Raw genomic sequence first — 70,559 nt, 5'->3', positions numbered from 1 at the left:
GGCATAGCCAGGGACAGCCAGGGACAGCAGACACAGCCAGGAACACCCAGCAACAGCTCGGCACAGCCAGGCGCTAGGAAGAGGCGAGAAGGATTCTACCCAGAGCCTCTGGGGAAAGCACAGCCTTGGACTTCTTGCCACCAGAACTGAGAAAAAAAATGTTGCCATAATTGCATCCACTCACACCCCATACCAAAGTGAATGCAGATGTTTATCAGATATCTAGGGTCAACTCTGAGAGCTGTTTGGGACTGAAGGCACACTTGGTGAGCTATATCATAACACTGGGGTTGACTATACAAGACCTGGTCATTTGCTGTCTTGGGGAACTGAGAAAATAGGAACAGGTGCCAACCTTGGAAGCAAGGACATGGTCTACATTCCAAGATCCAGGAGTAAGTTTAAGGAGAACAGAGCCGGTCATCACGGCTGTGGATTAAATATAAGAAGCGCACGTAGCAGACATTCACAGATAAAATCACCACGTGGTGTAACGTCAGGAACCCAGCAGTCAATTCACGGGCCAGTGAACGTAATAAAACTGCCTTAAATGCAGAAGACACAGCAGATAGGCACATCCGGTCTCACCTCGCGTAATGGTGTTGCAGCAATGCTGGCTCCATACAATTATGACAGCTGAGAAATTCCTGTCGCCTGGTGACATCAAAGCCTCCTCTTGTCCCCCAGCACAGCCCATGCCTCATCTGTTTATGGTGATGCCACATGGTGCCTACAATTACGCACAGGGCGCCATGCTTGATAATGAGTGGTTGTCCGACCGTCTTATTACCACTCCATACTTCGTATCACTCCTTTAGAGCATAGTCCTGCCACGGCTTTTAAAATGAGCTTGCTGGAAAGCACACTGCTTTGCATTGTATGGCTATATGGCTGCCCTTGGCCCCATTCATGGGTTTGCTGCAGCTCTTCTTGCTCTGAGAGGCCACAGGCGGTGGTCTCCAGAACATTTAGGTTTGTGTAAGTGTGCGACGTTGACACTCCTAGAAACTGTGACTCTCTGATGAGTGACGTGTGTGTGTGCATTCGCCAGCTAACATCTGTAGTGCTTAGAGAAATGGTCACAGTGACTACCAAGGAGTTCGACAAAGAAAGTAGCCCGGGATGAGTCCATAGATGGGATGGGTTGAGTGGGAAAAGAGGGAGCAGACAACAGCCAGACAGCAGCCTCCTTCTCTGAGTGCACACGCCTTCCGGGTACAAGGTTATCGAAGTCTGGGTCAGAACCTAATCACATTCTTAGATCAAAACCACAATCAAAACAAAGCATGAACAAGGTCAAGGCACCATGAAGTAATGAAATCTTGCAGCCTATGAAACACCCCATTCTTAGGAGGGGAGCAGGTTCAGAGCAGCTCAGGCCATTTTAACAGCAATGAAGATAAATACAGCACTCAATTTGCATAGACTATATACTTACAATGAATGTGTCCGGAGTTTAATCTGTATTCAACACTGTCCATCAGGTTATTGGGTGCCAGAAAAGCATGATGGTGAAATGGCTCCTCCCACAGACATCCAGGCTTGACTTGCTCAGATGGTCAGGCCTTGGCGCTTCCCTTCGGAGCTCAGGCCCACCCTGCTGGAGCCCAGCCACGCTGCTGCTTGCTGCTCGGTATGCCGCCATTGCAGGAGCCTCGCTCAGTCCTCTGCTCTCCTCTCCTCCCCTTCCCTCTCCTCTTCTCCCCTCTCCTCTCTTCCCCTCTCCTCTCTTCCCCTCTCCTTTCCTCTTCTTTTCTCTCTCTCTTTTAACTAAACCTTTAACCCCCCCCCCATTTACAGTAATCTTTTTGCATCTAAAACTCAAGTTCAAATTTTCCTCCAGTAGCTTCATCAAATTGAAAACTGTGGAGAATCCATTTTTAACAAATGATGGCCCTTGGATTCCAGTGCGTTCCGTGGGTGTTTGGCACTGTTAGGGGTTTCCTTCCTGCCCTGTTTGATGAAATCTCTAGTTCTAACACTGTTAGGTCACCAGGACTCATAGCCAGCCAAACCTCATCTGAGGCATTTATGTGGGTTTTCCCAAATACCCCTCAGCAACCTAAATCCTGAGTGTTAGTGCCAGCGACCAGGGAAATTAAGCAGGGAGTACAGGAAATAGACGTGACTAACAGTTAGTGATTGCACAACTTTTTCTCATGGGCATTTTCCATGGCTGGGAAACAAACTCGCGGGTGCAGAGGGACACAGTCGAATGTTCAGACATCCTGAAGTGCAGCGTCTCCGGACACATGGAGAAACTTCTGGTTTGGTTCCTGGAAGGACCGAAGGTTTGAGTCATAAGCTTCTGTGTCTAAGGCTTGTTCAGCTCTATCTGGGCAGTCCTGATTAAACACAATCAGCAGCGTGGGCTAGCAAAGGTCAATGTTTGAACATTTATAGGCACACAATCGCCTCTTACTTGTGAAAAGAAGGAAGTTCTAATCATCTGATATCAAGAATCATCAAGAGGAACCATTTGAACCTTACTCTGCAGTTAACATTCCGCAGACATTTGGGACTGTGGTATTCTCATGGAAGCAACATGTATAAAATGAACACCCATTTGTTGTCCAGGTTTAGTGTGTGAGTCAGCTTCCCTATTTTGTGACCAAAAAAAAAAAACCAAAAACCCAAAAACCAAAACAAAACTTTGGCCAATCAACTTCAAAGGAAGAAAGGTTTATTTCGACTGTTTATTCTGCTGAGAGGGTAGTCACCTCTCAACAGCACCATAGACTGGAGACCAAATCGTCAACACACGGGTCTGCAGAGGAAGTTTGCAGTTCCAACTATGGCATTCAGAATGGGGAAAACATTAAGAGATAAGCAAGTATGGATTTTTCTCAACAGTGTGGCAAAACTATTATAGAGGAGGAAGCTGGAAGGAAGTCTGACCATAGGGACAACTGGAAACACTGTAACACTCACTGCCATAGCAAGACCTTGTGTCTAAGGGACGGCGGGGTGGGGGGGGTGGGGGGGGAATACCTACTAGCTAAGCCCACACCACAGTTGTGTGGAAACAAACAAATAAAACAAAAACAACAACAGAAGGTCAAAAAATGTTGTTTGTAAATATTGGGTGTATTGGATGTAATGACTAACAGTTTGTGACATAGAAAATAGAATTTTTGTTCAGGAGTCTTTACATCTGGAATTCCCCCCTATTTTATTTGGGTAGAGTAAGCATAAAAACCTACAGGGAGATTTTGTCTCTGAGTTTTCTATGGTACTTGCATTTGGTTATTAATTTTGATATTAATGAGTGAATATAACCATCATAGGCCAGTTTCAAAGGTTGAAAACCCAGACATACACACAGATACACACACACACACACACACACACACACACACACACACATACAGTCACCTTATACATCCATGTCTATTTCTCTGTCTCCAAAAACCAAAGAGTTTCAGGAGGCTCGCTATTTAACAATGATGCATTGCTTCAGTTCAAGTCTGCACTTCGTGTCTTAGAACGAGTGTTCCATCCGCTTGTCCTATGTGTACTACTGTACTACGCCTGTAGTGTGGCGCCTGCACTACAGGACGGTTCGCGAGCCGGTCAAGGGACTGGAGATTTAAACATACACACACAGACAGAGAGATGAGACACAGGTCATCCTTGAAACAAGAATGCCCCCTGTAGTGTGTATCAGAGCAGCTTCTGTAGGGATCCTTAACTGATAGTCACGCCCAGCCAAACCCACCAGAGAACACTCCCCCGCCATCAGGAACTCCTGAGGGTCTCGTGCTCAGAGCAGCTGCAAACACAGGAAAACAAGTTGTTTTGCTCAGAGTAGCTGCAAGTATAACAAGTTGTTTATGGGAAATTCAGGGTCTGGGGGTCCACAGCCCCCAACAAACAGGAAACTGTGTACCCACCTGCCAGGCACCATACACCTATCTACCCTCCTGCCAGGTACCATACGTTCATCTACCTTCCTGCCAGGCACCATATGCCCATCTACCCGCCTGCCAGGTACCATACGCCTATCTACCCACCTGCCAGGCACCATACACCTATCTACCCTCCTGCCAGATACCATATGTTCATCTACCCTCCTGCCAGGCACCATATGCCCATCTACCCTCCTGTCAAGCACCATATGTTCATTTACCTTCCTGCCAGGTACCATACGCCCATCTACCTGTCTGCTAGTACCATACGTCCATCTACCCTCCTGCCAGGTACCATACGTCCATCTACCCTCCTGCCAGGCACCATACGTCCATCTACCCTCCTGCCAGGCACCATATGTCCATCTACCCTCCTGCCAGGCACCATACGTCCATCTACCCTCCTGCCAGGCACCATGCTTTCATCTACTTCCAGTCTGCCTGGGCAGAAGACACATTGTTCTATCATGTAATTGCAAAGTTTCCTTGTTTTACACTATTTGTACAAAGGTGTGTAACATCAGAATAAGTGGCATGTGACTTCTCTGTCTTTCTCCATGGTGGAATTAACCAGGAAACGGAGACCCTAGAGAATCCGTAAAGCCCCACTCCTGTGAGTTCTTTGTGTCCACTCACCCCTCCGCGCCTGACAAATTTCTCATGCTGGTCTGGCCCACCCTCTGAGAGACACGTAAAAGCCAGCTGGAAAAGCCACCGACTAAATTAAAACACGCTAATTGGGCATTGGATTTCTGCTGAAAGCATCCCCGCCCAGCATCACTGGTGAGGATTCGTGGGTGTCGGATGTACGACTAAGAGGAAATTCTTTCTTTCTGCACAAATGAATCATTTGGAATTCATTTTGGTAAGCTTTCTTATTGGTTCCTGGAAAGATCAAATGCAGGATGTGGGAAATTCAACCGAACAGTCAAGAGGCTTTATGAATACAACGAATGGAAGCAAGAACTGACACCCCGGCGCAACGCCATCCTCACCAAAGAAAACGCTCTTCTTCGCTGAACAATTCTAAAAATATCAAAGCTGCCTCTCACGTACAGACAGATGGATGTTGTCACCTCCACACGGATGCTGTGAAAATGTCTGCAGTTCAAATCATATGCTAGACTTATGTTTTGGGCAAGGTCTCATGTAGCACAGGCTAACCCCATATTCACAAGGGACAAAACTAACCCTAAATTTCTGATCCTTCTGCCTCCAATTCCCCGGTGTTGGGGTCACAGGTGTATGCCGCCACACACAGTGGGGGTTTTCTTTGTTTGCTTGCTTTAACACATTTATTTATTTACTTATTTTGTGTGTACATACATGTACATAACACATACTGTGGCATGTGTGTGGAGGTCCGAAGTCAGTTTTGAGGAGCTAATCGTTCCCTGCTCCCACCATGCGGGACTTGGTCAGGAGGTCAGGCTTGTATTTAGCATCTTTACCCCTGAGCGTCTCACTGGCCCCACAGCCAGTTAGCAGTACCAGGGACTGAAGCCAGGCATTGTGCACACTGGGCAAGCACTCGACCAACTGAGCTACATCCTCAGCCTCATACTAAAATGATTTGAAGAACACATAGATCTTGAGATCTTTTTGATTTAACATCAGTTCCTAGCTCACAACATCACCAATAACGTCATATAAAATGAACCTTACATAACTAGGCATGATGACATGTACCTACAATTTTAGCACTCAGAAGGCTCAGGCAGATTTACAGTGTAAATCTGAAGCCAGCCTGAGATATTTAGCAAGACCCTGTCTCAAAACAAAGCTAACTTGACATCAGAGCCTTCTCATCATGCATTTGTTCACAGCCTTGCGAAGGCGAGCAGCTGTGCAGACTGTCTGATTAGTGATCTTTCACATCTGGAATCCCCTCTGGTGGTGGTTTTTTTTTTTTTTTTTCTTTCCACAATGGGAATCAAAGCCATCAGGGAAATGGGGAAATGTTCTCTTAAATCTTCTATGGAGCTGAGTTCCGTTCTGCTTTATTCAAAGACAGCGAGAAGCCTCCAGTTCCCAGTTTTGTCCTGAATATCCGACCCAGGATTCCACCGTTTGAGCTCATGTTGCCTTTAGGAGGCTGCAGACTATTTCTCGACAAAGGGGTTAAGGTCAACGGCTACAGTAATAAATCACACACCTAGCACATATCTTTGATCAGATGGGATGAAAGTGGCACTCTTTTACGGTCATCTTAAGAAAAAAAAAAAACTTGTTTTTATAACTCCAGTCAAATCATGAGGAAAGCATCTGATAACTCCCAGTAAAGGGACTGTCTTAGTCCACATGGGCTATAAATAAAGCCATAAGACAAAATAGACACTTTATTATTCATTTGTTTATTGAGACAGGCTAGCCTGAACTCATTATGTAGCCTCATAATGGCCTTGAACTTAAGGAAACTCTGCTGCCTCGGCCTACCAAATGTTCTGATCACAGGCATAAACCACTATCCCTTCTCCTAAAAGTAGAAATTTGGTGCATGACAATTCTGGAGGCTGAAAAGACGAAGCTCAACACACTGGCCGGTCAAGAGCCTGGCTCTGCTTCATAGATGGCTTCTTTCCTCTGTGGCCTCACATGGGAGAAGAAAAGACAGTTCTGGTCTCTTAGCCCCTGATGATGGCACTGATTCCAACCCCACAGGGCCCCACCCTCGGGACACACTTGTACCCACCTCCTAAAACCATCCCCATGGAAAGTAGGATTTAGCCTATGAATTTTGAGGGAAATGCCCAGACGGTAGCTCGGGGGCATGCTGTGCTGCAGCTGCCCAGTGTTCTTTAGAAGGGTCTTGTTCATTAAAGACAGGGGAACCTGAGAGAACTCTGCTGTGGACAAAGGGCCTGAGGGGCTATGGCTGTGATGGTCAAAGCTGTCAGCTTGACTGGCTTGAGAGAGGCCTCCATTAGCAGTGCATTTGCTCGTCTATGAGGATTGACCAGAACAGATCAGTGACTTTAAACTAGGAGCAGACTGCTGGAGGATGAGCGACGAGGGGACACCTTTGCAGGATGCACTTTGGTTCTAGCCTTTTCTTCTTTCTCCTCTCTGCTTCCTGGCAGCAATGAGGTGAGCAGCTTCCCTCCCCCATACCCCGTATGCTGCATGCTGCCACGGCGGTCTACCTCACCTCATAACCATGGCGTGGGCTGGCCACACATTGAAACTACCAAGACAGTGAGCCAAATCTTTGCTCTTTCAAATTGTTTCAAGCATTCATCACAGAAACAAAATGGTAGTGAACACAATGTGTGGTAGGAAAGCGTAGATCGGTCAGTATACTGGGACCTCATTTGGCTCTGGGCTATGTAATTCTTCTTGTAATAGCACACTTGCAGCGTAGCTTCTTGACCTACGCATATGGGCACATGCAGCCCCAACTCCCCAACAATGCACCCCGCAACTTCAAAATCACCTTGATCCTCCACCTACATTGCCCTACACACCACACACTCCCATCTCTGAGCAAGTATATCATGTTCCTCATCCCTGGTAACAATCAAATTTAGACAGTTTCTATTTCAGTAAATTCCAACTATACCTGGGTATGAAGACTAGAATGGCTAATCCAGCTGGAACTGGTTTGGGGTACTTGTGCAGCAAAGTAAAGCCGGGTCCTCTAGAAACCTTTTATGGAATGTGATGGATTGAATAACAATGGGTTCCACAGGCGCAGGGATTTGAACACTTGGTCACTGGGGAGCAGCACTATTTGGAAGGATTAGGAGGTATGGTACTGATGGAGGAAGTGTGTCAATGGGGATGGGCTTTGAGGTTTCAAAAAGCCCACTCCAAGCCCAGAGTTGCTATCTTCCTGCTGCCTGTGGATCTGCATGTAGAACTCTCAGCTACGTTTCCAACACCATGTCTGCCTTGCATGATGCCATGTCACCAGCCATGATGACAATGGACTAAACCCCTGAAACTGAAGCAAGCCCCAGTTGAATGTTTTCCTTTATAAGAGTTGCCATGGTCATGGTGTCTCTTCACAATGATAGAACACTGGCTGAGACATGGAGGATCCCCTATTTACCATCTTATGACTGCATATGCTCAGCATCAGATGTATTATAAGAAGGAACACGTACAGTGAGCTAAGTTAATACGTACTTAATCCTGTAATCTGAATACAGAGCCACTGAGACCAGAGCCCCAAATGCCTAGCTGCTCATTTCCCTGAGAAAGTCCCACCCAGAGCACCCTCTCTCACGAGGCTGCTGTCAATCTAGACCTCATCTTCCCCCATTTAATCTGTGCTATCGCTTTTCTCAAAATAGCATTATCTTGCTATTTTTGCAAGCCTGTGTGACCCCCTTATTTCCAATTGTCTGTGGGATTTTTTTATTGATTTTTTTAGAATTTCATAGATGAATACTGACTTTTATCATTGCTAGCCCCCTCCCCTTACAACTCCTCCCATGTACCACCCCATATCCCCTCAATATGGAAACACCCAGCCCAGACCCTAACCACCAGTAATAAATGGCTATTATAGGCTGTCCTACACAAAAGGCAGGGGTGGGGGCCCTAGAGCAGAAAAAAAAGGATATTGGACAAAAACCAGGAAAATCAGAACAAACCACAGACTTTACCTAATAAAATACGTCACATATATTTCCTTAGCCGTAGCAAGTGTGTCGGCCATGTGAGACATTGCGATGGAGGGACCTGGGCGTGAGAACGTCTTCCTTTCCTTTCAGCTTTTCTGTGATCCAGTGTTCATCTGAAAATCCATACAGGTGGTTTTAAAATGCCATAGTTTCTTCTCTATAACTTATTTGTAAATGGTTCAAATAAAAATACATAGACAGTGAGAGGAAGAGGGAAGAAAAAGAAAACATAAAATATCGTTAATACTTGCTGGCCAAGGAGTGCCCAAGTGTTTTCTGTATTCATCTGGCAGCTCCCCTGGAAGTCTGGGATTGTATCAACATTAAACATTTTTGAAGACAAAACGTTGCCATGTGAAAGAAGAAATGTCTGCTAAAAAACTATTAAATTTTTACATAATAAGCTGCTCTTCCAAAAGTAAAACAGCAGGAAGAGACCGAATCTGAAACAATGAGGAAAACCCTTCTCACTCTTCTGCTGGGGATGGCCGCTGGCCCAGCCATGTGGCTATTCAGCCTCTTTGATCTCACACTTCCTAAGGTGAGGAGACTCTGTCTTAAGTAGGCAATGATGTACAAGGCAGTTCATAAAAATATTATCTACGAGGCTGGAGAGATGACTCAGTGGTTAAGAGAGCCGTCTTCTCTTCCAGAAAACACAGGTTCAATTCCCAGCACCCACATGGCAGCTCACCGCTGTCTGTAACTCTGGTTCCAGGGAATCTGACATCTTAACACAGATTTGCATGCAGGCAAAAACACTAATGCACATGAAATAAAAATAAATCATTAAAAATAAAATATTACCTATAAAAACACTCTATTAAAAGTCTAAAAATTGGCCAGGCAGCGGTACAAGCCTTTAATCCCAGCACTTGGAGGGCAGAGGCAGTCAGATCTCCGAGTTCGAGGTTAACCTGGTCTCTATAGTGAGGCTCCTCCGGCCAGCAGGGCTGCATAGTAAGATCTAAGAACTGAAATCAGTCAGATGTGAATTATGCTACAGGTATATGATGGATTACTAAGGAGTCATGAAAAAAATCATGGAACAGCACTTACTGGAAAGAGAAAGTTGACAGTACACACCATTCATCAGAGTCTAGTTATTTATCTATTTATTTATTTGTTTTTGAGTTTTTTTAAGACTGGGCTTCTCTGTGTAGTGCTGGCTGTCCTGAAACTCACTCTGCAGACCAGGCTGACTTTGAACTCAGAGAAAAGGCATCCACCACCGCCCCTGGCTTTCATCATAGTCATCTCTGAGTAAGCTTATTATTTTGCTGGCATTAACCTTCTGGCACCTTGAAGAGATTCTCTGCACACAACAAGACAGAAGCACATTGTGACGCTGTATCTGAAAGAATGCTTTGGAGGTATCAAGTGGTTGACTAGCCTAAGGAAACACGGAAGCATCACACGGAAAATAACATGGGTAGTTGGGAGGCGGTGTTGGCTCACACTTTTAATCTCTAGTACTCCAGAGGCAGAGGCAGATGTATCTCTGAGTTTGAGGCTAGCCTGGTCTATAGAGTGAGTTCTAAGACAGCCAAGGCTACACAGAGAAACCTCGTCTTGAAACAAAACAAAACAACAAAAATCCAACTTAATAAAAAAGAAAAACAGAATGGGCTTTGCAAGAACAAAATGGGGGTCTAAGTGTGTCTTTATTCTGCAAACAGTTAACTGCCTGCTGCCTTCAAAACATTCTGCCAGGGAAGCCAGGCGGGGTGGTGCACACCTTTAATCCCAGCACTCAGGAGGCAGAGGCTGGTGGTTCTCTCTGAGTTCAAGACCAGCCTGGTCTACACAGCGAGTTCCAGGACAGCCAGGGCTGTTACACTGAGAAATCCTGCTTGGAGAAAAAACAAAAACAAAAACAAAAACAAACAAACAAACAAACAAAATTCACTCTGCAAGGGGCTGGAAGGGGAAAGAAGGGCAGCTACAGAGTTGGGTAACCAATGTTATTTGACTTTAGTGAGCTTATAGTTTAGCAGGAATGTTCAAAAAGAAAACTCTGTAAATAATTTTGCATTTAACCTTAAAGGAAGGAAAGGGAACAATCCCTGGATGTTAAAACAAAGACGTTCCTGCTGTGATATACGAATACAAGAGTCATCTTTTCACTGCCAACCGCTCCTACGGGGACGCAGGTAGCGGATTTGTAAAGAGGCGTGAAGGAAAGCTTCCTAGGGAAAGCACAGACATACTATGTGGCTGAACACATAGCAAGTGTAAGGAAGTGATTGCCGAGAAATAACTGGGCAGGTGGGTAAACATGGGAGAACAAGCTGGGTGTGGCGGGGTGCACCTATAATGCCAGCACCTGGTGGAGGCAAGATCAGACCCTCAAGGGCAGCTTTGACTCAAAACCAAAACAGGAGAACAAACAAAAAAGCCAGAGAGAATGAAAATGTACATTAGGGGAAGTTCGGACTCTCGATTTTAGGTGGGCGCGGCCATGAAACATCCCTGGGTGGTTTGAGAGCCTAGTAAAATCTGCCTTACTAAGAGAGAATGGCCTCTGCTGCTGGCAGCAAGGTGAATGGGGAAAGACCTTCAGGTGCAGCATCTCAGTGGCAAGCAGGATGTTTTCAAACACCTTTGCAAATGCCTGGCTGAGCTGACAGAATGTGAAAGCCCCTGACACCTGACCACAGAAGGATAACTCATAGGCTAGGAAGCCATAAGCTCCATCTCTCTGGAGCAATCTGCCAGCTCCTGATGGCCTAGCACACTCAATAACGATGGCCCATAGGCCACACCCAGCTTGATAGCCAATTGCACAAATAAAGTTTTATTGGGACAAAACCACGCCCCAGCATTTATACGTTACCTGACTGTGTTCATGTCTACCATGGCAGACGTGAGTAGTAACAACAGGGGCCACACAGCCCACAAAGCTTAAAATACATTCTTTCCAGGTCGACCTTTGAGAAAGCTATGCTGACCCCTGGTCTTGAGTTTTAGTTGGCTAAGTTGGGGGGTTTGTGAGAAAAAGCCTGGGATCTGACTAGAGTTAGGGTGACCCTATGAAGAACCCCATGTGAGCTGGGATCCTGAGAAATAACTCCTCAGCCCATGGAGCAGGAGCTCTCTCTGAAGGAGAATCTGAGGGGATAATCACATAGTGGTGTCTTGGTGGGAGGGAGAGAGTTTCCAATGAGTATGCCTTAACACAGGTCAAAACCCGTGGGGTAGAAATAAAAACCTCCCAGCCTAAAATGCACTTTTCCAAGTGGACCATTTGACAGTGAATCTAGGCTTAGAACTTTAACTGTCAGTCACCTTGGGTTCCCACAGACGGGAGTTTTACAAACAATGTAAGCTTTGAATCAAAAAGCACAAAACAGACGAGAAACTGAGTTACGAAAAGGAAAATTAAGGAGAAAGTCAACTGCACAAATTGGTCACAGAGGTCAGAATACTGAAACTGTTAGGTACCAAATGTTAACTGTTGGTTATGATTCAAAAAACAAAGGTATCAGCCTGGGCACTGTGGCAGACACCGTAATCCCAGCTCTCAGGAGGCTCAGACAGGTCACGGTGAGCTTGCGGACAACCTGGGCTACAAGGGAGACGCTGACTCAAAAAACCAAACAAAATCAAACAAAAACAAAAAAAGGGGGGGTGTCACACAAGGGGAAAGAAGTTACCAAAAAATGGCTCACTGTACTTTAATAGAACCAAATGCCATGCCTAAAAATTCTCAAACTTTTCAGCATTTAATTGGTGTTACAAAACCAATTCAAGTAACCGAAATGCCGGAAGAGAGCAAGATGCCGGAAAGCAGGTTTGAATAAATCATACAAAAATCCAGCAGAAAGAAGGAAGTAGAAAGCACAAGAGGAAAGAGATATAAAAGAGTAAAAATCTGATACTCATTCAATCAAATTATAGGAGGAAAGGCAATTGAATGGCTAAAAATCCTCTGATGACACACACAATCTTCAGAATAAAAATAACCTCGGAGACCTGCTATAAAGAAACTGCAACGCACAACAAAAGAAAACTATTAATACTCATAGGAAAAATAGAATCATGACTAATTTCCCACTGGTCTTGATATTAGAAGTTAGAACAATGGCTTTAAAGCTCTATGGAAGAACACACACACATTATTTTTCAAGATGAGGGTGAAGGACTAGAAACATGATTCAGGGGTTAAGAATACTCATTCTTGGATTCATTCTCTGCCCCCACATGGCAGCTTGTAGCTACCGTAATTTCCCTTCCAGGGGATCCAATGCCTTCTTCTGACCTCTAAGAATACCAGGTATACATGCAGTGTACACACATACATGCAGTGTACATACATACAAACAGTGTACACACATACATGCAGGCAGGCAAAACCCTCACCCTGGTGGTCTGAATGAGAATGGGCCTCTTAGGCTCATGGATTGGAATATTTTGTTCCCAGTTGCAGAACTGTTAGGGAAGGATTGGGAGGAGCAGCATTGTTGGAGGAAACGTTTGTCACTGGGAGTAGACTCGGGTTTCAAAAGGCTGAGCCATTCCCAGCTCACTGTGCGCTCGCTCTCTCTCTCTCTCTCTCTCTCTCTCTCTCTCTCTCTCTCTCCAGATATAATCTCTCAGCTACTTTCCAGCGCCATGCCTGGCTGCTTACCACCTTGCTCGCTGCCATGAAGGACATGGAGCTGCCTTCTGAAACTGCAAACAAGTTTCCAATAAAATGCATCCTTTCTAAGTTGCTTTGGTCATGGTGTTTTGATCTGTCAATAGAAAAGAAACCAAGATACTCGTACAATGCAATGAAGAAATATATTTAAATAAAAGAAAAGGGTCAAAACCAGGCATGGTGCATAACTGTAATCCTTGCTCTCTAGCAGACAGATTCCTGTGAATTCAAGGCCAGCCTGTTCTACACAGTGAGTCCCAGGCCAATCAGAGCCACACAGTGGAGCCCTGTCTCCAAAGAATAAAAGGAAATGCCAAGCAAAATAGATTTCAAAGTAAAAGCTATTCATGGAATCAAGGCTTGCTACATAATAACAAAATATGGGATTCAAGAGATTGAATGCTTTTTCTGCTGCTGCTGCTGCAATGGTGTGGCAGATCAAATCCAGGGCTTCGTGTGGGATAGCTAACCCTCTCATGAAGCCACCTTCACAGCCCAGAAGAGCTCACCCGCAACACAGTTTCAGAATTCCTAAGGACAATCCACAGCACAATTTCCAGCAGATGGAAGCTGTGGGGCAGTGCTCCAGGGGTCTACAGTCCTTGCCTGAGGCGTACAAGCCTCCCCCCATCCCCACCCCCCCATCCCCACCCCCTCAGCTTGGAGGGCTAGGGGCAGAAAAAACAGCCCCTAACCGTTAGCATTGCCTCAGCTGAGGTAGACTGCCTGGTCCAAGGATGTGTCTTCCTGCTGAGAGCAAGCTAAGTGAGTGACTGGCCAATGGGGTTGAAGGAACAACTCTGAGGCATAGCTCCTGTTTAAGAGCATTCCAGAGTCAGAGGCTGCATTGCCGAGGCCATATTTCACCTTCTCTGCTACCTAACCTACCTAATGTCCATCCGCCATAATAATCTCTACCCCAAAGACCGCAACAAATATCCAGGGCGGGGCACTCACGTGTGAGGGACCGGGAGCCGTGTGGCCAAAGGTCAGCAGAGGCCGTCAACCTAAGTTGCGTCAACCTAAGTTGGATTTTTGTGTGGTTTATGTAGAAGATGCAATTAAATATTTAGAAACTGAATAAGGTAACTAAATGAACAAACCAGAAAGCTCAAAGTCGAGGCCATCTAAACACACAGGTGCACCAAAGACTGGAGGACAGGATGGAGAAGTCGCATCAAAAAGCTGTGAAGTGCCTTGCCCTGACGTCACGAAGAGGAAACAAGACGTTCATAAGCTTAAGTTAAATGCTGTTGATAAGAAGCCAGTTACAGGGGACGTTTGCACATCCTAACTACACAGACGCTTCTTTGGACTACCAAGTGTGTCCATCCTATAGCCTGGGGGCCACGTGGAGCCAAAGACAGCTGCGAACGCCGAACGTCGTTAGTTTTCAGGAGCCTGTATTGACCTGACCTTGGGACCTGAGGACAGGATGTTCCTCAGCTGTAGCCTTTAAGAACACCTCTTGGGCCCTGCCCCCCACCCTTCTTCTGCTGCTCCTGTCTCCAGAGGCTGGCCTCCCTCCTCCCCCTCCCTCTTTGCATTCCCTTCTCCCCTAATAAAAATCCCTCAAGTGGACTCTGTTGCATGGTATCTTTCTCTTTTGAGCAGCTGCTTTTTTTTTTTTTAAAATTACAACAAATGCAGCCCAATGCAAAATCATAAGCTCACTTAAAACATGGAGATTTATCTTTTGCAATTTTTGTTTTTGGTCACTTGATGGTGGTTCTCCAACTCCGAACTCTGTAGGTGACCTGGGGTTGCACTGTCAAAGGTTAGACACGCCTGAGTCTTGCTTCCCTCCCTCCCTCACTCCCTCTCTCGCTCCCTCTCTCCAGTGGAGTTCTTTTCACCACCAGTCAGGAAGCTGGGTGCCTGCTCAGGCCTGGCCCATCAGAGAACTAACTGCCTTCTCCGCTCCAGACTTGGCCAATGGGAGACTGCATTTCCCTGGCCTTCAGTTCGTTCTAGTGAGACTCAGATTTTATTCAAGCCACAAACTAGGCTCTTCTGTATTTCAGTTGGAGGGCATCATCAGGGTGTGCTAGCAGGCATTATGCCACTAAGCTATCTTAAAATGAAGCCCACGCCTGGCCATCCTCATGGGAATACCTGGACAGAGAGCCCTTCTTCACCCACTGTCTGCTCATGCTGATCCACTAACTGCCTTTTCTTATTTATGAGGGGGAGGGGGTTTCTGCTACAAGCAAATAAAAAATTCTGGCAGAACTTGTCTACCCCTCCCCGCTTTCCATGCTGGCTACAAGAGCACGGGAAGTTAATTTATCTAGCGCCTTACGTCATGCCCAGTTCTAAGTAAATGTTACAAAGTGTTAGCTATTATTAGTTATTATTCCTAGTCCCCAAATAAGGACATTCATCCTATTTATAAAATCTTCATGAGAATATGAATAGGCATTCCATTTCGACTTGGGCAGCCGTCCTGCTAATGGGCCAGCTTTCCACCGTGCTGCGTATTGCTGATTGAGGTTCGGGGGATAAAGCTCTTTCTGTCTGTGATTATTTCCTTACTTTTGAGTGCTTCCAAGAACTGCCTGATTCTCAAAACCTTTGTGAGAATGTAGATTCTCTGGCTTTTCTCTAATGAATTTTCCTTTGGGGTTTTTTGTTATTTGTTTTAGTTTTGGGGGGGATTTTGGGAGGAGTTGTTTGTTTTGTTTGTTTGTTTTTTGTTGCTGTTTTATAGTTTTTTGTTTGTTTATTTTGTTTGTTTGCTTGCTTGCTTGGTTTTTTGAGATAGGGTTTCCCTGAAGCCCTGGCTGTCCTGGAACTTGCTCTGTAGACCAAGCTGGCCTCAAACTCAGTGATCTGCCTGCCTCTGCCTCCCGAGTGCTGGGATTAAAGGAGGGTGCCACCACAGCCTGGCTTTTCCTTGTGTTTTATGTTAATTAGGCTGCTGTACTCACCCACATCTCATGTCCTACGATTTAAGCCTATACCAGCGACCAAGGTGGTGCTGTGTACTAGGGGACATAGAAGTTCCACTGTTTATCCGCGTCCTGTACTCTAATTAATGAGGCAGGGCAGAGCAAAGGGGAAGCCACCAGAAGCTCAAGTGACTTTGGGAAAGTCCAACCGTCAGAAATGCACATGACAGGTACTGAGTAAACAGCAGTGAGTGGGCAGTGGTCACCTGGGCTTTCCTGGCATGTCTCCTGACGAAGTAGGTGGAATTTGTTAACAGAGTTGGTTCTCTTATTTTCCCAAATTGGGAAATCTAAGTTTTGACATATATTTTTTTCAATGGCCTTAACTACCCTCTAAGGCCCAACAAAGGAATACTCACTCATCTTAATATCATCGGAAGGCACACTTTACGAAAACACATATATGCACAACCCTGCCACCTTTAAGGTGTCAGACACATTCATTATGACGAGAAAGATTACTCTGGGGGCAGGGAATGGTTTTAATAGCACAATCAGACTGATCAAAGAAAAGATAAGAAACAACTCAAATGTTCCCACACAGACGGACAAATTTATCAATTACCAGTCATAATCAAACCATCTTTCTGAAATTCATAGTCTGGCACCAAAAGTTTTGTTGTAGAAAATCAGTACCAACCCACATTTTCCAGAATAAGGCTACCAGCTCAGCACATTCCCATTAAATGACCAAGGACAAGAAGGAGAACTTCTACCTGAAATGGTCTCTGACCCCAGGATTCAGGCCCCAGCATCCAAGGGGCTCAGCAACTCTCCTGAGTAAGTAGGCTGTCAGTGTCCACCCATATTGTAGAGTGAAAAGGGTCAAGAAAAAAAAACTGTGCCTCTGAGACCTGAGACCTGGGCTAAGGACCCCACCCCCCCCGGATCTGACCCAGAACCAGGGCCTGAAATCCCACTAATCCCTGAGTTTGCCCCAGAGTCAGGCTGCAGAATTCCACCAACCCCGGAGCACAGAATCCCACCAATCCCTGAGGTCCCTGATCACAAAATTCCACCAATCCCTGAGTATCAAATCCCATCACCAATCCTTGAACTTGGCCCAGAATCAGACCAGAAAAGTCCACCAATCCCAAGTGACCCTGGAGAGCTCCACCGCCCCAACCCTGTATCAACTCTACCCTGTTCAGTTTGTAGCTGCTTCTCACCCAAGGCAGCCACTCTCCTGGATACTTCCTTCCCAATAAACCTCTTGAGTGAGGTTTGTTGTGCTGTGTGCTATGACATTTTTGCCAGAGCAGAGCCCAGATGGAATAACTTTTGCAGGATCCAAAAAGCAGAGCAGAATTCTAACACTTTGACTGGGGAAGAGCTGTTCCACTCCAGGGGCCCTGAGCAGAGATGGAACAACTTCATCCGGCAGGGCTGTTACGTCTGCCTTGTCATACCTTTCCTGGCTGCTCCACTTATGGTGACTCTGTGGCATTCCTGGGCTCCTGGCTGCCATGATACCTCTCCATCTGAGCTGCAATGTTTACACCTGCGCTTCCTGGCACTGATGAAGCCAGCATTTGGCAAACTTTGAAACCTTGGAACAAGAGGATACAGTTTTACCTCTCTTATCTTTAGGTCTTCACCTAAGTTCTAGACCCTGTGTTCATCAGTCACATCTTCTCCCATGCTCTAACTCCCCGATCCACTGTTTCTCCCTGGGTCTTAATAAGCACAATCGTCCACCCTCTTACAAGTCTGAAATCACAACGCATCCTTGACTTTTCCTCCCCTGTGTTTCTCACAGGCAAGCTATCGTGAAGGCCTATTACTTCCAAATCCAAACAGAAGCCCAGAATCTGTGTTTCTAGAACCTTCTCATTCCACTTTCTCCCATCTTCCACCACCTTCTCTCCCTGGCAGTTCACACCCAAGACACCAACAGTGGCCTCTGGCTGTTTTCAGGCTGAGCCCCCTGCCAGTCCATCCCACCAAGCACTCTCCCGCGTTGGACAGTGCCGTTTTACAGGCTCTTCCCCTAGACCATGTCTCCACACACTTCATCTCTCCCAGTTCCTACCATGCTATTCCAATGACAGGCGCATCCGCTAGCTCTCCATCACCTTTCCCATTAGACTGAAAGTTTCACGGGACAAAGATGATATCCACCGTCTACTAGCGTGCCCAGTGCTAGAACAGGGAGTGAGCAGCTTGCTAAATTTGGTTCAAGTGAATGAATGTTTTGAAGACGACTTTCCAATGCTCACAAGATTTTCTATCGGGCATCCAAGTGTTGCCACGAGCCACAAACATAGCAGATCCCCCACTTTCTCAGCCCTTCCACTCCTCATGCCCCCACCCCCCATCCCTGGCTTAAACTTAGTTCTTCTGTGGGAACTCGAGTGCTGTTCTTTCTCCCACTCGGAGCTGGAAGGTGGAATCACTCTACACCCTTACGAGGAGCACAGTAGAGAAGGCCAGCTTCTCAAAGAGAACCATTTAGTAACGCAGCCATGAAGGATGAGAGCACTCAGGGAAAAAGAGGTTATGTTGGTACTTTAAAACCCAACGTACAGCTTCCCGGTGCAGGGACATGGGTATTATATGTGTGTGTGCATGAATTTCTATTTATAAACATTTATATGTAAATGGATTCGTATTACTACCCAGTCATTCATATTGCTCTTAGATGGCATTTACATACGGAGTTGTGCAGGGGTTTTATGCTTCTGTGGGATGCATTTTCTTGTGCTCTGAAGGGTCACGTGCCTGGTCCCGGGGCTTCACTGCTGCACAGCCTTTCCTCAGAAGAGAATATCCTGCGGAGTCAGCCTGCCCCGACTCATCTATGCTCTTTGGATGCAATGAACTCACCTCGTCCACAGATGGTGTCAGGTATAGATAGCAATCTAGAATTGGGGAACTGTGCAGTAAAAGGTGTTTAAACATCTCTCAAAGGATAGCCAACAAAAGCAGTGAGACTAACAGTACAACCAATCATATCAAAAGCAATATTTATTGAACCCTAATTGGTCCCAAGTTATGTTCTACATACTTTTACATGCCAACGCTTGCCAACTAGCCTTACTGTAAGAACCCCTCTCATTTCTAGGTTACCGGACACCAGAGATCAAATAATTTGCCCGAAGATAGATAGATAGTGCTTCTCAGGGTAAAGTGAGGCTTCCAACACAGATCCTCAGATTCCACAGACAGTGCTCTCCAACCCTGCTTTCCTTCTCTCTCTCTCTCTCTATCTATCTATCTCTCTCTCTATCTATCTGTCTCTCATTTGTCTTTTGTTTGTTTGAGACAGTCTCACTATGCAGTCCAGGACACTTTGGACTTTCAATCCTTTTGCCTCAGCCTCCTGGTTGCTGGGATTAGAAGCATGAACCATCATGCCTGACTGTTGTACTACTTTCTTTATTCTTCTTTACTCAGAATAAAAGAAAATATCAAAGTATTTTAGGGCTAAACCAAAGGAGTAAGCTGATCAAGTTTTCCTTATTTAATAACATAATTTAACTTTCCATATGCACTATGTATGCATGTGTAACATGTATCCATAGAAATACAACCTATGTGTACTGGTAGTCATAAGTTTCTGAAATCTCTTAATGCGGAGTTTACATTAATATTTTAATTAATTAATTTGGCAAGGGACTAGAGCACACCCTACTGGCCAGCTAATAGGAAATACAGTATGTACTTTAGACAATCGGCTTCAATCTGAAACCGCTTAAAAGAATCTCAGAAACATCTAGCTTATGTATCGAGATAGATTAATCCATAGAGTGCTAAGAACTTATTAAAGTTTATGAATTCTAGAGATGGGGCTAGAATAAGAAACACGATGTTTGTTAAGGGAATCTTACGTACATAAAAGGTGACTAAAAAACCCTCGGTAGAGCCTGCCTTCCTTCTGAGGAAGTCAAGTCCTGCCCCTGAAACACTCCAAACAACAGTCTAGAAAGTTCTAGCACGGCGAGCACAGGCAGTCCTCTCCCGGGCCACAGATCACCCTGTGCACGTGCAGGTGTGTGTGTGTTGTGTAGCCCTTTTTAAGAGGAAAATCTAGAAGAGGGCAGCAACCTCCTGGACTACAGAAGGAAAAGCAGGAATGCTGCGAACAATGCTCTAGCGCGCGCTACTTCCAGACAGCCGCTGAAGTTCAGAGTTCAGTGGGCGCCTCTGCTGCTGCGCAGGGCTCCTTGTGAGGGCAACTCAGGGCTCTCACTCTCTGTAACTGTTGGCGAATTTTATACATGGCTGTAGTGTACTTTGATCAAGTCCACCCCTGTCCCTCCCTTTCAGTCCCTTCCCAGGCCCTCTTAAACCTTTCAAAAATAACACGTAGTCATTTACATGTGGGTGCGTGTGTGGAGGTCGGAAGACAGCTTGCTGGACCCGCCTCTCTCCTTCCGCCATGTGAGTCTGAGACAGAGGCAGGACAGTCTGCACCTCAGGTTCTTTTGTGGGCTTGAATCCACAGAGTTTGCTGCAGACATGGGTGTGTGCGTGTGCATGTGTGTGTGAATGTGCGTGTGTGGTTATTTCCATAGTGTAGTACAGTAACAAGTGACCCCTAAGAAATGTAAATTTTCCACTGTTCATGCATTTTTATTGCGCTTATCTACAGACTAGTAAAAAATGTCTGCCTTATGTATTGAGAAAAACAAAGGTCCTGTTGTTAATAAGGTAATGCTAAAGTGTTTCTCCTTAAAGTGTTTCTTTTTAAACAAAGTACAGAAAACACTTACCATCAAGAAGAATAAACACAAAATTGCATGCAGTTTGTTTTTATAGGCTTCCAAGAGCAAATATATAAACATACATTTGCTAAGGCCCTGTGTGGCACATAGACTCCTAAACATGACTTGTAGGATTTCTTTGAGAGAACAGAGGGAAAGTACCACTGTGAGTCTCAGGTTTCTGAGCCAGAATCTCAACCTTGTCCTCATTCGGGGGTGGCTAAAAAGAACGAAAGGAGAAACTAGGTCAGCTCGACACAAGACTAATGTCTTAGGTAGTGTATTTCTGTTCTGCTTTTAAAGACATCAGCTGATAAAATTCCTTGGGAAATGGCCTCAAGGCTAAACCAACTTTGACTTTTAAAAAGAAAAAAAAAGAAACCTTTGCATTTCTGAGTAGAAACAATTTAAAACACGTTAGAAAAGCGTATCCTCTCCAGCTCTCTGTTCTGGTGTTTGAGCTGTTACAGGCCGATGAGCTAGTGGTCGATATGCCGGCGTCACTCCACGTGGCTTAGTATTTTCACTTTAAGCTTTCCTCAAACTTCTCTACAACAGTTTTGCACAGCAGTGTTGTTATAAAATACTGCTAAGCAGCCTGTGCAGTATAAGTTTCCCCACAGAATTTCTCCACGACTGAGCAAGTGCCATTATAAGAATAACGGTGGGGTAAAGTTGGTGAAGTCGGAATTCTAATTCCTCCCCCCCCAAAAAAGTGTAAGCTAAATGTTTATTTTTGCAAGTTTAAAGTAGGTCTGAAGAGAAAAGCCAGATTAATCATGTATTACGAAAAAAATTGTGATTTTTTTAAAAAAAATACAATTTACCAAAACATTGGCACACTCCACGCTCACAGGGTAGACTAAGTATCCTGTTGATCGTCTTTCTCCACAGAAGGGGTGTGTTCCAGGGTTGCTTTGGTGATTATCACTGTTTTATGAATAGGGGGATATAAAGGCAAGCCAGTCAGGCTAGAGCACGAATTACAACTGTATTGTGTGGACTAGAAAGAGAGTAAATAAGGTTCTTTCTGGATGAAACTGAACCTCACTGAAGTCCCCATTCAGTAAATGCTGTACTATGCAGTCTGAAAGATGTTCTCAGGTAGATCTTTTAAACACACACACAGACACACAGCGAGGTGGATGAGGAGGGAGAGAGAGAGAGAGAAGAGCAGGGTGAACCAGAATATATAAGGTGGGGGGCATGTGGAACTTCCTGTGACTCTCGAAGCCTAGTCAAGCTGGATGAGGTTGGCATGAGCTATACAGTGAGTTCTAGGTCAGCTTGGGCTACAGAGTAAACTGTGTCTCAAACCCCACCAAAACCTAAATAAGCAAGGAAATAATAAATATCTAGCTAATTTGGCAATGACTAATTTCCATAAGATTAAAATACTTATTATGTGAAAGGCAGTGGGAAGAAGAGCGAACTGAATGTCTAGAAGCATGGCTATAAAAAATGGTCCACCAGCCCCTGCAGACCAGTCAGGGCCGTCGGTAGCCTGCCGCTGAGAACAGACTAAGGAATATTTGAGATTTTTCTTTTCTTTTCTTTTTTTTAAATCTGGTGTTTTAAGGCCTTGAATTCAAAATTAGGCCTCTGAGTTAAATGAAAAAAAGATGTAAGTCAATACTGGAAAAGGCAAATCATTTCATGGGGCACAAAGTTAATAGTTAACCAGATAACGAGGCCAGAGCCTCATTCCATATGTTAAACTGGCTCAATTAGGCAGTGCTAAGCATATAACTACCAAGCATTCTTGCTGAAGTGCCAGAGGGCTCCGTGCAGACCACGGAGGTCAGCCACAGGTCTGTGGCCTCTCCTCTGCGGAACACCATTAGGGAGATTTGTACTCGTTCAAACTGAAGGGCTTCGTTCTGTTTGCTTTTTTTCTTTAACTACTCTTGGTTTATCGTTGTATTATTTATTTTACGGTTAAACTATAAACCTGAGTTGCATCACTGGATTTCAGCCCCAAGAACTCTCCTCCCTGGAGACTTGATGGCGTTTTGTCCTTGGGCACCAGTGGCCACCCTGGGGCCGAGAGACATGGAGAACAGCAGGAGCCGGACAGGTAAACCAGGAGGGATGGGGGCAGGTTTGAGGGAGGTGCCCCAAGTGCAGCCTAGCTTTGCCCCCAGGCCAGGGGCAGGGGAGTGAGGCCTCCCTGATCCTGTCCACTGAGCGTGGAGAGTCCCCTGGCAGTCTCTCCCTGTCGTTCATCACCTTCCTATACTGTCCCTCACTTTCTCATTGTCCTTTAATCACCCATATTAGTTGTCACTGTGCCCTGTATGTCCTAAGGTGGCTCACCCTGCTCCTTGCTGCCCTTCCATCCATCCCTTCCTGTCCTTAGCCGGGCACTCCCTGCCCACTGGCTTCAGGTTCCTGCAGCATCTCCTGCTGTATCCTGGTGGCCTTGCTGTCTCCGCCATCCCTCGCTGTCCCTTCCTGCCTTCAGTCTCATGTTGCTCCCTGCTGCCCCTCAGTTCTCGGCCACTTTCTCCATCGTCCTCCACCTTCATCCTTGGCTGTGGTGCCCTGCCATCCTTCACAGTCACTAGCTGTTCCTCATTGTCCCCCTCCACTCTCCTTGCCGGCCCTCAACTCTCTCTCTCTCACTGTACCTCGTGTCCTCTCCTGTCCCTCACCGTCCCCCAGAGTCCTCTCCTGTCCCCTGAGTCCTCTCCTGTCCCTCACCGTCCCCCAGAGTCCTCTCCTGTCCCCTGAGTCCTCTCCAGTCACCTAGAGTCCTCTCCTGTCCCTCACTGTCCCCCCAATGTCCTCTCCTGTCCCTCACTATCCCCTGGAGTCCTCTCCTGCCCCCTGAGTCCTCTTCTGTCCCTCACTGTCCCCCGGAGTCCTCTCCTGTCCCTCACTGTCCCCCCAGCAGTGTCCTCTCATGTCCCTCACTGTCCCCTAGAGTCCTCTCCTGCCCCTCACTGTCCCCCCCAGTGTCCTCTCCTGTCCCTCACCGTCCTTCACTGCACCTCAGGGTGCCCCTCATCGTCCCAAGCCCCTGCCTTCCTCTCTACCCCCCTCCAGGACTTCCTTGGCCCAGGGGCACCTCAGCGCCACTTCCTTCCCCGGGGCTGGAAACAGAGATGCTCAAAGCCTTCTGAGGAAAACTCAGTGTCCTCGGGGCTCGGCAGTTCGCACAGAGGCAGCCCCGCCAGAAACATCCCCTCAGGAGAGAGGCTGCTGCCGACGCCCGGCGGGCCCCACACAAACGCTTCGGACGCGGCATAGCCCCTTTAAGCAGCCGGCCGTCCTGATTGGCTGAACGGAGGAGGCGGGGCAGGGAGCGGCGAGCTTACGCGGTCGACTCATCCTATATATACGGGCGGCGGCCGCAGCGGCGGCTGCGGCGGCGGCCGAGTGCGAGTCAGGGCGAGTTAGCCGTGCAGTGTGGTGAGCGGGCGCCGGGAGCGAGGCGAGCAGTAGCAAGCCTACGAGCGAACAGAGAGAGGGGGAGAGAAAGAGAAGGCGAGAGAGCGGCGAGGCGCCTGCGCGATGCTCGGGCCCCTGAGCCCGCGGCGCTGAGCCAGCCCGAACGGACATGCGCGGGAGGGCGCCGCGGGGCCCCGCTCCCCGAGGGTAAGGGGCCTGGCGGGGGTCCGGGAGCCCAGGAAGCCGGCGGGGCCGGGGGCGCGGAGGGAGGACGAGTGGGCGGGCTGGACCGGGTCCGGCGGCCGCGCTGCCTCCAGGGAATGGGCCGGGGCGCGCGAGGAGCCGCGGGCCGGGGCACTCTGGGCTTCCCGCCGGGGCCATGCCCCCGCTCGCACACGACACGTCTCCCCAGCCCGGGGCTCCGGAGCGGCGGCTGCAGGGTCTTCTGCGACCGGGGGATGCGGCGGGACTACCTCTCACCCCGCGCACCTCGTCAGTCCGGCCCAGAAAGCTCCAGCGAGAAGCTGTTGCGGGCTCGGAGTTGGCTAGTCCCCGGTTGGTACCAGTTTTGAGTCGCAGTCCGACTCGGCAAGGAAGGTCATTGCCTGTTTGTTTTTTTTTTTTTTAAACTCATCCGAGTTGTTCCGTGGCCTTTTCCTCTTCAGGAACGTGATTCTCTGCCTTAAATGAATTAAATATTACACAAAGCTGCAGAGTGAACTGTTCGATCGCAAAGGCTCCTTGGCAGTATCATGTATTTATATATGTATCGTATCTTTGTTCAAATTAACCGTGATTGGTGGTGCTGGATGGGTGCTTCCTCAGTCTTTATTAGTATTTCATCACTGCTTGAAAGAAACCAGTCTCCTACCTGATAAAAATGTGAATAGACTGTTAGTCATAAACTTCAGTGTAGTAAGAATAGAGACTGTAGCTTTAAAAGAGCTGTGACGGGAGGTACACCTGCAACACAGGTAGGGCAGGACTGGTTTCCAGGCAACTGTCTGGGGTGAAGAAAGGTGAGGTAGAAATTGCTTTTTTTTTTTTTTAAACCTCCTGGGGGTGGGGAAATAAAAGAAGGGCTCTACAGTTTTAAAGTTCCTACAGTCTCTACGGGTTAGTGGGTCCGCATCTCTGGAGACTGGAACATCAGACTTCTCTGTGCCTGCCTGCCCTTTGTTAAAAACCTTTCTTAAAACATGTATGTAGTTAGGGAGCTTTAAGAAAGATTTTGCTCAAGAGACCAAAGGTGGTCTAAATACCTGTATCAGCAAAAGGGCGAATTTTATAAAAACAAAAATAGTAAGCTGGATTCTTACTAACCTACCAGTTATGGCTGATTGTTATCAGTCCATCCCTTTCTGGATGTTAGAAGGTTGAAAGGAAACACATGAAGGTTTTTAAACAGGAACTGGATCCTTTGATTGCCTCCACGTCCTCTGTTCTGGTGGACGTTTGCTAGTAAGTGGTGAAAACTGTATCTTGGCAGATGGATTAGATGCATCTCTGCCTTTGGAGAGCTTTTATTTTACGCAGCCTTGCACATAGCTGATGTCGATAAATAAATGCTGAAAAGCGTGGCTCACATTTTAAGGCTCAACAGGATTGGCCCAGACACTGATAAAGTTTGGAAAGAAAATTTGTTGTTCTTTTTTAATGGCTCTTATGAAATGTCTGAATTACTCATATTTTTGAGAAGTAGAATTACTGATTTTTAATGCGTTGGATCTCCTACTTTGGGTTTACAATAGAAACTTTTGAGCCACTTGTGTGACTTAATTATGTTGTAGTCTTTAGGTATTTTTTGTTTCTTTTTTTTTTCTAATGATACTCTTTATTGCCGCTTCTCTGGAGTTGTACTAGATAATACTGCCTTTCTGCTCATACTAATAGTAGCTTGTAAAAGCAAGTTCCCTAAATTACAGGTGCAATCTAACATGCTTGCAACTGACCTGATTGTCAGCATACCATCAAGTTGCTTTAGAGAGGTGAGCAGAGGAGGGAAAAGGTGGTGCCCAGGGTAATTCCTGGAATTTGAATGTCATTGGCTCCCTCCACTAGAGACGCAACTCCACTCTTAGCCTCCATAAACATGATCTGGTACCTCATCATCAGGGTGCACACAGCATCCTTTGCAGGTGTTGGCCATGCTTTATGAAAGCTAATGAATAATAATTCACTAGATAAGCCCAATTCAATTGTGGTATGCTGACATTCACACAGTTTAAACTTGATAAATGTGGATAAAACTGGTGAACGTCATAATTCAAAATGTAAATTACTAACTTAACAGGATTGGTGTTGAGAAAAAGTTAGTGTAGTATTCAAACTTCAAAAGGTGAGATTTGTAGTCATATTGATAATTCAGTTCATTTTATGATATCAAATCAGGGGCAGAGGATTGCAAAGTGACTAGTGTTTCAGGCGTCAGTGAACAGATCTTTACTATCTGGAATTAGAGGTCTTTTCAATTTGAAATAGAACAACAAGGACTAGAAGTTACTGTTCAAAAGCTCAGTAGCGCCAGGCGGTGGTGGCTCCCACCTGTAATCCCAGCACTCAGGAGGCAGAGACAGGTGGATCTCTGTGAGTTCAAGGTCAACCTGGTCTACAGAGCAAGTTCCAGGACAGCTAGACTGTTACACAGAGAAAAACAAGAACAACAGCAACAAAAAAGCTCTTACTAGCAACACATAGCTAAGAAGAAACTTCACTAAGTACAAATTCTTACCCCACATGGAAGGTCCTTCTCCTACCTCATTTCATGGCTCCCTTCTCTGTCCTTTAAGAAATCGGTTCAGAAAGTCGCCTGTCCAGTGATGCCTCCCCGACCACCTGTGTAAATAAGTTTCCCACCTCCCTGCCCTGTCGCTGTGTCCTGTTGGTTTCCTTGAGAGTTCTCACCATCTGAAATGGTTTGTTATCCCCTCCCCACTGGATGGAGGGTTTCCTCAGACAGCGGCCACTTTTCTTCACCTACTGTGGTCTCTAGTCCAGAAGACGCATCCAGCTTGTATTTGTGAAATGAATTAATGTTCACTCTCTAAGAATTTGGCCTGAAGAAAGTTGAGTACCAGTTCCTGTCTTTGCAGCTAGCTAACATAGAGGTTTTAACTATTCCTCCTTTGTTTGGTATCACTTTATTTAGGCAAGCAAGAGCGTTAGAAGAGGCCAGGATGCCTAAAGTGATGATACCACAGAGAGGAGGAGTGTGGTGAAAGTGCAGTGTGGAAAATGCTGGCTAGCTCACACGCAGGATAGCCAAGACTGGCTGGCTTACACACAGGATAACTCAGATAGTCTTTTTTGCTCAGAGCAGGATGTCTCAGCCCACTTTATTTCCTCATTAGCAAAATGGAGTTTATAATTCCTGCCTCCTCTTAGAGGGGTGTTGTGGGGACCAAGTGAAATAATATATAAGAAAGTGCTTTGTAATTTGTAGAGTACCTTACAGATAAAATAATTCTGTTACTGAATTCCAGGTTACTGTTACTGAATTCATGATAGAGCCAAGTCATAATGGCATCATTGGGATCCATGCTATGAGAGTGTTAAAAAGAAGCCTATTTGGATATAGGTGGTAGCCCTTTTACAAGTAAACCATGCCACATCAAATACCTATGTATACAGAGCCCGTTGTGGGGCATCATTGTAACAGTAAAGATAAAGACTGTCAAAAGAATTACTTCAGTGATCATAGGTTAGTTTATACCGCCATCTGCCCATTTTAGATATCCAGGCCAAATACATAATTGATGACTTTTTAGTAGGGAAATTTGAGGCAGTGAATTGGGAACATTCACAGGCTTTGGGTTACTCAAGAAAATAATGTTACCAAATAGAATCCCTCCAGAAATGTCTCCACCTTCCCCATAGCAGTCAAGTGTGTATCTTAAGTAATTTTAACCCATCAGTTTGAAGAGCCTTGGGGAGTAGAAGAGACTGGGGAACTTTGAAGCCAGGCTTCCTGGAGGAAGCCTTGGCATTACTGTGGCTCACCAGATCTGAGAGGGATCAAGTTCCAGAGGCTTCTCCTGTGTAATTGAGAGTAGTGATGGTCACACACCTACCTTACAGGGTTGGTGATCCTGAAAAAGCTTCCTGACAGTGTCCTGGATGTTAGTTATTAGTAGCGCCTATGTATTAGCTTTAACAATCTGGAGTGGCCCATTGGGTTATTTAAATGCTTGTTAAATAAACTTGAAGTTTTAAAGACTCACTTCCCATCATTAGACTATTGTGCTCATTGTCATTAAGATTACAACAGAATCCACAGAGCTTTCACAGGTACAATATATTATGTCCTGTGTGTGCTCACCTGTGTTTGTGGATGCTGCTGTTGATTGTTGTGCTCCTGTGTTCCCTCCTGTAACTGTATTGCCCTAAAATCCTGAAAGATAAACCGGGCTACAGGGCTGTTTGTTGTTTATGGTGGTTGAACGAAAGTGCTTAGCTAGGAGTTTTCTGGATTATTGAAGAAGTTCCAGCCTTTGGTTATTATTTTTGACAGTATGGGTATAAATTATTTTCCTTGTAGCCTTCATTTTCACCACCTGCAAGTGGGCCAGAAATGGGGGGGCGGTGCATTTAAGGCCTCTGAGGAATGGTGTTGAAAATGCACAAATCTTCATTTTAATTTCATCCTTTTGAACAGCATTTTAATATTTGCTGAAAGTGTCACATTTTACTTGATTTTTATTTAAAAAGTCATTCATGCATCTAATGTAAAGGCCATTTCTGCCTTTTCACAGTAAATATATAACAAATTTTTTGTTTTGTTTTGTTGTTGTTTTGTTTTTTGAGACAGGGTTTCTCTGTGTAGTTTTGGAGCCTGTCCTGGAACTCACTCTTGTAGACCAGGCTGACCTTGAACTCACTGCCTCTGCCTCCAGAGTGCTAGGATAAAGGCACGTCACCACCTCCGGCACGAAGAAATTTTCTTAGCTTGCCTCCTTTCTTTCCCTATTCCCAAATCATAGCTTTTAAAATGAAATCTGAAAAACTTTGAATTCAGGCCTTTGCTCTTGAAACGTCTGTGCAAATTGTCCTTGTGCTTCAGTAAATAAGTGCGGTGGCACCACTGCCTGATCCAGTGAAGCAAGTGCCTTTGCTGCGGTCAGCAGTCACCATCTTAACTACTTAAGGCACATGGTCACAACCAGGAAGGCACATGGTCACTCCGTACCACCAATTGACTAGAAGTATGGCGCAGTCCTCCCGCATGACTGCAGCAGTGCTGAGCATGCAGGGAGATGCCAAGTCAGTTTTCTCAGATTATTAATAAAAGTTGATAAAACATCCAGTAAAACTGATTTGCATTTTCTCTCAAAGGGAATCAGACTAATATATATGTGTGTGTATGTATGTATGTGTGTATATGTACATATACATGTATATAAATATATATGTTTAGCATAGACAGTGGCATATTTGGGGAGGAGTGAAAGTCATAGCATGTGTCCAGTTCTAATCAGTTTCTTGCGATAAATCTTGGCCGTATAGTTATATCTTCTCTGGTTATAGAAGTACTTAGGTAATTGTTAAATGCAGCTGAAAAGACCAGTTATCATTCTGGATAAACATAAATCAGGTTCTAGAACCAGACTGAGAGAAGGAAATTACATCACACTCTTAAATAAGGAAGCACTGGGCAGAGCTGGATGAGTTGTAAGACAAAAATGTGCCCCTCCTCCTCTCAGGGATAGCTCTTGAGATGTATTAGTGAGATCTCATGGCAAGGTAAGCATATCTAGGTTACGGCCTTAAGGTAGCCTGGCTTTGTGTGTTAAAGCAGTTCCAAAGTGAGTGTTTTCAAGATGAAGCCATGTGAGTTCACCTTAGAAAGCCCTGCACAGTGTGCTGTTGATGTAGCATGACTTTTGTTTTTAAAAGAAAATAACAAAGTAGCAACAAAAGCAAGGTGAATGGATTACAGTCCCCCGGAGTGCTATGTAAGGAAGGGTCCAGTTTGTCCTCTCTGCTTTAAGTGCACTAAGGAGCCATATAGAAAGCCCTGCCAGCAGCCAGTGATGCTTCAGACATTTGCTCAGCCTCCGCACTGCCCGCTCTGGATTGGGGGATCTAGGGTACCCTAAGTGTGTTAGAGTGTTACCGCCCATCTCACTGCTCTAGTGATACTGAGTTGATCCCCTAACAATTTTTTTTTCTTTTCCCCTTCACTCCTTTCTTTAGCCTGAGGAAAATCTTTTGTGGTTGTTTTAAAGTATGAGGTGGCTGTTTTCTCAGTGTTCACTTAATATCTTACTAAACTAAATGTACAAGAGCTACATGGGGGTGGGGGTCAGGCACCAGTTCTGGATTTGGAGGGTAAGAGGGAAGCCTGAGCACAGCACAGAATAGCCAGGAGCAGAGAGCCCTGGCTCTGGCTTGTTGAGAGCACAGCATGAGAAGAGCCAGCCTTAAAGTGTAGGAGAAAAGCCAGAGCTGAAATGGGTGGGTGAAGTGAGGCCTCACTGTGGAGGGCTTTTGTACCGGGCAGGGAGCTTTTAGAGCTTCTATGGGTTCTTTTTGGGGTGACAATTGAGGAACATTGATCTGATTCTGTTGGTTGTAGTATGGTTTAAGTATTTTCAGACTGGAGGCCAGTTGGAACCAGTAAGGGGAAGGGAGACTTGAAAGTGTAGGGACTGTGTATGGGGTTGGCAGGTGAATGTATAGTGGCCTTACTTAGGCTAACAGTGGCACCTCGGGAAATGGGATCCTTCTAGAACCAGAAAGGGGGGTGGTGAGTTAAGAAACAGAAGGAATTGGGGGTTGGAAGCTGTAAGATGCCAGAGCCCCATCCAAGTGGAAGGATAATCACCAGACAGTAAGAAACGCAAAGCTGAAGCCAGGTTGCACTCACCTATTTCGGGATTTTCTGTGGAGTTGAAGCCCTAGAAATGAATGAAATGATTTGAAGAGTAAGAAGCGCTCCCGAGAAGTAAGGGTTGGTAGTCCACTGCGTTTGCCTCACTGACAGTACTGACGCTACTTCATGACTGTGAGTTACGTCATGCCCCGGGTCTTTAGTCCTGGTCTATGCTGTGCTACCTGGAGCAGCCTTCACTTTGCTGTTCTTGGGTTTTGCAGCGGGGCGTCATCTTGTACTTCCAGGTGTGGATACTCATACATAGGTGTATCTCTGCTTATTGTCTTCATGGATGGAAAGGTAGAGCTGACTTTAGTTATAAGAACTTGAATAAAATTTAAAACATTGCCGCTTTAGTCAAGTTTCACTTGAGTGATGTGTGTTGCTTTATTTATTAGTGTAAATTTGACCAGGTCGATTTCTCTGCCCCCACCAGGAATATACAGCCTAAATATTAGTCTTGGTTTTTGTTTTTTTTTTTTTCTGAAAAGAAAAACATGATTTTAAATATTCCTATCTTCTTATATATTTATAAATGTCAGAGTTCTCGGTCAGACTTGAAAACACTTTTAAACAAGTCCTTGGCAATCTCTAAATTGTTCTTGGTGACTTTGGTAAACTCTTTGATCAAAACTGAGATCAGAGGGTCATATAAAAAAGTCACTTGGTTTTTGTTTTTTAAGAGAGGTAGAAGATTTTCAGTTGATCTTCTAACCTTAGTTTAACTCTAGAGAGACTGTGTGATCTACACCTTAAACCTGTGGCGTGCTGCTCTCGGTTTACAGCCTGAAGTTATTTCCACAGACGAGAACACAGCAGTTGTATTGCTCTCCTTGCTTCTGCCATGCAAGCAAGTAGGAAGTTCGGATAGTTTCATAACATGGCCCATTCACAATTCCCCATTGAAATTTAGAGGCAGGTCACCTTCTATGAATACACAAAGACACTATTGTGGTCAGAAGTGAGCTGGCTTAGTGAACACAATTCTTTTTATACTAAAAAAAATTTTTTTCCTTAAGAAAGCTAACGAGTAGGTGATGGAAACAATGAATAAAAAATAACTTTTTCTAGAACATGTAAATAATTTAAGTGAGCACTGAAATGTAAGTTTAGGGTTCCACAGCAACTTGAGCAGAGGCGATCGTTACACAATCACTCTGTTGAAAGCTAAGCTGTGGATGGCATTAGGAGGCTGACACAGTAATTACTAGTCGGACTTGTTGGCGTGCCGACAGGTGGGGGCTGGGCCTGCAGGATCCCCCGCAGCATTGGCCTGTAATCGGGACGAGCAATCTTCAGACGTGCGCTCCCAAACTACTTAACACCACGTTCTTCTCCCTTCTCGCCTTTCATTTTCATATCATCGCAGATTCTTTCCCTGTGGTCTCCTGGGCTTGACAGACAGGGAGAGGCGAGCCCTCTTCAAAATAAGAATGTTTTAAAATTATTACTTTATGGTCAGTAACACCTCTGCTTCATTTCAGTAATCTAAAAACCAAGACTCAGAAACCACCCACTGACGAGGCTTCTTAAGTGACAGATGACCTTTGTGTCATGTATCTTTGAGAGACTAGTTTTCAAAGAATAAAGTTTGACTCTTTGAAATAATATTGTAAGCCTGTCATAAAATCACTGGCTCGTCATTGAAACATCTGTGGAGGATTTTTTTAGATTATTAGCTTTAAAAAAACAAAACAAAAAAAAAAAACCTTATGCCTTCCATATAGTTTATATTCAGTTGATAACATTCTCTTATTGAGCCAGGTGCTATGATTAAGGTAGTAGGGACACAAAGCCACTTGTTCTAAAGTCCTAATTTATTAGACCTGAGATTTGTAAATAATGGATGCTTAGCGCTGAGTAATTTAATAATAACAATAAAAGGAACTCTGTGGAGCCCCTCCAGCCAGCAGATTTGTGCTCGTCTCATCCTCAGGCCGACAGTGTCCACACTTGGTAGGTGTGCAAATATTTAATGACAGAATGGTGTACAGTGTTTGGAGGTCTCAAAGGGACCTGTGTTCTGGGCAGTCCACAGTGAAGGTCCAGCTGTCTGTGAAGGGGAGAAGCCAAGCTCACTAAGTGCACAGTGAAGACCACAGGGGTTGGCACAAAGTACTGAGTCATAAAAAGTCAACTTGGAATGAGCTCCTGGGCCTTCAGACCTGTGATGTCCAGTAAGGGGACTTCTGAAGTTGAGGAGCTGCCAGTTTATGAAGTATCTTTTGCCTTTGTAATCCATGCCCTACAGGGGAGCAGGATGTGAATTACTGGGATTTCACAAGGGAGAATGCAAGGAATGTCCCTTGTGGAGGGAGGACGTTGTCCAGAGCTGACACTGAAGCTGGTGATCTCGCAGAACTTGATTTTCACAAGATAATAGAAATTAGGATCTTCATATATGACTCTTTCCTGAGCAAGTAATAACTGGAGAATATGGCTTCTGTAACCAACTCTGAAAAACAGAGTCCAAATAAATATTAGACTATGGGGCAGGTAGGTGGAAAATCTCTCAATTGTGAGCACTAGTGACTATAACTGCTAGCTCAGCATATGAAGCATAGTACTTTCTAAAATTACTAGGTTTTTTTCCTATGGGTAGGTGAGGGTAAGGCAGGATCTTGCTATGTAGTCCAAGCTGGCCTTGAACCTACCATCCTCCTGCCTCAGTCTCCCAAGTACTGGGATTACAGCCATGCACCACCATGCCTGGCTTAAAATTCCTTTCTTAGCTTGGGAAGTCTGGGTGGGATCTACTGTGCTTCCTGCGAGGTACAGCTGTGCCTTAGGAGGTCGGGTTAGTGGGCTGGAGGGAGGGCTGTGCGCTTTGGAAAGCGGTGGTGATTTGTTCTGCCACTGGTAAGCTCTGTAGCAGGGGCTGGCTTTTCTGGCAATGGATTCTTTCTCATTCGTGAAAAATGTTTCAAGTGTCAGGTTAGTAATTACAAAACAGTTACATTACTGTCTACATTTTAAGTATCCTCATGAGAAGAACTAGAAAGTCTGTAACCAAATTTTCCCACCTCCTCCTATCTCTGATGTTAGCTCCATAAGCCACAGCATAGACTATACTATTTGTGAATTACTTTGACGGTCTCTTATTTCTTGATTTCCCCAGGGAATGAAAGCTACTGGCTGACTTAGAAACCCCTGGGCTTCACAGATTTGAAGACATCCCAGAGTGAGGCACCATGTCAACAGCAGGAGTTGCTGCTCAGGATATTCGAGTCCCATTAAAAACTGGATTTCTGCATAATGGCCAAGCCTTGGGGACTCTGAAGACCTGCTGGGGCGGTCGCAGTGAGTTTGAAAAGTAAGTCAAGAGTGGCCTGACTGCCCGTGTTGTGTGCCTTCCTGACACTACCGCCACAGAGGATGGGATTGTATTTGCTCATGACCGTGATGTTTTCCTTTGCTTTCAGTAACTTTCTAAATATTGATCCAATCACCATGGCCTACAGTCTGAAGTCCCCTGCTCAAGAGCACCTAACAACTCTCGGTATGTATGACAGACAGTCTGCCGTCGAGTAGCAGCACACGAAGGGGAGGGGCGGGCAGGCTCCTTAGCTTTGCCGTGGGTTTTAGAGGGGGAACCGTAGGCAGTTCCCATTTCCAACAAGCCTGACACCTAGTGGCCGCAGCTTCTGAAGAGACTTTTTTCTTAGATGTCACTCTCTAGTTAGAGAACTGCAGAAATGTGGGTTTTCTAAGTCAAGAATTGCAATGCTCTCGGGTATGATGCAGACTTCACTTGTACTACCTTGGGTGATATGTCCTGTTTATTCCTGCACTAATGCACATTTGAAAGCAGCGGGTGCAAGCAGTATCCATGGTAACCGGACTTGGAGAACTGGGCGGTTATTTTCACGTGAACATTATGTTCCTTAGGTTTTTGTCGAGAGCTTCTTAGCAGGCGAATGCATTGAAAGTGAGGCCATTCAATTAAGATATGCTGGCAGGAAGGACCTCACCTCGCCTTATCTCACTCATGCCCGGCATGCCTTGTACTGTCGCATGTCTTAAGTGGCAGGCCTGGTGTAGCATGGTGCTCATGTAAATTATACGCTGTTCATCTTCTGTGAATTTTGCACACGTCACAAAACTTGCCTGGGACGTGTGGGTGTATGCCGAGCACATGTCCAAGGGAGATGGCAGAGATAATTTGTTCTTTGAACCAGATCACGTGTGTTCCCCTACTCTGGCTCTAATTATACCTGTGGTGGTTGCATGGGTGTCCTCAGGGTTACACCAGTCAGATGTTTCCCTGACTTGGGCAGAGAACTAGATCTCAAGTCCTGGGCTCTCTGATGGGGTGAAGGACAAAGGGTAGCACTTCCCATGACGAGCATTGCTTGTGCCTTCATTTCAGGCTGTGCTGCACGGTCTGCTCCGGCGAGTGGCCGCTTCTTTGCAGAATATGGCCCGTCTCCAAAGTCCAGCTTGCCCCCTCTTATTATTCCCCCAAGTGACAGCTCAGGACAGCGTGAAGAGGACCAAGTTGTGTGTGGTCTTAAGAAACTCTCGGTGAATGGGGTCTGCACGTCCACACCTCCGCTTACACCCATCAAACACTGCTCTTCCCCTTTCCCCTGTGCCTCTCCATGTGATCGGGGCTCTCGGCCGCTCCCCCCATTGCCCATCTCCGAAGACCTGTCTCTGGATGAGGCCGACTGTGAGGTAGAATTTCTAACCAGCTCAGACACAGACTTCCTTTTAGAAGACTGTGCCCCTTCTGATTTCAAATATGACGTTCCTGGTAGGCGAAGCTTCCGTGGGTGCGGACAGATCAACTATGCATATTTTGACACCCCAACTGTTTCTGTAGCAGATCTCAGCTGTGCATCTGACCAGAATAGAGTGGTTCCAGATCCAAACCCTCCTCCACCTCAAAGCCATCGCAGATTAAGGAGGTCTCACTCGGGACCAGCTGGGTCATTTAACAAGCCAGCCATCCGGATATCTAGCTACACACACAGAGCTTCCCCCAGCTCAGATGAAGACAAGCCTGAGGTCCCTCCCAGGGTTCCTATACCTCCTCGGCCGGCAAAGCCAGACTACAGAAGGTGGTCTGCGGAAGTGACCTCCAGCACATATAGTGATGAAGATAGGCCTCCCAAAGTCCCCCCGAGAGAACCTTTGTCACGGAGTAACTCCCGTACCCCAAGTCCTAAAAGCCTTCCGTCTTACCTCAATGGGGTCATGCCCCCCACACAGAGCTTTGCCCCTGACCCCAAGTATGTCAGCAGCAAAGCCCTGCAAAGACAGAGCAGCGAAGGAAATGCCAACAAGGTTCCCTGCATCCTACCCATTATTGAAAATGGGAAGAAGGTTAGCTCAACACATTATTACCTACTACCTGAGAGACCACCGTACCTAGACAAGTATGAGAAGTATTTTAGGGAAGCAGAAGAAACAGACCCAAGCACTCAAATTCAGCCATTACCTGCTGCCTGTGGTATGGCTTCTGCCACAGAAAAGCTGGCCTCCAGGATGAAAACAGACATGGGCGGTCATGGAAAGCGCAAACACTTATCCTACGTGGTTTCTCCATAACTGAGGTCCTGTGTGGCTCAGCAGAAGTTATGCGGAGTGGATGGCTCCCAGCTTTCCAGTTTGAGGTTCATAGGACAATGTCAGGTTGCAGAATGAAGTCGAACTCCATCTTAATGGGAAAGGCTTAAAGTGTTCGTGAGGTGCTGTTACGCTGGGAGTCCCTGATTGATCAGCGTAGGAGGAAAAGTCTATAATTTAAAGATGTGCTAGAGGGGAGGGAAGAATGGGCAAACTTTTACATTTGACTACATTATATGCCTGTGTATAAATGTGCGGTGTAACCATAGACCATAGCTGCAGGATAACCAATTAGTCACTATCGTAGAGTAATATATATTCAGAATAATTAAAACCAAGCTGGAGGAGCAGCTCCTGATAGTGTGAAAATTGAGCAAATGGAAGAAAGCAGTATTGTTAGATCAAATTATAAATTTGTGTGTTTGTTAAGTTTAAAGATTCCTGGCGTTCGGGCCTGCTATATAGGTCGTGTGCCTGTCCCCCACCCCCACCCCCAGCAGTCTTCTCCGTACAGGATAGGGCATGCTCTTTGCTGGGCCTGTACCATCTTGTTAAAAAATCATTCTATGGCCAAACACTTGTAACTCTAGCATTTTGTCTTGTTGAGGAAAAGGACAGCAGTTTCTGGACCATGTTATCACTGTGTGTCTCACATCTTGAAAATGACATAGAGTTGGTGAATAACTTTCCCATGGTATTCCTGCTTTTCCCATCCACTGAAACGGCCTGTTGTAGCAAGAGGCTTTCAAGGAAGTACGATGGAGTCGTACTGGCCGTCAGTGTTGGGAGTGCGAGTTTTATAGATTAATGCAGCAATTAGCTCTGTGATTGAGAGTTACTCTGTGGGGATGTATGGTATGTTTTTGTTTTGTTTTTGTTTTTTAGGCTTAATAAACAAGTACAACACAAGCTGGCCTTGTGTTGCTGGTTCCTATTCAGTATTTCCTGGGGATTGTTTGCTTTTTAAGTGAGACACTTCTGACCAATAGCACAGAACGTCTTAATGCCAGAGGTCACTTCAGCATCTTCCTGCTTTGAACTCACGGCTGGCTGCTTCACTGCCCTGAGATTCAGCGAGACACGTAGCTTTGTTCAGTTTTCTTACATCCTCTGGTGCGTTTATCTTATGGATAAGCACAAAGAGAAGGTGCTTGCTGACACGGCACTGCTGCGCTGTCCAGGCTGTTCAGTGTCGACGGCTGAATGGCATTATTTGAGCTATTGAAAGCTTACTATGTAGTATGAACTAAATGAAGGTTGAACATGCTTCAGAACAATGCACTGATCTCTGCACTGTGTGTACAGTATTGGACAAAGGATTTATTCATTTTGTTGCATTATTTTGAATATTGTCTTTTCATTTTAATAAAGTTATATTACTTATTTATGACACCGTTAATAATGTGTCTTGTCTAAACTCGTACGTCTCAGGCAGCTGATAACCTTATTTTTAAAGCATGACAGAAGAGTCTCTGAAGTTAATACATGTTGAAACGTATTGGAGATTCCTAAATGACAATTTGAGCAACTTACTTGGGTATTATAAACATGCATGGGGGCTGGGGACTTGGCTCAGTTAGAGTGCTTGCCTAGCATGCACCAGTCCTAGGTTCTATCTCTAGTATCACATAAACTGGGCGTGAAACTCACATGCCTGTAAGCCCACTGTCTGGCCAGCAGAGGCTGGAGGATCAGAGGTCAAGGTCATCTTTGGTTACATATGGCATTTGAGGTCAGCCTGGGCCACATGAGTCCACGGTAAAACCAAGCTGTTTGTTTTTACCAAACTAAGGAACTTGATTGTGGTGCTGCTGTGAGGAGGGCGGGGTGCTGTGCAGGGCACTGCAGCTCCTGAGAAGCAGCATGCAGTGTACGGGCTTGATCTGACTCACTCTGAGCTAAGTCTGGACTATTCTGGCTTCTCTTGCTTATTTGAAGCCTTTAAAGGAATCTCCACTGCTGGAGGCCGCTGTCAGAGCTGGATGGTGGGCCCTGGGTGTCAGGTGTCATTCTGGCTTGGGAACTCACTCAGTAGCAGCAGCCACACATTAGATCTGGGAAGAAGAGAGCCTTCTCCCTCCCTCCCCTTACAGAATCCACAACAATTGGATTCAGATGTGTTAACAAGGCGACTGAGGGGCATCCTGCCTCTGGGACTTAGGTGAAGAGTTGGAGGTAAGTGATTTGGAAGGTATGTTGTTGGAGGCAGGCAAGTCCGAGACCAGGAAGCAGGAAGAAGCTGGGCATGTTCCAGAAGCTGCAGGCCACAGGCAGGAGTGGGCTGTGCAATGGAAAAGGGCAGTGGGTGCAGCTCAAAAGCCTAAGTGGGAGAGGAACACGATGTGATTTATTGTAAGAAGGATGACAGTGGCCGTTGTGTGGAGAGCATTTCAGAGAAGTGAAATTAGTAGGAACACTGAAAGCTACCGGGCACGCCAAGGCCCAGAATGGATACCAGAGTGACCGCAGGATGGAAACGAGGCTGTGAGAGTTCTGGTCATGACAGGCAGGCCCCAGACACTAGCAGCAGTCCACGCACCACCCTTCCAAAGCAGGCCATAGCTCTGCAGGCAGGGACTCCGGGGCCTCCTCTGTTCTTGACTGTGCTGAGCATTGCCTGGCACCGGGAGCCGTGGGTACTTCCTTAACCTTAGTTCCAACTTAGTTTCCTTCCTTGTTTTGTGTTTTCCTTTGAACTTCTGGGAATATACATTTTAAACTTTTGACACAGTGTGCCAAAATATAGCACACTGCTTGGAACACCCATTTGCCCACCTATGCCCCACCAACACACTAAGCAAATTGGATTTTTCTTTAATTTATTTTATGTGCATGGGTGTTTTGCCTGTATGTTGTGTGTCTGTGTACCACATGCATGCAGTACCCACTATCCAGAAGATAGTATGGAATTGTGGTTCAGACAGCTGTGAGCTGCCGTGTGGGTGCTGGGACCTGAGCCTAGCCTTCTGGAAAAACAGCCAGTTCTTAATGCTGAGCCATCTCTACAGCCCTGTAGGATATCTTAAATATAATTATCAAAATTGGGAACTTCACATCTGTATAATACTTGTATAATGTGTTGTTTAGTTACAATCAAACTAATTCTTGGTCCTGTTTTTTTAAAACTAGATACTGATTTGGGGATTCTGATCAGCGTTTTGTAAAAAGCTACAGTGTAAAGACAGAAGGCTCATTGCACAGAGAAGGTGGAGCTGATGCAGTCTCCAGAGTTGTCTGAGCTCTAGGGGAGACTTAACGAAGCCTCCACACAGTCAGGGCCTTGGGCCACACCTGAAACAGAGAAAAAGCCCCAAGGCAAAAGTGTTCATTTTTGATTGAACCCTCAAGCTTTGAGGTATTTCTGTAAGTTTTCTTCAAACTAAAAATGCACTTGAGGACTTGTTTTCTTGGCAGTGTAGGTCATTTGACAGAATGTTCTGGCCCCTTTGTTCCCTGTGAGTCATCCTAGTCTTAACAGCTTGGGGGCTCGGAGGGGTGAAGGGGAGGAGAGCCGAATTTGGTGAGTTCCCATTTGTCGACACTGCTGGCCTCACCTCTACTTGTAACTACACAAACACCGTTCAGGCGTGCCTGGCGCCGTTGACTGTGAGGGTGTGAGCTCGCTCACTTTTCACCTGCATGGATCAAACTTCAAGATGCCTGTACCTGAGCCACGAGGAGTCTGCCGCCACCACACGTTTGAACAGGCTCCCTTTGGCTCTCGCGTTGTCCGCTTGGAATTTGGAGCAGCAAACGTGTACGTTTTTCTGTACCTGAGCTTACATCAGAACAACTTTGTGACTCAAAGCCACAGCCCCGAAGCAGCAGGTGGGGTTCTGGTGAGGAGTAGGGGGCTGGGAAGGGACCGGAAGGAATGTGTCTCAAGTACCAGTTGGCACCTGTCTTAGAAAGAGCTGCTGTCAGGCTAGTGGCTTAGCGTGCCTCTTGCATGCTGTCATCTCTCAACCCGTGAGCCCAGACATCTACCGGGAACCCCAGGCACAGATGCCTGTAGCAAGTACCCCCGGGGACCGGCATATCTGCCTCCCCCTCCTGCTCCCACTAATGGAAAAACCATCACCTAGGAACCGCGCTCAGGAATTGTGCAGCCGTTCTCTTCACAGACCCCTGCGGCACCTTCCCTCATTCCTTGGCAGTCACTGGCCATCCACGTCAGTAAACATCTAATCCCAGGCCTCCCGTGGATTCCTTCACAATAGTGAGGGTTAGCCAGGGCCTTCCCCCGGGACAGCATGACTTGTCCACTCCCCTCTTGTGTAAGGCAGAATGAGTCGTGTCATTCCGGCCTGCGCCAAGCCTTCCTCTGGCCCAGCCATGGCACTGCCTCGGGCACAGCACACAGGAAGCTGTATTTTGTTATTCTGAATTCCTGGCTGGCCTCATGTTCTTGGATGAACCAGTGTCCTTGTACACAGTGTCTCTCCTCCCTCATTGATCAGGATTCTTGGCTGAGCAGCAGCCAGCTGACAGCTTCTGCAGCCGCTGAGTAATGGAGCCCGGCTCTGCAGCCCGAGCACCCACGGTGGCCCGCGCAGGACCAGACTTGCCCCGCGTGCTGCCTCAGCCCAGCACAGGAACCTCTAATTACACGTCTGCTGTTTGCAGGAGCCCAGGTGGCCTGGGCCCAGGCCCGGAAGAGACCAAAGGCCTGCTGTCACTGCAGGGCAGTGCAGAATCCCCTGGAGCAGCGAGGTTCAGATGCGCATTCCGATTTCATCACGGCCGGCCGTCTCTGAAGCCACTGTCACACTGTGTCATCTCCCCACGGACCTTCCCATGTGCCCCAAGAACAGTCAGAAACCGACCTGGCCCAGCAGGAGACTGAGGCTGGTGTGTTTTCCTCCACACAATATGGCATTGTCTCGGGGGTGGCTCATGTAGCTGAGCTCTGGCCCATTTGACTTGCCTGCAGATGTCCCAGTGTGAACAGCTCTCAGCTGTCAGGGACTTGCTGCCTGCCAAGCACTGGGCGCTCCAGATCCTGTGCGGTGGCTCCAGGACTGAAGAGGCAGCCTTTCCAAGGGAAGTGGGGCAGGGTGGCGGGTGGCGGGGAGGGGTGATGTTATTCGTGGGGACCTGGGTTCCGAGAGAACTATACAGGACAAGGGATCAAAAAGTCACTGTCACCAGTGCCTACAAAGCTCCGAGCCAGGGTCAGCAGCCAGTGTATCACACAGGCTGTGCTGTAGGCCACCAAGATGGTGTCGTTGAACCAGTGAGGAAACCGAGACAGCAACCAGAGATCTATTTGGGGTTGGGTTCTGAAGTCACTTCTTTCCTTCCTTCCCTACTTAGTTGTTGATAAGACTGTTCACTGTTCTTTTTTTTTTTTTTTTTTTTGCAAGAATCCGCCAGATTTTAACAATAGATTGCCGAGCATTGTCTGGCAACAAGACTGACAAAGGTCTCAGGACGGATGTAGGGATGGCAGGATGTTCGGGAAGCCCGGCGACCTGAGTCTGCTTCCTGGAAGAAAATGACACCTCAGAGTCGCCCTTTGACCTCCACATGCACGTACAGTTACGCACACACATATGCTCATGCATACGTGTACACCCACAGCCACACCCACACAAACTATTTTTTAAATAAACTAGCTTATACCACTGAAATGCTCATTTAAGGGTTTTTCTCTAAAGCCTGAAGTATCGGGTTGTGGGAAACTTTTTTGGTGTTGTTTAAGACAGGGTCTCTCTACACAGCCCTGGCTGCCCTAGAATTCACTATGTAGTCTACGCTGGCCTCAAACTCACAGAGATCCTCTGAGTGCTGGGATTAAAGACCTGTGCCACCACACCCGGCTTATGGGAAACTTCTATTTGTGTAATATTTGTTGCTATTCTGAGGCTAACCTAAATTTACTGTGTACCCATGCTGGCCTCGAACTTAGTGGCAAACCCCCTACTTTAGACTCCCAAATGCTGGGATTACAGGCATGTGAGCCACCACACTGTGGGACTTTTTTCCCTTAAATTGTATAAAGATGTGATGTCTTAAGAAACCACAAGAAAAAAAAAAGTATCTTTATATATACAGAGCTTTCGGCGAACTGCTCCGCTACAGGCAAAGGGAGGCCGTGCTGCCCACCCCGCACATGTAATTCCATCCTTCCTTCATCCCCACCCCCATGCTCATTTCCATCTCCGCAAACTTGTCTTATTCTTTCTGAATCACACATGAACACCACACCCTCAGGTGCGCACGGGAACTGCGTACAGTACACACACACAGTGTGTGCTGAAAGATCAGGGCTGCCTGCGTCGTTATCTGTGTTTCCAGGGAGCGCGTATAGCCTCACCTCTCTCCCTAACTGGGTCTAGCCTGGGGTCTAGCGGGAAGGGTTTTCACTGAAGCTCAGCAGCCTAATCCCAAGGATACAGTTTCAGTTCCTTCTGGGGTTAAAAATCCTCACGTCCGATTTTCCCCTTCTAAACAAGAGTCCCAGCTGAAACAAGGCACTACCTGTGTTTTCAGAGCGATTTAGGGTAGCCGCCTTTCAGGGTTCCTAGCCAGAAGGGGACAATACAGGGCGGTGGAGATTGGCTCTCGTGGGTCCTGCTCTCCCGCTAAACATGGAAATCCGAAAGCAAGAATAAGGTATGATGGAAGCCCAGGTGTCTGTGGGCACCAGAATGGTCTATGTCCGTGGGTCTTAGTCTCTGTGAAAGACGGTTTGAGAGGAAGAAGCCCAAAGGGAGGGGCAGGCTAAAGGTGAATGCAGGGGCTGTCTGTGTCAGCAGCCGAGTTCTCACAAGAATGAGCTGCAGGTAATGAACAGAAAGCACAGGAAGGATGTCCCCCATCCCGAGTAGCAGGTCCTGTCCCTCCCAACATTTGTTTTAGATGGTGGGTGATGCCCTCAGCCATCTCCCCTGAGCCCATGCCCCGCTCATTCCATAGCCCTTCTACTTCCCTGACTGACAGACACGTGAAATTAAAACTCTGATCAACAGTCAGGAAAAGAGGCATTTTTGAACACAAATGTGTATAAAATTCAAGTCACTGAGCACATAAGGAAAATTAATATCATGAAAAACACAAAAGCTGGGGGGCTGGAGAGATGGCTCAGAGGTTAAGAGCATCGCCTGCTCTTCCAAAGGTCCTGAGTTCAATTCCCAGCAACTACATGGTGGCTCACAACCATCTGTAATGAGGTCTGGTGCCCTCTTCTGGCCTGCAGGCACACACACAAACAGAATATTGTATACAAAATAAATAAATAAATAAATAATTTTAAAAAACACAAAAGCTGAACATGGTTCTACACACCTGTAATCCCAGTACTTGGGGGCTGAGAAAAGATCATCTTGAGTCCAAGGACGGTGTGGGCTACAGAGTGAGACCTTAGCACAAAACAAACAAACAAAACAAATAGAAAACAACAACTAAGAAAAAAAGAGGAGAGGAAGAAGCTCAAAGCAGAAGTAGTACCAGAGATACTGGCCTACCATACAGGAGGTCCCAAGTTCAATCACCGAAACTGCCAGAAGTCTAACCCTCATGCAAACATTTCATAAAGCAAACAGATGTTAAGACAGTAGTCCTCAGAGATTAAACAGAGCAGTCTATCCATGAAACAAGAACAGGATGTAATGTAAAAAACCCAGGGGCTAGAATCTGAGACAAGGAGAAAAGAGAGGAAGAGAGAGGAAATATTTAAAACATAGGAAAGGGGTTCGGGGTGGGGGTGGCTCAGCAGGTAAAAAGCACTTGCCACAGTAACCGGAGAACCTGGGCTCAATCCCTGGAACACACATGAAGAGTCAGATGTGATGGCTGAGCTCTCTAAACCTGGTGTTCCTGTGGTGAGATGGGAGGCAGATCAGCCTGAATGTGACAGGCCAGGGAGCCAGCTGACTGTACTTCCCATGCTGAGAATTCATTTTGCCTGGTTTTAAACTTTATAGCGAGGAAGTTTCAGGAACCAGCAGTGAAGCTAGAGAAATAGATTTGCTAAATCCTGACCTGGCCGCAGGCAAACATGACCGGACCAAGGGTTAACACAGGGTCACTGTCCCTGTGGTCCTCGGGCATAAATGGAGCTTACAGGAACTTTCACTAACCTGCCTAGTTTGACTTCCGAAGGCTTTCTGCTCCTGGATCAGAGACACCATGGTGACACAACTGTGCCCTGTTTTTATTAAAAAGTTAATATCCTACCATGCTTACCAGCAGCTGCGCCCATGTGAAAAACCGAACTGGTGGATTTCAGCGGGTCACAGGAGTGCATGCGCCTACTGAGTCCTTGTGGCTCAGTAAATCCTCAGATTCAAATAGAGCTCGTCCTGGCCTCCTCCTCTTGGTTGAGAGTACCCCATTTTCAACTTTTGGGTTTTTTTCCAGGGTTGTCACTACCCTCACGCCCCAGGGGTCTGCTGGGATTTAGCCAGCCTTTCTCCAGTTGAACACGCTCTTTGGTTATCTTTGATCGGAGGAAGATGGTTCCAAGATTCCAGGCTCCAGGGGACACCTCAGCGGTCTTCCGGAAGGGTGATTACGATGACTTCGACCCGCTTGCCACAAGGGTTCAAAAGTAAGTTCATCGACTCTGTTCTTTGAGGCCTTAAGGAAAAACCTGGCCTCCTGTTGGGCAGATACCCAAAGTCCCTTACCAACACCACCTGCGACCTCCTGAGTCTTCTGGGGGAAGCCAGGATACCAGTGTCAGCTAGGAAGGCACAGATTTGCAGACAACCGGTCACCAGCTAGCCCCAAGGTAAAAGACAACCGTCCAACCAGAGGATTTAGGCGATCATAAGCACCCGAGCCCCGGACCTGGCGATCCATAAATGAGTTTGTTGGGTCTGCTGACACTGTAGATTTTCCAAAGCGAAAAGACCAAGAGCTAATCTGATTCCTGCTGCTGTGCATGTAGTCAGAGGGTACAGCTAGGTGTCCGCCTCTGCTTTGACTTTGCCAATTAAAAAAAAAAAAGGAATGATAAAAGGGTACTTTAAATTGGGACCCTGCCACCAGCCTGGTTTACAAGAGCTAATTTCAGGACAGGCTACAAAGCTACAGAGAAACCCTGTCTCAAAAAATAAAACAAAACAAAGCAAAACAAACAAACAAACAAAAAATAGGACCTAACCTCTTTAGACGACTCAGTGGAGGCAGGGTGGCCCCCTTGTTTAAAAATTACCCTCATTCCGGGCGGTGATGGCACACGCTTTTAATCCCAGCACTCGGGAGGCAGAGGCAGGCAGATCTCTGTGGGTTCGAGGCCAGCCTGGTCTACAAGAGCTAGTTCCAGGACAGTCTCCATACCTACAGAGAAACCCTGTCTCGAAAAACCAAAAAAAAAAAAAAAATACCCTCAAAGGACCCCCCACAGTAATGGATCTCAAATGCCAGAATAATCCACCATCAGCTCCTGCTATTTGGATCAACCCTATATCAGATTCTCACCAGCAAATGCTTTAAATTCTGCCAGCCATGGTTTGCCATTAACTACTGGGCTGCTCCTGTCTGTGAACAGAATCACATCCCGGATGCATAAAGGGACATCTGCTAAGAGGGGTGGGGGCGAGAGCAGCAGGTGGGCATGACAGAGCGGTGGGAAGGCCCGCACACATATGTCGTACATGTGTGAAAGTGTCACAGTGACACTCAGCATCATGAACAACTAACAAATGCCAGCTTTAAAAAAAATGGGGCTGGAGAGATGGCTGAGGTTAGGAGCACTGGCTGCTCTTCCAGAGGACCTGAGTTAAAGTCCCAGCCACCACATGGTGGCTCACAGCTATCTATAATGGGACCTGGCGCCCTCTTCTGGCCTATAGGTGTTCATGCATGCAGAACACTCATACATAAAAATAAAAATACATTTTTTAAAAAGCTAATGTGTTTGTTTAAAAAAATCAAATAAAAAGGAAATGGGCTCTCATGGCAACACCTTTGGTCTGGTCTCTGGTTGGTGTTCTGTTTGTGACATTCTATTAGGCAGAAATGGCTTTTCCATCCTCTTTTGTTTTGTTTAGTTTTGGTTTTTGAGACAGGGTTTCTATGTGTATTCCTGGTCGTACTAGAACTCTTTCTATAGACCTGGTTGGCCTCCAACTCCTATTCACCTGCCTCTGCCTCCTTCGTGCTGGGTTAAAGTCCTGCGCTACCACTGCCTGCCTCATTCCATCTTTAAAGCTAACTTGGAGATATTTACCCATCACTCAGGTGATGGACATTTAAATTTCTCTTCCCTAGAGAGATAGGAGGGGCACAATGACTGTTGAGGAGACAGAAAAAGATGCCAGGGAAAGCAGCTGACACAACATTGCCCTTCAGATAATGAGGGTTTTTAGACCTGGGTGGGGTGGGGGAGAAGCACATGACCACGGGGGCTGTGGTCTGAAAGCATTCTGAGGGACAGGACATAATAACAGAGGCAAGTGTGGTAGGGAAAGGGTGGCAGAGCATTACAGATAGAGCTGGCGTAAGGTGGGAGAGCAAAAGAGACGTCCTGGAAGAGGGGGGGGTCTGCAATTCCTTATTGTGAAGGTTTCCCTAGGGATTGCAGGGATGTAGCTCAAAGCCAGTTTCTGCAGATGGGGAACCACATTTGTTAGAAATCTGTTAAGTCCTAGCTAAGCGGTGGTGGCCCACACTTTTAATCCCAGTGTAATGGTCTGTCCTATCCCTTTAAGAGACTAGCCTGCTCCCCCCTCTCCACCACCAAGGCAGGCAGATCTTCCTTCTGCTTCCTGCCTGCTCCTCTCCTGTCTCCCCCTCCCCCACTCTCTCTTATCTCCTTTCTCCTTCCCTCTCCCCTTTTCCCTTCTCTTCCACAACCCACTAAATAAATATCCAACCTCACTCTGCATGGTGTGTCTATTCAGCTATGTCTCACCCGCCCGTGCCTGGCTCCTAGTGGGTGGGACTGGCTGCCCCGCCAATGTCTCTCACCCACCACGTGGCTCCCCACCTGGAACCTGCTGCCTACTGCCACCACTCAGGGACCTGCGGTGTTTTATTTTTACCGTTACTTTTACCGTAACACCCAACACTCAGGAAGCTGAGACAGCAAATCTCTGTGAGTATGAGGCCAGCTTGGTCTATAGAGTGAGTTCCAGGGCAGGCTCTGAATCTACAGAGAACAGATTTGTTAAGTCCTGAGGCCAGAAGGACCGGAGCAGCTGGGGGCTACCTTATCCTGCACTGCTTTGATTCTGGAACCTTGTATGGGGTGAGGGCATTGAAAGAATGAAGGACAGACAGGCATCCACAGAAAAGCTGAGGTCCAGCTCAGCTCTTTCATTGTGAACAACACAAGGGGAAGGGTTAGCTCATCTAGGATGAGCTCTGTCAGGAGCTGTGTCAGGTTGTGAACGCCTGGAGGAGGAAGCTGCGGTTGTTAGCTTTTCACACACTGGTCAATCGCTCATAGACCTCAGTACTTGCACACACTGCCAACACTCGCACTCGGACCCGAGGGAGGCTTTGTCACTGCACGGGTCCTTGACATAGATATGCCCACAGAAGCAATATGCGTCCACTCAAGGCTTCATCCGTCCTTGACGTATTCACTCAGGGCTTCCTTGGCTTTCCACAAGGGGCTTGTCAACTCTCATTTCAAGGGACAAAGCAGGGCAGGAGGTGAATCTGGTCTTACCGCATTCTTGCATGTGGTCTTCTGGGGGTTGTGGGTTGCTTCATTGCTATTTGCTGATTTCAGATATTGCCAAACAGCTGCCTAAAAGGGTTCCCACCTGCAGCCTGCAGCTCCAGTTACTCCCTACCCCCAGGGCTGGTGCTGTTGTACAGGAGGGAGAAGACTTGGCTCTTCCCCACTACTGGAATGTTTACCAAAACGACCCACTGTGAAGGTGAGACCAAAGCCAGGCTCTCTATGTTCCACTGAAGTTAAAGACTGGAGGAGAGGGAGAACAGGGAAAAAACGTGGAAATAAAACAAAGACTACTTACACTTGAAAGTAACCAGAATTGCACACGTGTGTGTATATGATATATAATATATTACTTTGAATGTTTTACATTAGGAAAGAAAAAACCGTCAAAATTAGTGAGATAGCATCCAGTTTCAGCCAGAAATGGTCCAAAAGGGAAAGAATAAGAATACCAATTTCTGGCCACCAAATGAGGTGGCACACTCCTCTATCCCAGCACTCAAAAGGCAGAGGCAGGCGGATTTCTGAGTTTAAGGTTAGCCTGGTCTACAGAGTGAGTTCCAGTACAGTCAGGACTACACAGAAAAACCCCATCTCAAAAAACAAAAGACAAAACCAACAAGACTGGTAACTTCTCGAAGGCTATGCTCAGCTGGCTGAGTGCTTGCCTGCCTGCACTAAGCACACAGGCCCTGGATCTACCCCGGTACCACATAAAACCAGGCAAAATGGCATCCCAGCATTTGGGAGAGGCAAGCAGGGAGATCAGATGTTCAAGGTCATCCTTGGCTACACAGCAAGCTCAAGGCCAACCTGGGACCTGAGACCCTGACAGAAGGACCAACTAATCCTGTCACCTATGAAGAACTTGAGCCTCGTGCTGGTGAGATGGCTCAGGGGGCAAACGCACTGACTGGAGCTCAGACACGGGGACCCGTATGGTGGAGAGCGAGAACTCACTCCCACAGGCTTTCCTCTGGCCTTTCACCTCATCTCCCTTCTCTCCCACCCCTATCCCCAGAGCAGGCAGTCCTGGCTGAACAGGCCAGGAAGAGCAAGCCAGTAAGCAGTATTCCTCTGCAGGGCCTCTGCTTCATTTCTCTCAGTGATGGGGTGTGATATGGGAGTGTAAGATGAAATAGACCCTTCCTTCCTCATGTGCTTCAGGCCTGGATGTTTAACCATAGTCATAGAAACCTTAATTAAGACAGGGCAGTTTGACGACCTGTCAATTTAGTAGGACAACAGCAGTACTTTACTCCATGACAGGCTGTGACCTCTGTCTGAAGTCAGGGGCGTCTGTCAGGCTTACAGGGCCAGGCACAAAATCCCTCCTGTCAGTCCTCCCGCGGAGCAAGCCTCAGTATTTGGTTACCCCTAGAACCCCAATGGCACTAGCATACCTATGAGCACATTTTGATTGGCAGGTCGGTGTGTAGCGTGCAGGGGTGACTCCTTCCCTAGATGCCTGTACGGTGAAAGCTAGGCAACAGGAGGAAGTTTTCACGTCAGTCCAGCCTGATTGCTCTCCATCCTGTAGTCAGCGCGTTGAACTTTAAGGGAGTCATCCATTCATAAAAGGATGGTCACGTTACAACCTAGGTGTCCCACAGAAACACTCCCCAACTCTCCTGCAAAAATCAGTTCTGCCCACTGGCACACTTCCAGGTCATACTGAGCTGTAAAACAAGCCAATTTGCAAAGCGGTGTACACAATGGCTCCTATTGTTTGTATATTTGCAAATAAATGTCCACACGTGCAAAAGAACACAAAGGGTGTGGGTCTATGCTGGCGCCATTATACAGTGTCTAAGCTCATAGAGAGGCTGGAAGGTGGTGCTTCTGTGGAGACGAGGGAGGATGGCGGCAAGGAGACATTTCAAGTCTTGCTTATAAAGCCTTCATGTTGAGACCTTTCGGCCGAGTAGGTATTGACACATTTGTATAATTAAATATTTTAAAGTGCCTGAGACCCAGCCGGTGCTGACATGATGTCTCACAGACTAATGACACGATATGATCCACCACCAGGGATAATTGTCATAAGTGTGCCGAGGGGCTGTGGTCCTGTGTCTGGCTGTGCAAGCATAACCAAGTACTAGACCAGGTGATCTCATTCCTGCCTGGGAGCTGTGCACACTCCATTCTCCCTTGGGTGGATGACTGCAAGCCAAATAGAAGGGGCCAGGCCTCCCCACTCCACCGCTAGAGCTTAACACCCACCCACACATGCAAACTGACCACATAGCCTAGCTCAGGCTGCAGGTCTGCCAGCTAAAGATGAAACCCACCCTGTGGAGAAGAGGCCTGTGGAACCCAGGACCAACACCAACCGCATTCCAGCTGGGTCCAGAATCAAAACGCACCATCTCCTCGGTGCTTAGGAAGGCAGGGACCTGAGCAGGGCACTTTTTAAGCTGAGTCCCCTATTCATGGCTTAGCCGCACAAAAGCTTCCAAGAGAACACATGAATCCCACAGGGCAGATCCGGCCTTCCGCCGTCCCACCTGCTACTGTCCGTCTGCTCAGCGTCCCTCGCCACCACACTTTGGTTTTTGAAAACTGTGAGTTCCAGCGTTAACACCTGACAGACTGATAGTAATGCTGCCTCGGATCAAGCCAAAGGCCGCATGCACAGCAGCGCTGCATCCCCAGGCCTACTGCATAGCGGCACTGCATCCCCAGGCTGAATGCACAGTGGCACTGCATCCCCAGTCCTAATGCACAGTGGCACTGCATCCCCAGGCTGAATGCACAGTGGCACTGCATCCCCAGGCCTACTGCATAGCGGCACTGCATCCCCAGTCCTAATGCACAGTGGCACTGCATCCCCAGTCCTAATGCACAGTGGCACTGCATCCCCAGTCCTAATGCACAGTGGCACTGCATCCCCAGTCCTAATGCACAGTGGCACTGCATCCCCAGTCCTAATGCACAGTGGCACTGCATCCCCAGTCCTACTGCATAGCAGCACTGCATCCCCAGGCTGAATGCACAGTGGCACTGCATCCCCAGGCCTACTGCATAGCAGCACTGCATCCCCAGGCTGAATGCACAGTGGCACTGCATCCCCAGTCCTAATGCACAGTGACACTGCATCCCCAGGCTGAATGTACAGTGGCACTGCATCCCCAGTCCTAATGCACAGCGGCACTGCACCCCCAGGCCTACTGCATAGCGGCACTGCATCCCCAGGCTGAATGCACAGTGGCACTGCATCCCCAGGCCTACTGCATAGCGGCACTGCATCCCCAGTCCTAATGCACAGTGGCACTGCATCCCCAGGCCTACTGCATAGCGGCACTACATCCCCAGGCTGAATGCACAGTGGCACTGCATCCCCAGTCCTAATGCACAGTGGCACTGCATCCCCAGTCCTAATGCACAGTGGCACTGCATCCCCAGGCCTACTGCATAGCAGCACTGCATCCCCAGGCTGAATACACAGTGGCACTGCATCCCCAGGTCTACTGCATAGCAGCACTGCATCCCCAGGCTGAATGCACAGTGGCACTGCATCCCCAGTCCTAATGCACAGTGGCACTGCATCCCCAGTCCTAATGCACAGTGGCACTGCATCCCCAGGCCTACTGCATAGCAGCACTGCATCCCCAGGCTGAATACACAGTGGCACTGCATCCCCAGGTCTATTGCATAGCAGCACTGCATCCCCAGGCTGAATGCACAGTGGCACTGCATCCCCAGTCCTAATGCACAGCGGCACTGCACCCCCAGGCCTACTGCATAGCGGCACTGCATCCCCAGTCCTAATGCACAGTGGCACTGCATCCCCAGGCTGAATGCACAGTGGCACTGCATCCCCAGGCCTACTGCATAGCGGCACTACATCCCCAGGCTGAATGCACAGTGGCACTGCATCCCCAGTCCTAATGCACAGTGGCACTGCATCCCCAGGCTGAATGCACAGTGGCACTGCATCCCCAGTCCTAATGCACAGCAGCACTGCACCCCCAGGCCTACTGCATAGCGGCACTGCATCCCCAGGCTGAATGCACAGTGGCACTGCATCCCCAGGCCTACTGCATAGCGGCACTGCATCCCCAGTCCTAATGCACAGTGGCACTGCATCCCCAGTCCTAATGCACAGTGGCACTGCATCCCCAGGCCTACTGCATAGCGGCACTGCATCCCCAGGCTGAATGCACAGTGACACTGCATCCCCAGCCCTAATGCACAGTGGCACTGCATCCCCAGGCTGAATGCACAGTGGCACTGCATCCCCAGGCCTACTGCACAGCGGCACTGCACCTCCAGGCCTACTGCATAGCGGCACTACATCCCCAGGCTGAATGCACATTGGCACTGCATCCCCAGTCCTAATGCACAGTGGCACTGCATCCCCAGGCCTACTGCATAGGTACTGTATCCCTAGGCCCGCTAGTGCTTTCTTTATAAAGGTTAATCTTTTATTTTTACATGTGTGAATATTTGCATTCATGTATATGTGCACCACATACATGTCTGGTGCCCACGGAGGCTAGAAGAGGGTGTTGGATCCCCAAAACTGGAGTTACAGATGGTTGTGAGCCAACCCAATCCTCTGCAAGAACAGCCAGGACTGAGCACTCTTTCCAGTTCCTCTGATTTTAATTTTAAGCCACCCGAAAGCCTCTACAAACTGAATTTAAAAACAAAAACAACAACAACAACAAAATGTGCTTGTTTGAGTCAGGGTCACCTTATGAAGCACAGGCTGTCCTGGAACTCACAGCAATCCTCCTGTCTCAGTTTCCTGAATGCTGAGATTACAAACATGCATTCATGCTAGACCTAAAAACTTTTTTAAAATAAGTGATCACCAGCAGGGCTGGAGAGGTAGCTCAGCGGTTAAGAGTACTGGCTGCTCTTCCAGAGGACCCAGGTTCAATTCCCAGCACCCACATAGCAGATCACAACTATCTGTATCTCTAGTCCCAGGGGATCTGACACCCTTACACATGTCTGAGGCAAAAAAATAGGCAAAAAAAATACCAATGCACATAAAATAAAATCATGTGCACAAAAAAGGATCATGTGCAAAAATTATAAAGTTAAAATAAATCACCAAGTTGCTGAGGTGCCCCAGGAAGGCATCTGACCTGTGATGGGAGCTTGTTTGGGAGGCTGAAGCCCTGCCCTACAAGCTGCAGGAACGGAGATGATGATGCGGTGATGGAGCAGGTGCCGGAGGAGATGTAGGTGGATGGCGATAACCTAGGAGCGGCCAGGTGGCTGGTGATTACGGGGGAGGGGGGGGGGAGTGCCAGGAGATGGCAGTAACAGAAGGCAATTGTCTTAGTCAGGGTCTCCATGGCTGTGATGTTACGCCATGACCAAGGGGAGAAAGGGGTTATTTCCTTTATACTTCCAGGTCACAGTCCATCGCTAAGGGAATCAGAGCAGAAGCTCAAGCAGGGCAGGAACCTGGAGGCAGGAAGTAGAGCAAAGCTATGAACGAACACTGCTTGCTCTGCTGACTTCTTACCAGCTTACCATACAAACACATCACGGTTAAACCATAATTTTCCTTTCTTCTTCATCCGCAAGATCTCCTCTTAGTAACACAATATAAAACGAACCAACTCTCAAAAGCCCCAGATTCACCAATTCAAACATTTTAGAAGTTCAATCTCCTTATTAACATCCAAAGTCTCCTTCAAAGCTCAAGTATTTCTAAGATATCCATAGCCTCTCTGAAACTCTGAACCGTGGGCTCCTGGAAAATCAAATATTTTCTGACCCCGAGAGGAAGGAGGACGGCGCAGTCACACTCAGATCCACAGTGGAGGGTGTAATATCAAGGTTCATGGTACTCACGATTTTCTGGGCACCAAAGGGCTCGTCACACAGCTTGTCTCCTGAGCTCAGACCAGCTCCACACCATGGCTGCTGCTGTCCTTGGTGATTGTCCCATGGTACTGGCATCTCCAAAATATTGGGATCTCTGCAACTGGGTTGTAGCTTCACCCAAAGCCTCTCCAGACTCTCTTCGGAACTCCGATGCTACCACATGGTTCCAAGTCTCCACTTCTCCCCATGATCCCTTCAGTCCTGGGGTTTCTACTGCCACCAGACTGCACCTTCACCAACAGCCTCTCCCGGACTCTCTTTGGGGACTCCAGTCCTGCCACACAGTGCCAAGCCCCATGGCCCTTCATGCTTTCAAACCAGTATCACCTGGGCGACTTCACGCATTACTAAGCTCCTTTGCAGCATGAGCTGCAGCCTCGGCCCCCTTTGGACCACAGCTTCTGCGTGCTGACCCCGAGGAAGGGCTTCCAGATTAACAATCCCCTGTGATGCTGGTCTCTTCTTAGTCATCGCGAGCTCCTCGGTTCCAGCTGATCTGTGCCAGGTGTTTTGCTCCAGTGGCCCTGCCATCTTGCTAATCATGGCTCATTCTTTAGCCCCAGCTGACCAGAACCACAGATTCTTAACTCAAGATATGCAATGGGCTGGATAGTCTTTAAGCAACTCTCAAACTTCCCTCAGGAACTTCACAAGCCAGGCCTCTGTCATTTACGCTGCTCCCGACGGGATCTTTTAATCCGCCAAGTGCCCCCAGAACGGCCTGGTGAGATCTAGGCACTCAGCGGCTCTTCCAGGCCAAAGTTGCAAAATCTTTCCACAATCTTCCCAAAACACAGTCAGGTCTGTCACAGCAATATTCTACAACCAATTTGTTTACGCTCGGGTTTCTATTGTTGTGATAAAACACCATGATCAAAAGCAACTTGAGGAAAGAGTTTATTTAGCTCACAGTTCCATGGCCTAGTCCATCACTGAAGGATGTCAGGGCAGGGACTCTAGCAGGGAAGGGAGCTGGAGGTGGGAGCTGATTCAAAGGCCATGGGGGAGTACTGTTTACTGGCCTGCCCAGGCTACTTTCTTATAACACCCGGGACCATCAATCAGCCCAGGGGTGGCACCGCCCACACCAGCTGAGTCCTCCTGTATCAGTCATCAATCAAGAAAATGCAGCATGGGCTTGCACAGGTCAGTCAGGTGGGGACCTTTCTCAACTGAAGTCCCCTCTTCCAAAATGACTCTAACTTGTGTCAAGTTGACAGAAGGCTCGTGAACACAGCGGTGATGGTGAAGTTTCCGCCAAATTCCAAACTCTTCCTTCCCAGTACTGACGCTTTGTTTGTTCAAGACACTTCAGGGCTCTGTGCCAAGAGCACACCGGAGACCAGGAACGGTACCTGCAGGCCCCAGGTGAGCGCCTGCCCTGGGTCCTCACCCTCTGGTCCCACACAGTTCAAGGGAAGGAGCTGGTCTGCACCACAGGCTGTATGAGCCTGACCGGCTCCTGCTCCTCGGGGACTGGGGCCCAGCTGCTGCCCGCTCCCCAAAGCAAAGATGAAATACTTCCTAAAGCCACCCAGAGGCTTTGGCAGAATGGGCTTCAGGAGTTAATATTCCCCTTGATCCTCCGTGAGGCATCAGTAGAACATGGATGGAGGGCCCAGACTCCAGGAAGACATAGTTGGCAATACACTAAATGTGCTTCGCGGTATCCTGTGGCTTTTGACACTTAGGACACACCATGGCAGAAGATACCCTGGATTAGAGTTGTGTGTGCACCACCCTTGTATGTTTTGTGGCGCTGGGTACCAAACCTGGGTTTTGTGCATGAGAGTGGGCTTTCTACTAACAGAGATACCCACCCCCAACTCCCTCCCTGGGTTTTAGTCAATGAGAAAAGCAGAACTGTGTGGGATCTATTCTGTGCAAAATATGAAAGAAAATTCAAGCATGGTGAGGCACACTGGTACTCAGGCTGAGGCAGGGGCATTGTGAGCTGTCTTTATAAAACCACAAGAGGAAGAAATTGTAGGTGCCAAGGCCACTCCCAACAGAAGGGCCCACTGTTAGGTGCTGGGTAAAAACGTGCTGTTAGCCTAGTCCTCTTTGGGGTACCACTTTGCACGCAGAAAAGAAGGGTTGGCTGCCACTGCCCTGCCCCTCAGCAGCCCTCAGTGGTAGCTATAGAGCACTCTTTTGAGATGAATAAACTTTAAAAAAAAAAAAAAAAAAGGGAACGGCACGCACGTACACACCAAGGTGAAGTCACTATGAGTGAGCCCAGACTGCGGAAGAGGCAGCCACTAACTGGCTACACCCCATGCCTAACCCCAGGCCACCTTTCCATATGTACAGCCCACCCCACCCCAGCCACCCCCAGTTCCGGGTCCCCAGCCACCTGTTGGTGAGGAGCAGGCTGGACTAGCGAGGCAGGCAGAGCAGCCCAAGGGCTAGAATCTTATCAACCCCAGAGCTAACAGGCTACAACTAGCCAGACCTGAGGGCTTGATGAGACAGCTTCCTGGAGCCCCCACTCCGCTCAGTGGGAGGAACCTTCACTCCAGATGTGCGGGCTGATACAACCTCCTCTAAAGCCTTCTTTCAGGGCCGGCTTTGCCCAGTGGCCTGCGCCTGCTCCAGGGCATGGCCAGGGTGAGCGCTGCAGTGTGGAGGTCACAACCAACAGTGATTACAGCAGAGAACAGTTTAAGGTGTCTCAAGACAAGGGTCTCAGTCTAGCCCAGGCTGGTCACAAACCACCTCTGGCCTTTGGTTTTCCTTGCCATATGAAGTGTTTTATACAGGCACCTCAAATTCAAGCTGAAACTCAAATTCATGCAGCCCTGCCATCTCCTTTACCAGCTCCTGAGTCCTAAAGTCAGCGTCACTGATTTTACCTACTTACTGATTTATTTGTTCAAATCAAAACTGTGAGAACTGCTTCCCACTGCCTTCCTGCCCCATCCCATCTCTGAACACCCTCCTCTGCCACTAGCTTGCCTCAGCACGGGTGGCCAGAGATCCTGCTGACTCTGACAGCCTGTGGTGACCCAGGCAACCAGGTCTCCTCCACTAGCTGTGGCCTCTTCAGCTTCCACCACTCATCCTGCCTGTCCTGCTTCCCCACACCCCAAGCAAGCGCCTGCCTCGGGGGCCTTTCCACTTTTTCTTTTATGCTTGAAGTCTCAGCAGAGACCTGCCTATTCAGACCTCCCTAAGAGCCCTTATCAGAGAGGCCTTACCTAGTGGGCAGGCAACTTCATTTTGACCACAGGACACACCTGCGTATCCTCTCATTGGCCCCCTCCCGCCCCCACAACTAGGCTCTGTAAGGACAGAGCCCCTGGACTGGCTCCCAGAATCAGTGGCAGGGCTTGACACATACTAGTCTTTGGTAGACAAGGAGCTGATGGGAAAGGGCCTGCTGCAGCCTTGGCTTGGTCTAGGAGAGCTTTGAGCTTGTGGCAATCCTCCTGCCTCAGCCTTCCTAGTACTAGACTAACACCAGTGTACCGACTGCCATACCCAGCCTAACTTAAGTTTGGTCTTTAATATCCTAAGTCTCGCTGGCCTAAGTCACCCCAGCATGTAAACGAAACCTGTTGTTTCTCCCTCAGCGTTCTCTGTTACCTTTCCTAGTGTTTACCAAAACATTCATGTACTCCTGGTGCTCAGGAGGCAGAGGCAGGTGGATCCCTGGGAGTTTGAAGCCAGCCTGGTCTACAGAGCTAGCTCCAGGGCAGCCAGGGCTACAAAGAGTGGCCCTGTCTTGAAACAAAACAATAGTGCAGTTTCCAGCCTTGCTTTCTAGAGCAGGAGCTGCCCCAGGACAGCTAGAGAACAGCAGGTGTGTTCTCTTCAGTGACAAGATGGCTGTCAGCAGGCCGGCTTGGTTTTTTTTTTCTTGGCCACCCCAGGAGATCTCAAGAACCCAAACTGAGCTGCCCTCTACTGGTCTAGCCTGGGCTGTGTGGGCATGGCAGATGAGGCACATCCTCAGCATGTTTTCCTCCTGAGTGGGAGCTGAGTGATACCTAGGAATGAGTGGGTGCTTTCACCTCACCCTAAAGGAGGGCATGCAGGAGCCCCGGGAAGGGAGAAACCCCACCTCATGGGGCTTACCCGAGCATCACTCCCAGCTGGGGAAGGAGCTCCTTCTGTGGCTGTACCAACAGCGTCCACCTGCGAATGAAGCCAGACACAAAGCAGCCGCCAGGAGTCGGTAAACTGTTTATTCTACTAGGAACATTCAGAAATGTACAGACCTAGGTTTCAGGGTGAGATCCCCATGTGGTGGCTATGTCACACGCTAGTTCCTGAGGCTCACTGGCTTCTGGACACAGTATGGGCCAAGGATAGGGCACTGGTTTCCAATGGTCTGCCTCGACCTTGGGGCCCAGGGCTCGGGCTCTAGTCTTTGAGGATAAGCGGTGCCTTCACTTGGTCAGCCACCTCCTTGCCGCTGAGCGCCTCCACAATCGCCAGCGCAAACTCGAAGCTGGTCCCAGGCCCTCGGCTGGTGAGGATCAGGCCATCCCTTTCCACGCGGCTCTCTGAGTAGTTGTAGTGACCTACAGGGAACAGAGACAGTTGCTATAGGTTATGTTAGCGATAACACGCCCAGCCACTCACTGGGGCTGCCAGGTCTGATCTTCCCGTACGCAGCAGCTGTCTCCTAAGGCCTGCGGGCTATCACAAGCTCTGCGGGAAACACAGTAAAGCCACTGCAGGGCGGAGTGGAAGGGAGTGACCACAAGCGGGAGAGACAGCTCTGAGGGGCACTAGAGATGAACGTCTCCACTTCCCACAGGGACTCAGCTTCAGGCCAGGGTGCTGGGACAGAAGCAGGGCCGCGGCCGCGATGAGGACACAAACTGGCTGATCCACAGGAAGAGCCCCTGTCCTCTGCGGCCTCAGACCACACAAGCCTGCAGCTGGGAGGCAGACAGCAGCAGCCAGGCTCTCTTCCTCTGCCTGCCACCTGTGACTCTAAGAACTAAGACACTGGGGTACCCCCACTGGAACCCCCCAGCTCTCCTCCCCCATTCTGCCTCTGCTACAACAGGACCCGCTCCACGCGACACACCTGCCCTCCAGGCCACCCTTCCTCATCTTCCAGCCCTCACCTACAACCCAGAGCTTCCTGTCCCTGGGCCTAGGTGTGTTCCCATCACCGGCCGCCCTTGGGCCTCCAGTGTGGGCCTGGAGCAGGCCTGCTGACCTCCACAGCTGGGGTCTGCCTGTCACAGCAGCTCCACACCCCTCCAGCACCTCCGCACCCCTCCGGCACCAGCTATCAACTTTATCCTTTTGTTTAGCATCTGCTATTCAAAGCGCTTGGGGCCTCTTCTGCTCTCATCTGTTTGACCAGAGCACAGAGAGCACAGAAGCAGGTTTCAGGCCAGGGTGAAAGTTCCTTGACTCAGTTCCACCGCTGAAGGAGGGCTCTAAACCAACATCGCTCCTGGTGGTGCTGTCCAGAGTGCACAGTGCAGAGGACCCCACTCTCAGGCACCCATGGGAGATCCTGTGTCCAGGCTATCGGGTCTGTGGTGTCAGTACAAGGGAAAGTCTGGGACAGAACCTTAGGGGAGGAGATGGATGTGGGGACTTTCAAAGGCAGCAGAGTACAGGAGGCCTCCAGGGCGAGGGCTCCTGCGAAGGATCAAGTGCGCAGGCATAGCTGACTGTGAGGGGCAGGCGCACAGGCGCTGATCATGGACCTCCACACCCAGCTAACCACCAGCACAGCACCAACATGAGATGCTTGGGCACTGCTTCATGCCTACTGTTTCTGCCTAGAATGAAGAGCACAGGGCATTCGGGGTTCACCGAGAGCCCTCAGGAGGAGTGCCTTCCTACCCCACCCCAAATTCAGTCCATCCGCTGAAGTAAGCAAGCGGAGCGTAGCAGAAGCTTTCCCATTTGTAGACAGTAAAGGAGGTAGGGACCATCACTTGAAGGGAAGTTTCGGTTTTCCCAGTCCTGCTCTGACAGCTACACCAGGTCAGGACGGCCTAGGGAGACAGTTTAAAGGGCTCAGCCAGGGGTTGGTACTTGTCAACGGCCCCCATCTAGTGGCCAAAGAGAGGAACGGCCTCAAAAAGTGTACACTGCAGCCAGGGCTGCTGTGGAGCCCGGAAAATGAGGCCAGCTGGGACTTGAGAGTTTAGGGTAAATTTGCAGACTTGAAGAAATCTCTTCAGAGAGAAGGCGGCAAGTGGAGAGGCAGAACACGAGGTAGGGACTGAAGGCTGTCGCCTGTGTGTACAAACACGAAGACAAGCAGAAAGCCGCTCACACTGGGGAACACCAGTGCGGGGCAGTTACCATAGAGACCTGGAGCCCAGAGAACCCCGACCCTTGTTAGCTGCTCCTCTAAGAAAAAGCAGTCGGCCCTGGGCACAGTGGCTCTGGGGTTCTGGCCTCTCCGAGCCATGCTGTAGGGGAATGGCGCCCACCAACCACAGTTCTGAGCAGTACTGCTACAGGGCGGATGAGTCACACAGGTTTGTCAAATGCATTACTGAGCCCCGGCAGAAGGGCCTAGAACAGTCAGGTGCAGGATGGCTACAGCCCTTCCAGACTGATTTCCAGGGTCACAAAGGTCAAACAGTGTCCTAAAGCAGGACTTACTGACCGCATGCTTGGCAATGATGAAAGGGCAGGGGAGCCTTGCACTACAGAAAGGGGAGAGGAAGGAAAGATAGCGAGGGGGAGGGGAGGGGAAGAAAGGGGAGAGGAAGGAAAGATAGGGAGTGGGGAAGGGAGGGGAGAGAAGGGAAACAAAGGAGGGTCACCTGGCCTTTGGGCCTCAGTGTTCTGGCCTGGGCAGCAGGCTGCCACCTGACCTGCCATGGAACTGCAGGCTCCAGGAAAGCTGGGGCACTGTGTAAATTCAGGGACCCTACGATGAGGTCTCAGCCTCTGTCTTTCAGCAGCAGAAGAGAACAGACACAACGTAGGACAGCCCTTCCTGCACGGCCCCCAAACACAGTGTGCCGGCCATACACACAGCACAGGCCTCAGCCCCGACCGTTCTTCCGCGCTGACCTCATTTCATCAGCTCCACACAAACCCAGCTCCCATATTTACAACACCAGGAGCCAAAGCCTTCGCTCCACAGTGACTTCCACGCAGTTCTCCTCACAGTCTCCTGATAACTGAGGGACTGCGAGGCTTCCTGGGAAACACAGCAGCACTTGGCAACACGCTGAGAGCATCCGGAAGTGCGGCCCAAGAGCAACCCTGTGTGTCTATTTTATGTCAGCTGGACACAGGCTAGAGACATTCGGGAAGAGCAGCTCTCAACTGAGAGAATGCCTCCATTAGACCGGCCTGTAGGCAAGGTGTAGAGCGGTGGCTCTCGACTTTCCTAACGCTGAGACCCTTTAATACAGTTCTCATGCTGTGCTGGCCCCAACTATAACATTTTTGTTCCTACTTCATAACTGTAATTTTGCTACTATTATGAATTATAAAGTAAATATCTGCACTTGCCGATGGTCTTAGGTGACCCCTGTGGAAGGGGTCTCGACCGACAGGTTGAGTGTTACAGCTGCAGAACATCTTATGATTGATGCGGGCGGGCCCAGCTGCGGGACTAGAAATTGGAACGTGTCAGGCACATGCCTTTAATCCCAGCACTCGGAAGGCAGAGGTGGCCTGATCTACAGAGAAACCCGGTCTCAGCGAAACAAAACCAATCAGCTTGGAATGACACACACTGAGATGTTGGCATTAATATGAGATCTTGGGGACGGACAGGGAAGGTTCCGGCTTAACAACCTGTGTGTGCTGATGTCAAGCTGACAAGGGGACAGCCGCACTAGTCGGTGTTTACGTCACCTTGATGAGAGCGAGAGTCATTTTAGAGAGGAAGCCTCGCCAGGGGTTGGTGCAGCCTTTAAATCCAGCACTCGGGAGGCAGAGGCAGGTGGATTCCTGTGAGTTTGAGGCCAGCCTGGTCTACAAAGTGAGTTTCAGGACAGTCAGAGTTGTTACACAGAGAAACCCTGTCTCAAAAAAACAAATAAAAAAAGTTTCTTGACAGCATGGGTCCATGCAGGCAAAGAAGCAGAAACTAATCAGTCAAGACCCATGAGCCAAAGAAACATAAGACACAGCAAATCCCAGCGCCAATCTGGGTAAGATGACTACAGTGAAGGCAAGGCTCAGAGAAGTGCTGCCTGACAGGGACACACACCTGCCTTCCAGCTACTTGAGATGAGGCAGGGGGATGGCGTGAGCCCCAAGTCTTTCTATGCAACATAGTGAAATTCCATCTCAAACCCAAAAGCAGGCTGCAGAAGGGTCTACTAAGATCTCACCTGAGTGAAAATATTAAAAAGATAAAGGGGGCTCCAGAGCTCGTGAGACAGCTGAGTGGGCCAACAAGTGGAAGGGGAGGAGCTAGCTTCACTTTCCCTCCTGTCTGCAAGTTCCCTCATCAAGAGAAATTGCTTTTATAAATTTAATAAAATTCAGCCAGGTGTGGTGGCTCACACTTTTAATCCCAGCACTCCGGAGGGAGAGGCAGGTGGATCTCTGTGAGTTTGAGGCCAGCCTGATATACAGAGTGAGTTCCAGGATAGCCAGGGTACACAGAGAAACCCTGTCTTGAAAAATAAAACAAAAATTAAATAAAGAAACATGTTACCCAAGAAGCTAGTCTGCCACTTAGGATCCCCGAGGGTCTGCTGTACTGTGGTAAAAGGACATTTGTTGAAGCTGCCATCAGGGTTTAAATTCTACCCTTGTGATGTGGGATTCCCCTCTGTATGCTGTGAATATCTTTGGGGTTTACTACAATACCCTTGGGTGGTTGTTAAGGCATTCAGTAAAAATAAAAATTAAATTGGCATTTCAAAATCCTTCCCATTTTGACAGTCAGGGACCTGGTGCCTCCACACAGACTGGCACGCGGCCTGCCCCAGCGTGTGCGAGGACTAGCTGAGAGAAGCACACCGAGGGAAGTGGGCAGTGCACAGGCAGGGAGTTCCTGAGCAGCCCGTGCATCACAGTGCTCTCCTCCAGATAGGTCTCAAAGATCTCCTGTGGGAAGTACGGGGACACTTACTTCCGTTCAGCATTTTGTCCTTAGCCCCTGGGTGTGTTGTGACCTTGCTTCCAAAACCAATTTCATGAGCCAGCAGAGCTGTGGGGCCTAGAAGAAGACAAGAAGATAAGCGTGCAAACAGAAAACCCGGGCTTTAAACCCGCAACACTGCTGGGCACGGTGGTGCACACTGTGAATCCCAGGGCTCGGGAAGCAGAGGAGGATCTGTGAGTCCCAGGCCAATCAGGACTACAGAGTCATGACTCTGAACAACACTGCTCAAACACACACGGGAGGGCGTGGCCGTGGTGAGCCTGTGCTCAGCACATCTGCCGAGGTCCAGAACTTCCGAATGCTTCAACAGCTGTAAAATGTCCCTCAGCGCGGCAGAGCAGAGACAAATGACCCCCAGGAGCAGGGCTCCCTGTTCCAGAGCACAGAGCGGGAGGGGCTGCCCTGCTGAATAAACTCTTGTCTTCCTCCTTTTTTCCTTTTCAATTTTTACATGCATGGTGTTTTGCCTGCATGTATGTCAATGTACGGTTGGCTCCCCTGGAACTGGAGGTGCCCGTGGTTGTGTGCCACCATGCCTGTCTGTTGACTGCTGTTTGTCCTTCCAGCTCCTGCCAGACTCTTTCTGAAGGAAAGAGTTCATTTGCGGCAGAGACACCGGTGAAAACACGCGTGCTTGCTGCTGATTCACGGCTGCTCTTCTGCACTCGAGGTGCGAGTTAGGCCCCTCGGCCACAGACACACACCAGCTGGCAGGGCCAAGATGGAGGCCAGCATGTACCCTGCAGGAGATCCCTGGGCTGACGTCTGAGACACGACAACACTGAGCCCTTCTGAAACCACTGATGTAGAAAACCACACATGCTGTCGGTCCATGATACCCGAGGGAGGCCCCGCCTCTTACCATGAGCCCCGAGTGCTCACTGAAAACGGCCAGTTTCACTGATACTCACAGCACACACTGCATCTAACAGTCTGCAACAGAGACTGAAAAACGACCCTCGCCTGCCACCACCCTCTTAAAACCTAAAGCTGCTGCCGTCTGTCCCCTCTAAGCCTCATCACAGCTAGACAAAAACAACACCAACCTCACCCGTCAGCGAGCTCTTACTCAGCCGCTGACTGTCTCCAGCCTCCTCCAACCCTGACTCCTGCAGAACAAGAGCTCTAGACCCACAGCTGCAACCGGCAAAGAGCGCCACTGTCCAGGCCTGCGTCACTCAGGCCTCAGATTCAGACCAAGCCCAGAGTAACCTCTTGAGTCTAAGCATCACATACACGCTCTTCTCCACCTCATGTCTTCTCTACACAAGACAGCTGTGGAGAACAGAGAATTTCCAAAGTCTAGAAAAACAGAATAATTGTCACTCAATATTTTCTAAGACAAGAGTCTCCCTTTGTAGCCCTGGCTAGCCAGAACTCACCATGTAGACCAGGCTGGCTCAAACTCACAGAGATCTACCTGCCTCTGCTTCTGAGAATCTGGGACTAATGGTGTGCCCCTCCATGCCCGGTTATCGTCCACTTTTAAGTGAGGGGATTCATGTGCACCTCTCAGATCCTTACTAGGTAAGACCTGAACTGAGAATCCTATGTCACCCTCCACTTGGCAGCAAGAGCACGGCCAGACCAGTCAGGTCTCAGGCTGCTCCCCTGGTGGTAGCAACACCGCTGCTTCATGCAACAGGGCCAGGACGCAGGGCATGCCTTCATCATGGTAAGCTCCTAACTACTGATTTCAGGGGGGTGGAGGGGTCAGAAAATTTGAAAATTAAGACAAGACAGACTTATTACTGCCATTATCTGAGACTGATGAAGGACATGCCAAGAGTTAGCTCTGGGAACGCCTCTTCCTATAGCACCACCTGGTGGACACTGGAAAAAGAACAGCCGGCCAGCGGGAGCCTTGGGTACACTGACAGGACTCCTCCACCTGCAAGCTTCCTTTTCTCTCCCTCACTCAAAGAAAAGCTCCTTGTATTCTTTCCAGGAGAGCCTCCCAGCCGGTGGCTTCCTCTTTTACTCAGCATCGTCAAGGGCAAAGCTAACAAAACAACTGTGTTTGTGGAGCTCAAACACAGTACCCACCCCTGACCGAAGCACCAGGCCTGGACCTCTGCTCCATTCCCTGCCCGAGCTGCTCCTGCTCTCTGCTCATTATTCAGGATGGTGACCCAGGACAGTCACTGCGGTAAGCACACTGCTAGCACTGTTTCCTTTCAATACCAATCTGATCCACAGGAAGGCCCAGGCATTTAGCTTGCCTCAGCACAAGCGAGTGACCCAGCTACAGCTGATCATGTTCTACTCAGTGACACAGAAAAACAAGATGATACCACACTTTAGCTTCCGTCAAGTCAGAGGGAACAAAGCCAGGGAAACTAAGGAGGCCGGGGCAGTGCCTAGGAGCTCCCACTGGCTCTGTAACGGCTCTCAAGCACGCAGTGTAGGGCCCTCTGAATCTACACAGATAATGCCCACTGCTGCATCACATCAGAGATTAAGAATGGTTTTGCCTGTCTGTCTTTGGTGCTGGGAATGGAACCCAGAGCCCAACACATGCTACACCTAAGCTACTCTACTGGCCCCAAACTGGGAATATTTAGAACGGCCCCCAATTGCACTTCCCCCTTTCTTTTCTTTTTTGGAGAGAGGCTCCCAGTATGTAGCTCAGGGTGGCCTTGAACTCATGAACCTACTTCTACATCCCCTGTGCCGGGATTACAGGCCGGTCTCCACGGCCAGCCCAGAACTGGGAAAACTTACAACAGGAGACTATAGCACAATGCCTTGCCTGAAGGATGGCTTCGACAGGCTGTCACTACAGTAAGAAGTGGACAGAAAACCGGCACAGAGGCTCCTGCAGGATCTACTTTGTCCCACAGCTGGGACAGAGTCCCTCGGTCCCCAAACAAAACCATCCATCCTTTAGTCACGGGTTCACTTGTTCTATGACACACATGAAAGGCATCCAATAGGCAGACACTGGCAAAGCCATACTGACCCGGAGGCCAGAGCATCATCTGATATTAGGGCAGCAGGAACAGCTTTTCGAGGAAGCAAGTGATAAGAGCTCACGGCTCAGGACACGTTTGAAACCCCAAAAGACCTAATTTGAAGCCACGGGTGTTCAAGAGCACTCATGCGAAGACTCAGCAAGTCGGAGGCAGGAGAGCCCTGCTGGAGCTGTGGTGTTCAGGCCGCACAGACTCGGGCTGACTCTCCTGGCACAGGCTCTGCTAGAACAAGTGGTTTGCTGGATTCCAGAGGTCTTGTCCTCCAGGTCAGCACACAGGGAAAACAGTGAGTTTCCCAGAGCAGAGGCTCAGAGATGGAGAGACAGAAACAGTATCGCTCAACTGCAATGACGTGACATCACGGCACCCTAATAAAACACTCAGTGTGGGTACCTTCTGGTTGGTGAAGGCCAGCTGTGTGCGGTCAGGCTTCCCCTCGGCCAGCTCCCTCTTCACACCCGCACTCACTCACCTGCACAGATGGCAGCTATGAGGCCCTTCCTACTCTCCTGCTCCTTCAGGATCTCCTTCACCACAGCCGACTAGAGAGAACACAAACACTTGGTCACCGCTGAGCCACAGAGCCTCCTGCAAGAGCTGGGAGAGTCATTCTAGGCTTAGCTTCCTTCCAGCAGGTTTCCAGAAGGGGCTCCAATCATTAACACGAAGTGACAGGTTCCCCACGTGTCTGTGTTCTCAAGCCTGGGCAACAGCACTCCCCCCAGAGAAAGGCCACCTCGATAAAGATGAGCAAGGAAAGCAGTATCACCAGGGCACTGAACCCTGTCCTGTGCTGCCTTCCCATGGGACTCTTCACACAGGGCTCGAAAGGAAGCACAGCGGCCACCTCTGGCCCCACAGCTGTCCTTGACCTCGATGACAAGTAGGCAATACTTTCTAGGTTGAACCCATTTTGTTGCAGCAGCAGCTGGACATTCGCAGCTCATGCTAGTCTACATGCACTGAGCCTAGCTGCAGCAGCTGCCCCACCATTGCAGCTTACTCGGCAGTAAATGTTCCTACAACGGCGCTCTGCACTGTTAGACGCCACTCAGCTAACCTTAGCTGTTTCTACTGAGTTTGCAGTAAATGTTCCTAGAATTTGCTCTACAATGTTAGACGCCACTCGGCTAACCTCGGCTGTTCTCCTGCGTCTGCAGCACCATCCCTGAAGCACGCCAGAACAAACAGGACAGAATAGAGTAGAAGATGCAAGACTTTCTCAAAAGTAAGCCCCTCACCGAGGAATGATTGAGCAGTTTACCTCAGATAAATTCTGTGCACCCAGATTGCCTCCTGGAAGAACCACCACATCGTATGGTCCCTGTGAATTGGGAAACAAAAGGAAACATTTTACTCCTACTGTGTTAATGCTAGCCCAGCAGCAGCTTCGCATCTGAGGATGCACTATCTGCACAGAACAGCACACGCACCTCAGGGGTGCATACAAGCAGCTCTGGACAGAGCTTGAGCACACTCCCAGCACAAGTGAGACCCTGGGTTTGATTCTCCAGCACTAAAATTAGTAAGGAAGTGGCAGGCATAGTGGTGCCATCTGAAGGAGAAAGCAGAGGCAGGAAGATCGAAGGTTCAAGGGTGCCCTCCACTACACACTCGGTTTGAGGCCAGCCAGGTATACATAAGACCTTGTTTCAAAACAACAAAAATCACCAAATAACAAACAAATAAAGGCATACCCCTATGGTGGAACATCGTAATCAAAAAGACGCAGCTATGAGGGCTGGAGAAATGGCTCAGCAGTTAAGAGCCCCTGTTGCTCCTGGAGGGCTGCGGTGTGGGTCCCAGCACCCACATGGTGGCTCACAACGCCATACAGCTCCGGCTCCAGGGGACCCAGCACCCTCTGATGGTCTCTGTGGGTACTAACACAGACAGACACACACTCACACAGAAATAATCTCTTTTTGTAAAGATGTATTTATTCATGTATTTTATGTACGAGTGCTCTGTCTTCACACACACCAGAGAAAGGAATCTGATTACAGATGGCTGTGAGCCACCATGTGGTTGCTGGGAATTGAACTCAGGACCTCTGGAAGAGTAGCCAGTGCTCTGAACCCCTGAGCCATCTCTCCAGCCCGTGAGACTTCTTAGAGAGGAATGATCGTCCCTCCACTGGGGACAGCATGGGGAATTACACTCATGCCTTTCCCGCCTTTGCTGCCATGTCTCTGCTCTACAGGCACAGCCCATCTCTTATCATCCAGAGTCATGACCTCTGACCTCTGCGTAGTATCTGAGGGTCAGTGGGCAGGCACACTTCTGAGGAAAGTGATTACCAACAGTCACCATTACTGTAAAAACGGAGAAAGCCACAGTTTAAGGAGAGCTCTCACCCCACCCTCAACCCAACGAACTACTCAGGTGTGCATCACTCCACACAGGTCATCCGAGCAGAAAGAAAAGGACAGGAGCCAGACCCATGACCCAGACAGAGGTCACAGTCAAGCCACCTGGGCCACCACCAGGGCCACTTCCAAAACCCTGTCTCAAAACAAACCTTTAACAAGGGCGAGAGGCTAGGAGGACAGAAGTCAGTGGCAGAGAGCTTGCCTGACATGGAAGACCTGAGTTTCAACTACCAGTACTGAAAAAAAGGAAACGGAAAATGTGGTAGGCTACTTACGAAGTAAGGAGGCCTTTGGAAGAAAATACCAACAAAGAATAATGCTCCCACTCAGCCACCACCACCCTGCTCCCTCCTGCTCTCTCCTGCTCCCTCCACCCACACCACCCACTTACCGGACACAAGATCCAGCCATTCTCATCCAGGTACAATCATTTTCTTTAATTCTCTTTGTTTGTTTTTCTAGACAGGGTTTCTCTATGTAGCCCGGCTATCCTGGAACTAGCTCTATAGACCAGGCTGGCCTCAAACTCACATTTCTGCCTGCCTCTGCCTCCCAAGTGCTGGGATTAAGGGTGTGTGTCACCACTGCCACCAGCCAGAACCATTTTCTTAAATTAAGTATGTTCTAACTACAGTCATAGATACAACCAAAAGTCATTTCAAAAAAAAAGAAAGAAGCCCCCAAAGAAGGAACAGACCACATATACACAACAAACCTGCTTTTTTGCATCTTCAAGACTGGCATCGGGACAAATCATTACATCACGGCTACACTGCACGGGGTCTTTCCCAGCCAAGCCTGCAACGGTGACTTTAATCTAGGAAAAGAATAGACGCTCAAGACCGTGAAGATGCAACACTTATACCCATTCCGTGGTTCTAAGTAACTAGTCAGGGAATACCACAAAGCCAGTCGAGGCAATGGCCAAATATATTTAATACCAGGTCTCTTCTGGTTTGCCTGGGACAGTCCTAACTTGTAGCTGAGCCGCTGCCTCAGTTCTGACTGGCTAGAACACGTTTTACCCCACATATGTTGAGTTTGGGAGATGAATTACAAGGTCACCCTATTAATAACCCATCTTGCAAGGCTACCCTTGTCATTTAAATCTCACGATCTTTTCCAAAAGTAGAAATGAAAGCCAAACAAATAAACAATACTTTATCCTCCAGAACATTCATTAGGGGACATTACCAGGAGCTATTCCCCAAAACACAGACGTTTCCTACAGTGCTGGGAGGCCACAGGTCAGCTCACTGAAGACGAGCTTGCAAAATTTAGCAATGCTGACCACAACAGTCCTGGCCCATCAATCCCACGTTTAGGTGCTGTGAGTCTCTAAAGCTGTCCTCACGCTTGCACAAATAAACCCCAAAAAGGAGTGATTACTGCAGAGGCTGGAGAAATGGCTCAGTGGTTAAGAGCACCTGGATTTGGTTCCCAGCACCCACATAGCAGCTCACAACCACCTATAATTCTAGTTCTAGGGCACCAGGCACACATTTCTGGCTTCTTCAGGTACCAGGCACACATGCAGTACACAGACTTACATGCAGGCAAACATTCACACACAGAAAAAAGTTAAAAATCTCAAATATCCAGCAGCATAGGCTATAACTGGAGCGAGGAGGCGGTGGTATTCCACACACGGTAGAGCACGGTGCAGCAGCAGGAAAAGAGAAAGCTGGCATTCCAGCGTGGAGAGCTCAGTGCAAACACACAGCCGGGACTGAGCGCTGCTCACACGGTGTACACAGAGCTGAGTGTAAACACACAGCCGGGGCTGAGTCTGCTCACAGTGTGTGCAGACCTGAGTGTAAACACACAGCCCAAGGCTGAGCTCTGCTCCCACAGTAAATCAGCACAGCCGAGTGTCTGTACCTGGCTCTTGTGAGAAGAGGCAGAGTCAGCACTGTTGTCGGGCTTGTGAGCCTGGCAAACATGAGGGCACCTTTACCATGTTACAGAAGTGACACGCTGC

At 48.3% G+C, this 70,559-nt stretch overlaps 3 protein-coding genes and 1 long non-coding RNA gene across 8 annotated transcripts in view; 2 read left to right on the top strand and 2 right to left on the bottom strand.

Annotated features, from left to right (window-relative positions):
- The first annotated feature begins 22,611 nt into the window (after positions 1-22,611).
- On the top strand, positions 22,612-38,060 carry Errfi1 (ERBB receptor feedback inhibitor 1). 2 transcript variants are annotated; one of them, XM_087906843.1, is made up of 4 exons: positions 22,612-22,912; positions 34,218-34,412; positions 34,522-34,598; positions 35,469-38,060. In XM_087906843.1, the coding sequence occupies exons 2-4, from the start codon at positions 34,291-34,293 to the stop codon at positions 36,650-36,652; spliced, it is 1,383 nt and encodes a 460-aa protein (XP_087762969.1). In that variant the 5' UTR covers positions 22,612-22,912; positions 34,218-34,290; the 3' UTR covers positions 36,653-38,060. The 2 variants fall into 2 exon arrangements, with proteins under 2 accessions (XP_087762969.1, XP_048271563.1); XM_048415606.3 differs by lacking the exon at positions 22,612-22,912 and adding an exon at positions 24,198-24,435.
- A 128-nt stretch (positions 38,061-38,188) lies between these two features.
- Positions 38,189-42,303, top strand: LOC146894067 (uncharacterized). Its single transcript, XM_085690230.2, has 2 exons — positions 38,189-40,498; positions 41,297-42,303. Exons 1-2 carry the CDS (start codon positions 40,327-40,329, stop codon positions 41,425-41,427), a joined length of 303 nt encoding a protein of 100 aa, XP_085546356.2. The 5' UTR covers positions 38,189-40,326; the 3' UTR covers positions 41,428-42,303.
- LOC125387795 (uncharacterized) lies at positions 42,009-44,622 on the bottom strand. The gene is made up of 2 exons (XR_015738025.1): positions 43,961-44,622; positions 42,009-42,157 (listed from the first exon to the last, which is right to left on the bottom strand). It is a non-coding gene; the product is annotated as an uncharacterized LOC125387795 (long non-coding RNA).
- Positions 44,623-58,332: 13,710 nt separating this feature from the next.
- Positions 58,333-70,559, bottom strand: part of Park7 (Parkinsonism associated deglycase) — a 14,157-nt gene continuing 1,930 nt past the window's right edge. For 2 of the 4 annotated variants that reach the window (XM_048415636.3, XM_087906841.1), the window contains exons 3-7: positions 69,294-69,395; positions 67,471-67,530; positions 66,679-66,748; positions 63,199-63,285; positions 58,333-58,690 (exon numbers count right to left, since the gene is read on the bottom strand). In XM_048415636.3, coding sequence (XP_048271593.1) covers positions 58,530-58,690; positions 63,199-63,285; positions 66,679-66,748; positions 67,471-67,530; positions 69,294-69,395 — 480 coding nt within the window. In that variant the 3' untranslated portion in view covers positions 58,333-58,529. Of the gene's footprint in view, positions 58,691-63,198; positions 63,286-66,678; positions 66,749-67,470; positions 67,531-69,293; positions 69,396-70,128; positions 70,306-70,559 lie in introns of those variants that run through there. The other 2 variants (XM_048415631.3, XM_087906842.1) reach the window with 2 other exon arrangements.

Source organism: Myodes glareolus, chromosome 6 (genome assembly GCF_982192425.1).
Source record: "Myodes glareolus chromosome 6, mMyoGla1.1, whole genome shotgun sequence".
Classification (NCBI taxonomy): domain Eukaryota; kingdom Metazoa; phylum Chordata; class Mammalia; order Rodentia; family Cricetidae; genus Myodes; species Myodes glareolus.
Note: the sequence above shows the minus strand (reverse complement) of the source record. Positions and strands in the feature narration are given on the sequence as shown.

Bases quoted from the DNA above. Each gene is read 5' to 3' on its own strand.
- Errfi1 (XM_087906843.1), top strand. From the start codon at position 34,291: ATGTCAACAGCAGGAGTTGCTGCTCAGGATATTCGAGTCCCATTAAAA. The intron at 34,413-34,521 runs GTAAGTCAAGAG...CTTTGCTTTCAG, and splicing joins GGTCGCAGTGAGTTTGAAAA to TAACTTTCTAAATATTGATC. The intron at 34,599-35,468 runs GTATGTATGACA...CCTTCATTTCAG, and splicing joins AGAGCACCTAACAACTCTCG to GCTGTGCTGCACGGTCTGCT.
- LOC146894067 (XM_085690230.2), top strand. From the start codon at position 40,327: ATGCCTGTACCTGAGCCACGAGGAGTCTGCCGCCACCACACGTTTGAA. The intron at 40,499-41,296 runs GTGGGGTTCTGG...TGCTGTTTGCAG, and splicing joins CCACAGCCCCGAAGCAGCAG to GAGCCCAGGTGGCCTGGGCC.